Source organism: Podarcis muralis, chromosome 12 (genome assembly GCF_964188315.1).
Source record: "Podarcis muralis chromosome 12, rPodMur119.hap1.1, whole genome shotgun sequence".
Classification (NCBI taxonomy): domain Eukaryota; kingdom Metazoa; phylum Chordata; class Lepidosauria; order Squamata; family Lacertidae; genus Podarcis; species Podarcis muralis.
This window is the reverse complement of record NC_135666.1, coordinates 21,506,975-21,577,015: the sequence shown is the minus strand read 5'-3', so window position 1 is coordinate 21,577,015 and position 70,041 is coordinate 21,506,975. Positions and strand designations below refer to the sequence as shown.

The following is a 70,041-nucleotide window of genomic DNA, read 5'->3' as shown; positions in this document are numbered from 1 at the left end:
TTTTCATGTGAGGACTTATCCATACTTACCTTGTGCCCCACAGGTTCGTGCTTTAAAGCTCTGTCTCCAAGCATGTGTGGTTTTTGCCCTGGAGCTTTCCCTGCAAAAAATCCACTCTTTAGCTCTCAGTAGGTGCAAATGTCAATTCAGGCTTTCAGTGCGTTGAAGTTTGCTCTGATTGAGTGCTAAAATGCAGGTTTTCATGGGGAAAGCTCCACAGCAAAAAAATAAAGGGGTGCTGGGACATGGAGCTTTAAAGTACAGCATGGAAAGAGCAGAGGAAAGGTTGATAAGCCCAGAGGCTCCTGAAACAGCTTACTCTGAACCATTTTGGGGCATTCTTGGTTTGCCCTTCCTAATGTTTTAGCATGCTTAAGACAAGTAAAGTGGTTTACGGGGATCACTTGCCCCTTATGAGAGGGTGGAGAGGCTGAGCTTGAGTTTGAACATTAAACACAGGATTTTAAAATGAATGTAAAATGTGTTTCTGATTGTTTTTTAATCTACAAGTCATTTGCTCCACTACAGTATGTTTTGTATGTTTATCTTCTCCCTTTTGAAAACTGATCAAGGAAATTCAAACAACCATTACAATACATAGCATTTTTCACTGTGATCTCACAGTTTCCAAGGGAGACACGACATAGAGCTTTGCTTCTGCCTCTCCTGGGTCTTTTAAAAAGTGAACTGAGCAAAGGGCTGTATTTGGAGTTCAGTCCTCACTGCCATTGGCTGCCTTCATTCCTAGGTCTGTATGCAGTATAATTAACATTACACTTTATATTTGCAGACTTTGGAGGTTAGTTAAGTACCATATTAGTTAACTTTGCATATCATGTTTAAAATTGTGAAGTACATATCCCCCCCCCCGATTTTTAATATGGAGGATGTTTTTACCTTCATTACTACTTTGTACTTGCATATTTTATAATTTTATGCTATACAGCGAAGTCTTTTTGCTTTATTACTACTTTGCATCAAAAATAACCATTATTACTCTTTGTGTTCAAATAAATTACATTGTTTTTAATCAGTTAATAAAGGTGTACTTGTTTTCAATCAGTTAATAAAGGTGTACTTTTATGTGACTAAATGGAAAGTTTATTCTTAATACAAAAAGGGGGGTGTTGTTTCAGATTTTTGTTGAAGGGGGACAAGACATGTTTTAAAGATTCTTTGTAGGTATATTTAATATTACTTTAGTAAGAATTCTTGCATTAGAAAATATATTTCATTTTTTTCCAGCTGATACATATAGATTCTTATACATGTGAGTGTACAAGGAATAAATTTATGTTTAGTGCTGAACAGGGTTGGGAAACCTGCAGCTCTTCAGCTATTGCTGGACTCCAATTCTTAGAATCATAGAATCATAGAGTTGGAAAAGACCACAAGGGCCATCGAGTCCAACCCCCTGCCAAGCAGGAAACACCATCAGAGCACTCCTGACATATGGTTGTCAAGCCTCTGCTTAAAGACCTCCAAAGACGGAGACTCCACCACACTCCTTGGCAGCAAATTCCACTGTCGAACAGCTCTTACTGTCAGGAAGTTCTTCCTAATGTTTAGGTGGAATCTTCTTTCTTGTAGTTTGGATCCATTGCTCCGTGTCCGCTTCTCTGGAGCAGCAGAAAACAACCTTTCTCCCTCCTCTATGTGACATCCTTTTAGATATTTGAACATGGCTATCATATCACCCCTTAACCTCCTCTTCTCCAGGCTAAACATGCCCAGCTCCCTTAGCCGTTCCTCATAAGGCATCGTTTCCAGGCCTTTGACCATTTTGGTTGCCCTCCTCTTATCTGCTCCAGCCAGCAGGGTCAATGGTCAAGGCTGATGGGAGTTGAAGCTCAGCAATGCCAGGGTGGGAACCAGCTCCCCATCCTTGCTGTAGGACTTGTGAGCTGACCATGGCCCTAGCGGGGATTCCTTCTGCATCTCAGTCAGGGTACTCATTCCTGAGGGTGGCTCATACACTGAAGCCTCTTAACAGTGAGTATGTCTGTTCCATTACAGTGGATTTGATAATGGTTTACCAAGTTTGTAACATGCCCTGAGTCCTCCTTTATAATGGAGAAAGGCAGCCGTGAAATGGAAAAAGTCACATTGTGTCATTGATACCCCAAATGTGGGTGGAATAAGGCCTACTTACTGAGGACAGAGTGCAGCAGGGCTTATTCTAAACTACCCCCCCCACTGCAATAGTAGTTCCCCCTCCTCAAACTTTTAGTAAACAAAAGGAAGGGAAAGGAAGGGGTGGACAAATGAAAATTATCAGCAAAATAAAGGAAGAAATAGACTGCAAGGCTGAGGAAATCATTGGTGGCAAGGAAAAGATAGGTACATAAAAGAAGAATTCACTGGATGCGAAGATACAGGTTTGGGGCAAGTTCTCTTTGGTTCACTCATATGTTGAAGGAAGGTGAGGACAGGTGACCTCACCTAGGCCCAAAGTCACCCCCCCCCACCAAAGCAGGCTCAAAGCTTCTCAAAGCTTTTCAAAATCATTTTCTCAGCATCAGAAACATTCTGCTCTGCTGTAACAAAGGTAGAGAACAGTCCATTGCTTCTCAGGCCTTTCTCATGCCTTCTGGCCTTGCTAAAGAACCACATTGCAACTTACTTTCTGTCCGGGAACCATGCCAGAACAAGAGATTGAAACATATCTGAACACTCTGAAACCCCCTTCCTGGGAAGAGTCCAATAGTCCCAAGACAGCTTTCTGTTCATGCTCAGAGGAACTCATGGGGCAGGACTCTGGGAGAAAGCAGGAGGGAACTGGAAAGGGGTATATATGCTTGTGCACATGACTGTGAACTCCGTGCATGCTTTTTGTGACTTATCACACTTGCTCCTTCTACCAGTTCATGGATGGTAGAAATAAAAACCTTTTTCTCCGAAACTATTCCTTGAGTGTCTGTTGACTCCCACTTCCCTTTCCCAGGCGCAATATTTTTCCCACCCGAGGGCAAAACCTACAATGTGACCTGCACAAAAAATTATTTCACACTCTTCCTCTTTTTCTTCTTCTACACAGCACAAAATGTGTCTAGCTGCATGTTAGAATAAATCATGCATAAGTTACAGCACACAGATGACTTGATCATGGCCAGATCAATGTTTTCTAAGACATGTTCCTTTAGATGTCTAATTAAGGCCCAGTCAACCAGTCATTTCTAGTAAAGTGGCTTGAAAACATGTAAACAATATGAATATACAGATAGTCTGTTCTGATATGACCATAGCTGTCAACTTTCAAATTTGAAAATAAGGGATCAGCAACCTCAAAAATAAGGCATCAGCAGCCTCACCTGTCCCGGGGACAGTCTACGGGATATCTAACAATCCGGGATAGCAGCGGGAAGCAGCAGGAAACGGCACTGGAATAAGGGAATTTCCCGCAAAAAAAGGGAAGGTTGACAGCTATGGAGATGACTGCCATTTTTTGTTCCACTGAACATCATAGGAGAGGTATGTTAGTGAACATTGGACTTATTAGTTAACTTTTATGTGCACAGAAATTCACCCCTAAATGCCAGACACTGAATAAAAACAACAGAGGATGTGCAGTGCCTATGTACTCTGTTCTTGATGTTACCAGAGAGATCTGTGCAGCTGCATAATTTTTGTGGTAGTATGAAGATTTATAAGAGTGGAGTGGGGGATATAACTTGTTTGTCTCCTTTTTTGCTATAAACCCATATCTCATCACATATTGCTCTAATTAATTTCTTAATTTTCTGACACCCTGAGTAAAGAATTACTTTAAAGTGTCAGTACTATTTGTAAACTGATAGGTTTATGGTACTTATGCAACCAAAAAGTCCCAAGTTCTCAGAAAAGTACTTTTATACAAAGCTAGTAAATGCATATTAATAATGGTGAATACAACCACAGAAACAACGAAAGGGGGAGGGTGCACTGTGGCCAACAGAAAATACCTGTATACAAACCTGACACTTAGATTTACGTGGACAGGCGGAGTCCCCCAAACCCTGGGCGGCCCCCGTGTGAAATAACGACTCAAAACAACGTGCTATGGGATTAAAATTGGCCACAACTTTATTATGTTTCAGATGAGTGTAGACCTTGGCTCAGGCATTGGGCATTTATCCCTCCCAGTCCCCCACCTGGGATCTGGGGAACATCAGGGTTATCCAGAGTGTGGTGGGGGGATAGGCTGGCTCTGGAGAACATATGTTCAAGCAGAGATAACCCACCCCCATTACGCCGCCATCGCAGGGGAGAGCAATGACGACATCTAGACGTACAGCCAAAGCCTCCCCTCAAAACAACTCCTTTAACGGAGAACCCTGGGATTGCCGCTGCAAAGAGAAGGGGGGGTCACCGCTACACGCCCACCCCCATTTAGGGAAGATAGACTAAAGGATTCCGCCCAAGGCCTGATACCGCCAGAGTTGTGACGTTTTGCCACAGGAAAGGCAAACCTGCCAATGCTGGAGAATTCCTTTCCGGCCCTTCAACAGTGACCTGGCCGTAGCAGCACCCGCGTACCTGTGGAGAAAAGGTTCGCCTGCAAAAGAAGTCTTAACTGAGGATGGGTAGGGTGGGAGCTCTGGAGCCAACTGACAATTCCCAGATAAGATCCTCCCCCTATTGTGTGGGCAGGGTGATCCCTCCCCCTACCTGGCCTCCCCAGACGGGATTGGGCAACTGGCTGAGGTAGGCGGAGACCTCCAGGTATCCCACCTGGGGAAGGCGAAGCCAAGCCCGTGCTAATGGTGTCCAGGGGGCTGCGCACGACCATGCAAAGGGCGCCCCCCATTTAATGTGGGGAGCATGCATTCTGACAACAAGCAGAGACTGAAATGGAACCTATAGGTTTCTTTGTGCTGTTCCAAGAAACTGAGGCTATGTACACATTAGTGGCTTAGACTCATAGAATTATAGAGCTGAAAGGGCTCTTAGGGTCATCTAGTCCAACCCCCTGCAATGCAGGAATCTCAACTCAAGCATCCATAACAGATGGCCACCCAACCATAAAAGTTTGCCCCACCATCTCTGCATTTCAAGTGACGTTTGCATGTTTCTGTGCACACCAGAGACAGGGCAGAGATGTCTTTATCCAATGTGCATTACCTGTTTGGACTCCCCATGTCTGCAACCCCTCCCCCTCGCCACTTCTAATCATGAAGCTGTCATCTGCACATGCACAATGTTGGTCTCAAATGCGCACACCTCAGCTTAACTGCGAAGTAAATATGGTGTTTCAACTAGGTGGAAGCTAGTTTGAGGGAAAGCAGACCAAACTACAAAAGTGGCTGGGTGGGGTGGGGGGGAAGGAGGTGGCCTGTGTGTTTTTCTGTGCTTGTATGAATTGATGTTTGTGGGGTGTGGGGCAGAATGGATGACTAGGCTGGGAGTCACAGGGAGGAGGGTGGGGCAGGGAGAGGGAGGGAGAACAAGCAGGGGCGGAGGAAGGGGGCGCGACAGGGGCGGGTCGGCCCGGGTGTCACCACTGAGGGGGTGACAAAATGCCGGGCGGCACTCAGCGCAGGGCCTGCAGTGCACCCGAGCCACACGTCTCCTGGGAGTGACGCAGTGGCTTGGGTGTCCACAGGATCAGTGCTGCCCCAAACAGTCCGCCCACCACCTCCCCCTCAGCTGTAGGGTGGCTGAGTGGGAGGAGGCAGACAGACTCCTTGGAGGCCCCGCAGGTGACTGTCCCCACCCCCATGGGCAACTGGCTCTATCCTGCGGTCATGAGCGCTGCCCCAGGCACCTGATCGGCTTGCTCCACCACTGAGAGCAAGCATGAGGAGGGAAATATAAATGGATAGCTGCTGACTACTATGTGAGTCCCACCACTAGGGGCAAAACTAGGCTTTATTTCACCCAGGTCAAAGACCCAGTTTGGCACCCCCCATACACACACACACACACACACACACACACACACAGAGGCCAGGAGCCTCAATTGTGTCCCTCTGGAGGCTTCGCCTGGGGCAAACAACCTGGGTAGTCCCCCCTGTGGCTACAGCTCTGCCCACAACCACCACTTTCCCCCAAGGGATGCAACCCTCAACCCACAAAAAGTTGATTACTTCTTATTTTAAAAACAGGGACATGACTGGCAATTATACATTTAGCATCCTAACTAGTTTGACACTGAGGAATGCTTTCAGTTGGTCAGGGTGGAGATGACATATACTGACAACTGGCTCTCTTTCTGTAGCTCCCTTAACATATATGAGTTACAGCAACTGACCAGTAAAACCAATCTCTGCCTATTACAATATGGGACACTTATAATTATGGTAGTGTTATCCACTGTGCTAAAAAAGTAAGATTTATTTATCTTGCCTAGGATGTCATAATTCATTTGGTGGTCTGAGGCTGTTGCTTCTGCCACGGCAATTTTATCTTTCTAAATCTTATTTGTGGGATTTGGAACTTAACAGGTTAAGTTCTACCCATGATGCCACGGCATTCTGACATCAGTTTTTCGAAGGTGGGAGGAGCTGGGAGGAGTCGAGCTCAGTTCTCTCTGTGCGTCTGAGAGAGAGGGACATGCTTTTGCAATGGCTGCCAGCAGTGATGGCTGAAACGTTCCAATAAAAGCTGTAAATAGACAAACCGGACTGCGTGTGTTTGTCTGGAAGCTAAGCTAAGGACATAAGGCTGTTTTACAACGCTGTGCTTCAACTCTGCTACTGGCGTGACTGGACGAAAGAGCGAAGGAGCAGAGGTGCTCAGCGGAAGTGTGCCGGACCTGCCGGGCTGCCATAAATCGCTAATTGTGGACCAATAAATCAATTAGCGGGGGTCGCGCCAGTCCAATAAATCGTGTTTATTGCACAGGTTATGGGAGGTCAGCCAATGCCTCGTAAAACAGTCGTAAAACAGCTTCAGGAGGGCTTTGAAGCTGGGATCTGAGAAACGGAGCTGGCCGGATGTCGGAGGCTGCTTACAGTGAGTCTCGCCTGATGTTTGCGTCTAAAAGCACAGAAGCAGCTAGGAGCTGAAACGCTGCTGAGAAACCGTTTCTCCAGACGGGTGCTGGATAAGCTGTAAGTAGGCTTGGGCCCCTTGGGAGAACGGGAGAAGATGGCAGAGAGCCAGGATATACCAGTGGAAAAGCTCACTCTAAAGAGTTGGGCAACCTGGAGGCAAAGAATAAAGGGGTGGTTCCTGGTCCATGGGCTTTGGGCAGCAAGCCAGAGGGAGCCACTACCACCAACCCCCAGCGCTAAAGCGGCTGGAGACGTTGCAGGCTGTGAGGCTGCGTTGCCGGAAGATAGCCAGCAGAAAATGCAAAGAGAGCTGGAGATGCTCAAAGCATGCGTTGATGCATCACTGAGACCCCACTTGGAGGGTGTGAAATCAGCGTGGGCGGCCTGGAATGTGCTGAAAGGTGTGTGCGAAGTTTCAGCGGGAGGCCAGGGCCCTGCAGACGCTGGACTAGAAGCCCCTATTCCCCAATCAGCCTCAAGGAGCGCTGATGCGCAGATCAGGGGGGCAAAGGGTTCCAAAGGCAAGTTTAAGAAATTTTCCACTTGTGCTGAAACGAAGAGCAGCTTCAAGGGGGGCGAGGCTGGTGGGAGGCGCCGTTCCAGAAGAAGGAAGGCCAGGCCAGCTGGGAGCCCCGGGCAGTGTTTTTCCACTAAAGTTCGTTGTTGCTACATTTGCAAGTCAGCTGACCACGTACGTCGAGACTGCCCACAAAGAGCGAGGGCAGCTGCACAGGAAGGCTTCAAGGTCAATCAGCTGAACTCACATGGGAACCAGTCGGGTTTCCATGGCAACAGGCCTGGGAAGACAGGCAGGCGTGGAACTGAGTCTGGTGGACGTGACAGACACCAGGAGGATTCTTATCAACTCGCAGCTAGTCTGGCTTTGTCTGGGGACAGCTCAACCAGCTGTGGGACAGGCTCGGAGCTTCGTTTTGTTGTTGACTCTGCAGCAAATTGCAATTTGATTCCAGATACCCTGGCTGTCGAGATGTGGAATTGCAAGGCAATTCCGGCTGGAAAAACTGTACTTTTTGCAAATGGACAGAAAAGGAATGTAACTAATACTGGCAAAATGTATATTTCTATTTTACAGGAAAAGTTGGACTTTTGGACCGTTCCTGGGATGCACCACTGTCTTTTATCTGTACCTTATTTGTTGAATAAGGGGTTTAAGGTTTGTTTCGAAGATACTGTCTGCACAATCTCCAAAGGAGGGAGGATATTTGCCAAGGTTGAAAAGGGGCAAAATGATCTCTTTGTTCTTAAAACACCTCTGGAAGGTGAGGGGAAGGTTGGGAAAGCACAGGCTTTACGTGCAAAAATCAACAACCACGAGCAATGTGCTCATGCGTGGCATACAAAAACAGCTCATGGTTCTCTAGAAGAACTGCAGGTGCTGCCTGAGGTTTCCAAAGGTTGTAAAATTACAGAATGTGGATATGCTGTAAGTTGTGAGACCTGCAGGCTGGCAAAGGTAAAAGGATGCAGTTATCCAAAGGTGAAAAGGGTAACCGCAAAACCTTTTGAACTGGTCCACATAGATTTGTGGGGTCCTGTAAGGGAAGCAAGTCTGGGAGGTGCAAGGTTTCTCCTGACGGTGCAGGATAATTTTACCCAGAACACTTGGACCCATGGTCTCAAATCCAAAGATGATGCAGCACAGCTGATCAAAAGATGGATTGAGGAGGTGGAACAAAGATTTTCCACCAGAGTACAAGCGGTGACCAGTGATAGGGGAGCTCAATTTACAGGGTCTGCTTTGCAGAAATTCTTTCACAAGAAAGGGATACGTCACACAGTGACTTCACCCAATCAGAGAGGGGTGGCAGAGCTGAGAAGGGAGGCTCTGGTTCAGGCTGCACAGGTGATGCTGGCAGATGCTGGGTTACCTCCAAGGTTTTGGCTGGAGGCAATCAAGTATGTGGGCTTCACCTGGAATCGTACCTACAATTCACTGGTAGGTGACACACCTTTTGGGTTGTTGCATGGCAGGAAACCCCAGGTTCATTTTTTGCGAATGTTTGGTGCAAGTGCGTCTGTGCCGGTACCTGCTGCTTTGCAGGGGCCAGATGGATCCAAGTTCCAGAAAATGATCTTCTGCGGGTATGAGCCAGCAGCACGTGCATGGAGGTTTGCATATCCTTCAGGTGATCAGAGTAAGGTGCTGATCAGTAAACGCGCTGAGTTCTATGAGCAGGATAAAAGGTCAAAAACTGCTGTCCAGCGTGATCTGCTCTCAGAATGTCTGTATGATTCTGAGGAGGAAAGGGAAGCAGAGGCTGATCCCGATGATGAGGACCAGGTCCAGGATCAGAGTTCAGAATCCGATGATGACGATCAGGTCACTGAACAAAGTCAGGAGCAGGATGAGGTTTCGGTAGCTTCTCCACAAGATGTTAAGAGAGCACCCAAAAGCGAGCCTAGTTCTCCTGTGAGTGTAATGGAGAGGATTCGAAAACGCTTTAAGTCAGAGGGGGAATCCCGTGATGCTGAGGACACACCTTCTGGTGGCGGTGAGTCAGAAGTAACATCTGAGTTTGTGCCTAGAAGGTCCAGTCGCGCAACAAAGGGTGTTCCACCTGAAAGATATCAGGCCACAAGTGCGTGGATAAATTTCGCACAGTGTGATTCTGAGAGTGTTGAAGGGGTTCAACAGGTGCCTGGGAAAAATGCTGGAAAGAGGCACAAGGCAGAGGGAAAGGTGTTGAACTCAACAGGGTCTTGTCAGAATGCGCGGCAACGGGGGGTGTGGGATTTGGAACTTAACAGGTTAAGTTCTACCCATGATGCCACGGCATTCTGACATCAGTTTTTCGAAGGTGGGAGGAGCTGGGAGGAGTCGAGCTCAGTTCTCTCTGTGCGTCTGAGAGAGAGGGACATGCTTTTGCAATGGCTGCCAGCAGTGATGGCTGAAACGTTCCAATAAAAGCTGTAAATAGACAAACCGGACTGCGTGTGTTTGTCTGGAAGCTAAGCTAAGGACATAAGGCTGTTTTACAACGCTGTGCTTCAACTCTGCTACTGGCGTGACTGGACGAAAGAGCGAAGGAGCAGAGGTGCTCAGCGGAAGTGTGCCGGACCTGCCGGGCTGCCATAAATCGCTAATTGTGGACCAATAAATCAATTAGCGGGGGTCGCGCCAGTCCAATAAATCGTGTTTATTGCACATTATTCATGTTTCATTAGCTTCTGTGATCTCCGACTGTTGAAAGACAGTGTACAAAACCATGTGTTGTTTACTTGCCAATTAAGCATGATGCCTGTTCTGGTATAACCAGACAGCCTAGCCTGAATGCATCTAGAAAATATGAAGAACAACTAAGGGAGCCATAGACTTTTGTACAGAGAGTAAGGACTGGGGATTCATTGACAGTGTAACTGATAACTGATCCTTATAAAGAGCACATGGAACCTGGGAAATCCATGCCTAAGGTAGGTGTTATTAAACAGAGGAAGTATTTGTTGCAGAAACAAACAAAATGGAGAAGTGCACTAAAAAAAAAAAGCATGGGCTTTATATATATGTGCTTGTGTTTGTTGTTGGTATATCTTAAATATGTAAACTGAATGCTTCCAAGTTGTTCTATATACTACTATTGTACATCTTTCAAGCTTTTGGTTTATGTGAGTATCCGCTTATAAAGTTTGGTGTGTATATGTGTGTATGTGTGTGTGTGTGTGTGTGCGCGTGTGTGCGTGTGTAATGTAGATTGAACAATTCAGCCTTTTCTCCTTGGAAAAGATAACATTCTGTTCTGTAGCTGATTAATTTGAACATAACTTTTATTGACAATGTTTTGGAGAAATGGGCACCCAGGACCAGTCTGCCCCCATCACACATAGGTGGTGTATACCGTATATCTCTAATGCATGCACACCTGAAGTTATCTGAAATCATAAAGTCGTTGAGCAGTTAATATTTTACTTGTGTGTTGCTAACTGCTTATAGAAACTTACAGAATGTGCTTTATTTACACCTACAAAGTTATTCAGCTGCTTTTTTTCAATGTGCCCAGGATGCTTCTATTGAAGATGGTTCAGTATTAGTTTTTCCATAATAAGATCTTCTTTTCGTTTTATAGTGAGGCATAACTGTTTCATAATTTCCATAAGGATATTGGGCATGAATCCAGCCAAACTGAGTACTGGTACCTTATTTTTCTTTAATAAAAGCACTGGTCTTAATGCTTAATGATATACTTAGGATAAATATGCATATTTGCAGGCATGTGTGTCCCAGAGAACATGAGTAGAGCAAGTGGAATTACCCCTTAGCTGAAGCATGTTACTTCAGGAATTTCAAAGCCTGGCGCCTTACATATTTGTAGGTGCCAGGTGAAAACATCCCTCTTCACCCCGGCCTTTATAACTGTGTGGGGCCAGAGCGCCAGCTCCTTGGGGTCAAGGCACTAGGGGGGGGCCTGATCTTTTTTTTAAGGAGCTGGGCCCCCTCACTGGTCAGATGACTTTCTCAATCCGCAAAAGGTGAGAGGCGGGGGTATTGCTTTGTTTGTTATTACATTATGTACTTTTGTGTTTTTATATTGTAAACTGCCCGGTGATCCTTGGATGAAAGTAGGTATATACATTTAATCAATAAATTATTCCGCACTGTCAGGGGCTCAGGGGCTGAGCCAAAGGGGAAAGAGGAGTTGGAGAGCGAAGGGGAGGAATCTGAGGGGAGCTTAGGAGGGTATGACAGTGACCCGAGAGATTCCATGAGTCTCTCCAGCGAATCAGAAGATTCTCAGAAAGAGGCGCCCAGGGTCAGGGCAAGGGGGGCCAGCGGTGAGTCCCCAAGCGGCAGCTGGAGATCAGGGCCAGCTTCCCTGCCAGAGCGTAGCGGGGGGGGGGGGGGAAAGAAACCCACAGATCAGAACCGGCGTCCACTCTAGCAGGGAGAGAGAGAGAGCCAGAGCTGACCACGCCTCCGTCGGAGAGTGGAGGGGCGGAGCAGAGGTCATTTCCAGCCAGCCCCTCCGAAGGAGGAAGCAGTGACAGGAGCAGTGTAGCCGTTAGGAGGAAAGTGGCTGGCTGGGCGCTCGCGCCAAGTTCAAATGTGCAGGCGCGCGGGTCAGCAGAAAATCTGGATTGGGAGCCAGGTCCCAAAGCCCGCCGGAGACAGGGGGAGGAGTCAGAGGAATCCGCCTCCGAAGAGTCCAGGAGGGGTGGGGCCCCAGGGGGCAGGAGGACCCAGAGGAGAAGAGAGCAGAGGAAGAGGTGGAGCAAAGCTAGGGTGTTAAACTGGTGTAGGGGAGGGGAAGTCTGACGGAGCTTCGACGGTCTAGAGTTACAGACGTAGGGATGCGCGCCACGGATGTAAAACCAACAATGAACTTCAATAAAGACTTCTGTATATAAAGAGACACTGGCGTTGGTCCTTTGTGAGCTGGGACCTGAGGCACCCCTGACACACACTTTCCAGTGCAATTGCCCACCAATCCCCTTATCCCAAAATGCTACCTTTTCTGGTGTGTGTGGGGGGGGGGGAGTGCGTTTGTTGCGCAAGAGCACCCTATCAACTTTAATTGTGCAGCCTGAATTTTTTGGTATGTGACTGAAGCCTATCCAGAAATAGCAAATCTGGAATAACCCCTGGTACAGTTTTACAAAACTTTCCAGAGGCATCTGGTTAGCCACAGTCGGAAACAAAATGCTGGTGTGCAAAGAGGAGAGCTTCTGTGCTCTTCTGAAAACATCTTACTTGTGTGGGAGCTGGGAGGATCCTCAGGTTCATTATGCTGTGACTACATTGTTAATCATCAGTTAAAGGAAGAGACTCTGTGCGTTCCATCTCAAAGGGAGGATGCTTCAGTCCTCTGCTCTTGCCGTAGCAGAACTGCTGCATTCCTAAACTGTTGGTAGCTGTTTCTGCAAACTGGTTCCGATAATCATCTCACGCCTTAATGTACTGATACTCAATTATGATTTGTCATTATAGAAAAATTGTCCTGGGGAGTAAGGAATTAAAATTGTTGTTTTAAATGTCAATAGCACAATGCAGAAATAGACCAGGTTGAAATTTCTGCAAAGGGCAAAGTATAGGCGCTTACACAACAATTGCTTAACATTAACATAAACAGCCGCTTGCAAACAATGCAAGTGTGAAATACTTCACAGAGGGATGGGGTGTGAGTGGGATATTTTTATTTTTATTGGACTTTCTTCGATAGCTCCTAATAAAAGAGAAAAGCTCATTTTACACAGGAACATCTTTTGTAAGGAGTAAAGTAAGTGCAGCTGCTCAATTTATATATCTAGGCCAGCCAAAACAGGAGGTTTATAAACAGAAGCTGGAAATAATTGGGGAGAAAACTCAAAAAGCTGGAGGCTTACTCCGTCTTATAAGAAGAAGTATGAAATCTAACCCCATAAAGACCAGATGACTACATTCCTACCCAAATGTAGCTTTCTGCCCTTCAAATAATTAGGACCACTTCATTGTCTCACTTGATGACAGCCGATGTCCACAACAGGATTCTCCTTTGCTGTGAAGACTTAGCCATCTCTGGCTTCCTGTTTATTAAAAATCCATCTTGATTTGTTTGAAGGGAGATTATGCACTGGCTTTTCATTGAGCTTCCATTGTGATTTGTTTGCAGGGAATAAATAAATGAGGATGGATCCTGGGGTGGGAAGCATATCAGTACAGTGGTACCTTGGTTCTCAAACTTAATCCGTCCCAGAAGTCCGTTCCAAAACCAAAGCATTCCAAAACCAAGGTGCGCTTTCCCATAGAAAGTAATGCAAAATGGATTAATCCGCTCCAGACTTTTAAAAACCCCTAAAACAGCAATTTAACATGAATTTCACTAACAATACAATTGATCCATAAAATGAAAGCAATAATCAACTGTACTATAAAATAAATAAGTTTTGTAGATGATAAAAATTAAAATTATTATTTTTTCTTACCTGCACTGATGGTTGTCATTGTTTGGATGGGTGTGTGTATGTTATCCATTTCCGCAGTCACTCACTCACTCAATCAATCAATCAGTAGCTGAACTGGGTTCCACACAGTCAGAAAAACAAATTAACCGAAAAAGCCTCATAAACAAAAACGCAAAAGAAATAGCGAAAACAAAAGTACCAAACTTAATCTGTTCCAGAAGTCCATTTGACTTCTCAAATGTTCAAAAACCAAGGCGCAGCTTCTGATTGGTGCAGGCGCCCCGGAAACAGCAGCCGACAGCCACATCGGACGTTCGGCTTCCCAAAAACACTTACTTCCGGGTTTATCGGCATTTGGGAACCAAGGCGTTTGAGTACCAAGGCGTTTGAGAACTAAGGTACCACGGTAATAGAAACATTTTATTTTATTTTTAAAAGGTTAGATGTTATGTGAGAGGCACCAGGTCCCCCCCCCCAAGACTGGTTTATGTGTGTCAGTGTGTGTTGCACCACTCTCCCTCAACATTGGGGGGGGGGGCGCTGGGTGCCTTCAAACAAATATTGAGGGGGCTGAAAACACCTAAACCCCCTAGAATTGGCATACCTGTAGTACGTCAAGTGTAAGTTACCTCACGCGCTCTAGAGCACTTTCCCCATTATACTCCTTATTAAAAAGAGAGGTAAGAGGGATTTATTGTTTCGCCGCACTGAGAGGTGTAGCGGCGTGAGGGGAATAAGGGTCTCTCGGCAAGCACTACTGACAGGATCCTTTGGGGGATGCTATGACTGTTTAATGGGGCAAGATTCTGCTTTAAATGTAAAGTGGAAGGTGGGGCCTTAGAATTCCCCTCAGTACTCACAATCTGCCCCTCAGGAGAGTCTGAAGTCTCGAAACATTGACTTCCTCTTCAGCAGCCAACTCATGTCTGCGTATCAATCTTTATGGAACTGCCTACTTTTCTTACACAGGATTTGGATGTCAGTCCTCTTTCTTTGACCTCCACAATATACCTTGAACTTTCCCTCCATCTGTGCTTGGTTGCCCAGGTGACCTGTAGGTTGCTGCCTGCTGTTCTGTTTGTTTATTGCAATAGGATCACATCTGAATCTCAATGTACCTCAGAGATTGGTACTGTATAGATATATAGTACACACACACACACATTTATGAACTGATCTGCTCTTCATCGAAGAATATTACTCTGCGGTCATCACAAAGGGTTGCTTATATTTCAAGGAGTAGGCACCAATTAAAAATAAATACTTACAACTCTGCCTTCTTTTCCACAGGACGATTGCCTTATTCAGTGACCAACACAAGTAGAAAAATAAAATAAAGATGGCGTGTGAGAATGAAATAGCTATTGTGGGTATAGGATGCAACTTTCCTGGAGGTAAGTCTTTGAGGGGGGGGGAGTGATATAAGAAAGTTACCCATGTTTCTTTCACTATTTTTATTGTTCTATAGCATAAAGCTTTCTCGTGATTTAAAGTAAGAGTAAACTAAGAACTCAGCACTAGTTATTGAGAGATACCAATACAGTGGTACCTCAGGTTACATACGCTTCAGGTTACACACTCCGCTAACCCAGAAATAGTGCTTCAGGTTAAGAACTTTGCTTCAGGATAAGAACAGAAATCGTGCTCCGGCAGCGCAGCAGCAGCAGAAGGCCCCATTAGCTAAAGTGGTGCTTCAGGTTAAGAACAGTTTCAGGTTAAGAACGGACCTCCGGAACGACTTAAGTACTTAACCTGAGGTACCACTGTATTTAAATTCTTGCTAGAAATATTTTTAATATGTCGCTGTCATGAAAATGGAGAAGTGAATGTCTGTGATATTATGAAGTCCACTGGAAATTCAGGTTTGTTACATGACAGATCTTGGAATTTTGCATCTCATCAATACTCTTTAAATGTAAGATCTAACATCCACAACAAGCAGAATAGCACATATCAATTTAATTATGTATTTTGCCTTCCTGAACTTGGAATATGCTAACCTAAACCTTATGCCTTCACAACTAGATGGCTCTCATCTGGGAGATGCCATCCAAACAAATATGGTAACAGCTGAATGCAATTTTCATAAGAACATCACGCAGAAAAATTACAGACAGTATGATGAGATTGTGTGATTTAGGAAAAGGTCCAATTTTCTATGAAATTTGAAATTTTGTAGCACTTGAAATGCAAATTTAATTTGTATCACATTTTGAAAGTTGGATTTCTCATGTAAGTTCAGATAAACTGAACAAGGCAGGTTTGACATTTTGAAAACAAAAACAGTATATTTTAATACATCTAAAAATGTATATTTAAATCTTCATGCAACAGGTGAAGGAATTGACAGTTTCTGGAAAGTGTTAGAGAATGGCAGAAACTGCACTACAGAAATACCTCCAGAAAGATTTAATATTAGAGAGTGGTATGATCCAGGTGACGACAAACCAGGTAAAATACGTACAACTCGTGCTGCTCTTCTTGATGAGTAAGTCATATATTTTGCTAATAAATCCTTCAGACTTTCTAAACTTGCACATTTCTCCCTTGAAATGACTCACTGATGTAATATGTGTTATTATATGAACCTTTCAAAATATCTCTTAAAACTAACGAGCAATCTCAAAGTGCTGCGTTATAATGAATGCATTTCCACACTACGGGAGCTGCTTTGGGTGCAAATCTTATGCTGAAATTGTACACTATATGAACTTCACAAAAAAGGTGATGTCATCATAATACTAATGTCCCTCCACATTCTGCTCATCAGCTACAATTTAGAGTGTGGGTATTAATCTCTTTTCCAACTAAATGATCGGAAGGCCTTGAGGGCAAGACCCATACTGAGGTGGTGTTGGTCAGCAGCATGAGCAGAGACACATTTTAAGTCTCTTTGAGTTCTTTTTTTCTGAAAACGTGACTAGTTAATAATCGCCACAACAATAATAAATTCATTATTATCATTATTATTTCCTTACACTTTATACCCCTCCTTCCATCATGGAATCCAAGTTCCCAGGCGGTCACCAACCCAGGTACATCTGGACCTGCTTAGCTTCAGTAAGGAGATGTCCCTAAGTGCCTTCAGACCAGATGTTGTCTCTGTGCTCCTCCAAATGTCCCATAAATCACAGCCAGTGTGCCCAACAAATGCCTCATTCTTGCTTCAGATCATACCCTGGGACTAAGGCAGCTATAACCCATTTTAGGACTGTTGTCTCCCACATGAGAGTTATCCTCATGTGGATATTCCCAGCGCTCTTTTTCTAGAAAAAGAGGTGGTGGAACTCACAATGAACACCTCCCTTGTCCTCTTATAATGACAATGGTGCCCACCTGAGATGTGCCAAACTGAGTTCCAGTGAGTTCTGGTGAGGGAGGGGGAGCCCTGATTATACTGCAGTGCAGCTTTTCCTGGTGCAATAGTTTCAAGCCATGGTGTTTCACTGCTATTTCCACCAGCTTCATACAGTGGTACCTTGGTTTAAGAACAGCTTAGTTTATGAACAACTTGGATTTAGAATGCTGCAAACCTGGAAGGTGTTTTGGTTTGTGAACTTTGCCTTGGAAGCAGAACATGTTCCGCTTCCCGTTGAGTGTGTTTCATTTGTAAATTGAGTCCCTGCTGCTATGGGAAAGCACACCTTGGTTTAAGAACAGACTAAGGTACCACTGTGCTATGAAATGACATGGGCACAGTGTCCTATTTGCTGTGTCCTATCTTGACAATTTATGTGCTGGAAGCTGTACGCCGGCTCCCTTGGCCAATAAAGCGAGATGAGTGCCGCAACCCCAGAGTCGGTGACGACTGGACCTAATGGTCAGGGGTCCCTTTACCTTTACAGTGGTGCCTCGCAAGACGAAATTAATTCGTTCCGCAAGTTTTTTCTTCTTGCGAGTTTTTCGTCTTGCGATGCACGGTTTCCCATAGGAATGCATTGAAAATCAATTAATGCGTTCCTAGGGAAACCACCTTCAGACCAGGTCCGGGGACAGTCTGTTCCCCGACCTCTTCTGAAGGCTGGGGGGGGGGGGGGACAAGGGCTTTTTTCCCACTGCCAGCCTTCAGAAGGCTGTTCTGAAGGCTGGCGGTGGGAAAAAAAGCCCTTCTTCCCACCTCTCGCCCCGCAAGCTCCGGGGACAGGAGGGCTTTGCTGCCGACCGCCAGCATTTTAAAAGCCCCTGCTGTCCCGGGGCGATTTTAAAATGCTGGCGGGCGGGAGCGAAGTCTCTGCTGTCCCGGGGAGATTTTAAAATGCTGGGGGGCGGGAGCGAACGCTTCGCTCCCGCCCGCCAACATTTTAAGATCGCCCGGGGCAGCAGAGACTTCTCGCCCAAAGCAAGGGGAGCTCTCCGAAGGGCTCCCCGTGCTTCGGGCGACAGGCTGCCGCCCCAAGCCTCGCGCACCCGGCGGGACCTCCTGCCGGGTGCGCGAGGCTTGCAGACACTCGCCCGAAGCAGGGGAAGCCCTCCGGAGGGCTCCCCGTGCTTCGGGTGACAGGCTGCCGCCCCAAGCCTCGCGCACCCGGCGGGACCTCCTGCCGGGCGCGCGAGGCTTGCAGACACTCGCCCGAAGCAGGGGAAGCCCTCCGGAGGGCTCCCCGTGCTTCGGGTGACAGGCTGCCGCCCCAAGCCTCGCGCACCCGGCGGGACCTCCTGCCGGGTGCGCGAGGCTTGCAGACACTCGCCCGAAGCAGGGGAAGCCCTCCGGAGGGCTCCCCGTGCTTCGGGTGACAGGCTGCCGCCCCAAGCCTCGCGCACCCGGCGGGACCTCCTGCCGGGCGCGCGAGGCTTGCAGACACTCGCCCGAAGCAGGGGAAGCCCTCCGAAGGGCTCCCCGTGCTTCGGGTGACAGGCTGCCGCCCCAAGCCTCGCGCACCCGGCGGGACCTCCTGCCGGGCGCGCGAGGCTTGCAGACACTCGCCCGAAGCAGGGGAAGCCCTCCGGAGGGCTCCCCGTGCTTCGGGTGACAGGCTGCCGCCCCAAGCCTCGCGCACCCGGCGGGACCTCCTGCCGGGCGCGCGAGGCTTGCAGACACTCGCCCGAAGCAGGGCAAGCCCTCCGGAGGGCTCCCCGTGCTTCGGGTGACAGGCTGCCGCCCCAAGCCTCGCGCACCCGGCGGGACCTCCTGCCGGGCGCGCGAGGCTTGCAGACACTCGCCCGAAGCAGGGCAAGCCCTCCGAAGGGCTCCCCGTGCTTCGGGTGACAGGCTGCCGCCCCAAGCCTCGCGCACCCGGCGGGACCTCCTGCCGGGCGCGCGAGGCTTGCAGACACTCGCCCGAAGCAGGGGAAGCCCTCCGGAGGGCTCCCCGTGCTTCGGGTGACAGGCTGCCGCCCCAAGCCTCGCGCACCCGGCGGGACCTCCTGCCGGGTGCGCGAGGCTTGCAGACACTCGCCCGAAGCAGGGGAAGCCCTCCGAAGGGCTCCCCGTGCTTCGGGTGACAGGCTGCCGCCCCAAGCCTCGCGCACCCGGCGGGACCTCCTGCCGGGCGCGCGAGGCTTGCAGACACTCGCCCGAAGCAGGGGAAGCCCTCCGGAGGGCTCCCCGTGCTTCGGGTGACAGGCTGCCGCCCCAAGCCTCGCGCACCCGGCGGGACCTCCTGCCGGGTGCGCGAGGCTTGCAGACACTCGCCCGAAGCAGGGGAAGCCCTCCGAAGGGCTCCCCGTGCTTCGGGTGACAGGCTGCCGCCCCAAGCCTCGCGCACCCGGCGGGACCTCCTGCCGGGCGCGCGAGGCTTGCAGACACTCGCCCAAAGATTTTAAAATGCTGGGGGTCGGGAGCGAAGCGTTCGCTCCCGCCCGCCAGCATTTTAAGATCGCCCGGGGCAGCGGAGAAGTCTCCGCTGTCCCGGGAAGGCAGGCGGGGGGAGCAAAGACTTTTGCCCCCCGCCAGCCTTCAGAAGAGGTCCAGGACCTCTTCTGAAGGCCGGCTGTGGGCGAAAGTCTTTGCTCCCGACCGCCAGCAATTTAAAACAGGTCCCCGGAGATTTCCCTATGGGCTTTCGTCTTGCGAAGCAAGCCCATAGGGAAATTCGTCTTGCGAAGCGCCTCCAAAACAGAAAACCCTTTCGTCTTGCGGGTTTTCCGTCTTGCGAGGCATTCGTCTTGCGGGGTACCACTGTACTTTACAACATGTAGTATTAGGCTTCAATGAATTTTAAGTATATCTTATCAGAGCATGTTGGATTAAGCAGTATGTGAATCACACCGTATATCATGTCATACCTCCATTTAATTTTTTTAGATTGAATGCATTTGATAACAAGCTGTTTGGCATCAGCAATGAGGAAGCTGAGCGTATGGATCCTCAGCAAAAGTTACTCATGGAATGTACCTACAGAGCGCTGGAAGATGCAGGAGTCACTCCTGAAAACATTAGTGGTACCAAAACAGGGGTTTTTGTTGGTAAGATAATAGCTATGATGCAGAAGATTTTGTATATTTACATTGCATACCATATATCTGCTTTAGAGGGGGCCACACAACGATTGGTAACACCACATCTATATGGGCGTTTACACCTGGCAATTCCAAATAAAATGATGTTGGAAGGCCCTAGATAATTGCTTTGTCAGAATTGAGAATATTGGATAATATTGTTAGGCCTTTAAAATATGTCTTTCCAAGTGAGTTCCTAAATTCCTCTCTTCCCCAGCATAGGAAGTTTGGTAATTTAAAAATTGGTTTACTTACAAACTCATCAAATGTCAGCTTCATGTGCTTTTCCATACGTTCATCAGAAAACATTGCACAGGCAGGAAAACTTAGCCTAGTTACAAAGTGGTAAAAGTTCCTAGATTTATTGGAATATGAACACAAGGGTGGCTGGTGAGAGCCATGTGACTGAGCTGGAACAAGCAGCTCAAACCTCCTCACACACTGAGTTTCTCAAGTAGATGGGACCATAAGCCTGATTACCTATCTCATCCCAAGGACAGGGGAAGTGACATAGCTAAGCTTGGCAGGAGAGCTCACTCTGAGTTTTTAACCCCTTCAGGCATTAATTAAACTTAAGCATGTTGGTTGTGCAAGGCTGGTTATCAGATTTACTGTGCAGGGAAACTGAGATGGGGAAACACATGCTGCTTAAGTGCCTTAGAAGAAACACAGAATAAAAGTGAAATAATAAATAATTGTAGGATAGGAGGTGAAGAATAAAAACCAGTACTAGATGTAGATTTGAGTGTAAATTGACCTTAAAAACAAATGTTCTGTATTTACAGGCCTGATGAATCGAGACTATGAATCTATAACCAGCAGGGCAGTTGCTGAAATAAACCATTATGATGCCACAGGGGCAGCAATGAGTACAGCTGCTCATCGGATTTCATACAGTTTTAATTTGACTGGACCATCAATTGCCATTGATACAGCTTGTTCATCTTTTCTTTCTGCTTTGGATCTTGGTTACAAAGCCATTAAACAAGGTATTCTTGGTTACTATGTTTCACTGACCTGGCCACAGTGATCCATGCGACGGTCACCTCCAGGTTTGACTACTGTAATTCGCTCTACGCGGGGCTGCCCCTGAAGCTGTCACAGAAACTCCAGCGGGTGCAGAATGCTGCAGCGAGGCTCCTCACGGGGTCTTTGCCATAGGAGCATATTCACCCAGTGCTTTTCCAGCTGCACTGGCTCCCGGTGGAGTACAGGGTCAGATTTAAAGTGCTGGTTTTGACCTTTAAAGCCCTTCACAGCCTAGGACGCTTGTACCTACGGGACCGCCTTTCCCGGTATGCCCCACGGAGAGCCTCAAGGTCCATAAATAGCAACACCCTAGTGGTCCCAGGCCCTAAGGAAGTTAGATTGGCTTCAACCAGAGCCAGGGCCTTTTCAACTCTGGCTCCGGCCTGGTGGAACGCTCTGTCTCATGAGACCAGGGCCCTGCAGGATCTGATTTCTTTCCGCAGGGCCTGTAAGACAGAGTTGTTCCGCCTGGCCTTTGGCTTGGAGCCAATTTGATTCCCTCCCTCTCTTTCTTTTTTCTTTTCCTTTCTCCTCCTGCGATGAGGCTACATTTTAATATTTTAATGTTTCAATATTTTAATGTTGTATTTTATTTTTGTTTTTAAGTTGTATTCATTCAACTTGTTTCTATTATTGCTTGTTAGCTGCCCTGAGCCCAGCCTTGGCTGGGGAGGGCGGGGTATAAATAAAATTATTATTATTATTATTATTATTATTATTATTATTATTATTATTATTATTACTATGCATACCATTAACCGTGATTCCCAAACTCCGCCCCCCCCATAGACCACTTGAAAATTGCTGAGGGTCTTAGTGGATCACTAAATGATTTTTCTGTGTATTATATCAACTGTAATGCACTGTGCTAGGTGGTGCGTGGAACCTCGGTTGTCAAACACTTCGGAAGTTGAAGGTTGCGGCTTTCAAACGCTGACAACCCGGAAGTGAATGCTTCCATTTTTGAACGCGCCTTGGAAGTCGAATGGCTTCTGAGGTGCATTTCTCCATTTTTTCAGTGGATTTTGCCGACCAGCAATTGCGCCTCAGTTGTTGAACGTTTTGGAAGTCAAATGGTCTTCCAGAACAGATTACGTTCGACAACCAACGTTCCACTGCTTATGCCCTGCCTGACCCAGGAGAGGCTAGTTTAAAACTTGGAGATAAGAGACAAAGATATGCCCAACAAAGGATTTTGCAAGAGAAATCACCATGATGACACAGATGGTATCAACACCTCGTGGCTATGTGAATGAAATATCCGTTTTCCCCCTTTCATGATTTCAGGCTCGTTCTGTTTTTTTGTACCTTTGATATAGGAGACTGCGAATCTGCTATCTGCGGAGGAGTAAATTGCATCATAGAACCTTGGAAGTTTGTATCTCTGAGTAAAGCAAACCTTTTATCACCTGACGGAATTAGTAAACCCTTCTCTAAAGATGCAGGTGGCTATGGAAGAGGAGAAGGATGTGGCGTTCTTCTATTAAAGCCACTGGTAAAGGTAGGGTGTTTATACTGAACTCTCAATTTCCCAAATGTCCCAGGGATGTTCATTGGGTCTAGTGTGCTTTGGAAAGGAGAACACCAGAGACTTGCTGTCTTTGTAATATTTGCTTTTTTAAAAAATATGCTCAAGCAGAACCTAAGTGGAGGCAAACAGGCATTCCTTCAAGGTAGCACTGATGCTACTCTATCTCAAATCTCCAGAAACAGTTCCAGAAAGATTCTCTGCCTATGTCACTAAGCCTTCAAAATGGCCATCTACCTTTGGCTGCTCTTTCTTGGCATGATCCCTTGAACTAGAGGTTTTAACCTCCGAATTTTGATTGATATCTAATTTAGAAGTTATTGGAGAGATTCCCAATTATCATGAGACTCTCTTCTAAACAGATACTACTTATTTATTATATTTATATCCTGTCTTTCTTCAAAGGAACTCAAGGTGTCATACATACATTGTGCTCTACCCTGTTATCCAATGACTGAAAGATGGTCATTGATCTAAAGCCACACGATTAGATTAATGACTGAAAGCGGATTTGAAACTTGATCTTCCCAGTACTAGTCTCACATTCTGATTACACCAGACTGACCCCTTAATTTACTCACTAATGAAGTATTCTAAACTATTAACCAGAAAACAGTCCAACAAGAAATAGTTAGCCACTAAAAAATGCCTAACTGCCACATAATAATTACAAATTTCCCCAATATCCCTCGAAATAAATGGCTGGAATAACTTGCTGCTCTTGTACTGTAAGTAATGCTTAAGAGTAATACCATGGTGCAGAAAAAAAGTGAATTCAGCATAAAGTTGTATATCCTACTGCCCTGCAGTAGGTAGTTTGGGATCACGGACTTTGGTAATTATATCACCAAAGCAACATGTCACGGGAAGTTACAGATGAGGAGAAGATTCAGTGTTACTGAAAGGTCCAAACACTGCTCTCAAACAAAATTGATCAGTGCTGTCGCTGTTAAAAAAAATCTAAATATAATCATGCTGCAATAGTTACTTAATGGTTGATAACATTGTGTATTCCTTTATCCCCAAATAGGCACAGGAAGAATTCAACAAAATATGGGGCATCATCAGCATCACGGCAATCAACCAGAATGGAAGTTCTGTTGCTCCAGGCATGCGATCATCTCAAGCAGCACAAGAGAAGTTGTTACTTAACATTTATCCAACGTATATTGATCCTTCAGCTGTTCAGTACATTGAAACAAATGGTCTAGGAATCCCTAATGAAGATGCCACTGAAGCAGAGAGCTTAGGCAATGTCATTGGCAGAAAAAGGCCTCCCGATTTGCCCCCTCTCAAGATTGGCTCCGTTAAAGGGAACATTGGGCACACAGAGTCAGCTGCTGGGGCAGCAGGCTTAATCAAAGTTCTTCTCATGATGCACCATGGGAAGATAGTCCCATCCTTGCACTTTTCAGAGAGCACCAGCAGCATAAATACAGGGAAACTGAATCTCTCCATCCCAACAACAGTGGAGAAGTGGGAGGAGCCTGGTGAATATGGCAGAGTTGCTGGGATCAACTGTTTTGGATTTGGGGGCACCAATGCCCATGTGGTTGTCAGACAGTTTAAACAAACCCAGGTTATTTCTCCAGTCCGAAGGCCCGTTGAATTATTTGTCATTTCGGCAGCTTTAAGGAGTTCTCTCAAACGGGCGATAGAAGACACAGCTAGGTACCTTAATACCAGTGAATCAGCGACACTCCCAAATCTGGCCTACACATCTGCTTGTAGAAGAAGTCACATAAACTACAAATACAGAAAAGCGTTTGTGGCATCCTCTCTCCAGCACTTACAGCAACAGCTTAATTCAACTGAAATGGAAACTGTGTCACGGAAAAAGCCTGCAGAATTGATCTTTGTGTTCTCCGGTAATGGTTTGCATTTCAAAGGGATATGTAGAATCCTGCTGAAATCTGAGCCTGTCTTCAGAGACAAATGTATTGAAATCAAGCAATTATTTCAACAGCTTTCACCCACTGGAATTTTGAATTTAACAGAAAGTGGGCACAATGATTTGCCCAGGCCTGAAGTTGCCCAGCCCTTACTCTTTACACTGCAGGTGGCCTTGGTTACACTCCTGCAACACTGGGGCGTTAAGCCAATTGCTGCTGTTGGCCATTCAGTTGGTGAAGTAGCTGCTGCCCATTGTGCTGGCTTGATTTCCCTGGAAGATGCTGTCAAAGTCATCTACCACAGGAGCAGGCTGCAGGCTAAAGTCACTGGAGGCAGAATGCTGGTGGTTGACAACATTCCCGTTGCAGAAGTGTCAGCAGCCCTTGGTGCATATTCAGGGAAAGTCTGCGTTGCAGCGTTTAACAGTCCTTTGTCTTGCACCTTATCAGGAGATGAAGCATCTATCCACGCCATTCATAAAGATTTAGCTGAGCACTTCAGTAAAAGAAACATATTTCTTCATACCTTAGATGGGCCAGCTGCATATCACAGCCACATGATAGAACCAGTACTAACAGAACTCTCAGAAAGCCTATCAGAATTAAAGAAAGGGAAGCCAGAGATTGAGCTAATTTCGACAGCAACAGGGAAGGCCATTTCAGATGGCGATTTTGTTACAGGCACCTACTGGGCCAGACAGGTTCGGGATCCTGTTTCTTTTGCAGAGGCCATAATGACATCAGTAAAAGGCAAGGACAACGTTGCATTTGTGGAAATAGGTCCTCAAAGAGCTTTGCAGAGATACATCGTTGAGACATTAGGGACGCAAACCAGAGTTTTTAATTCTTTGCAAACGGATAGGGAATATGTGACTCTTCTTAATCTAGTGAAAGATCTTTTTGAATTGGGATTGAATGTGAATTGGCAGCATTTTTATGAAGGTTATCAAAGTGTACCATCAGCTTATCCCAGGTATCACTTTGATCATCAGAAACTCATGCTGCATCAGAAAGCAAACAGCAGAGCTGTAAGCTCAAGCCATTCTTTAATTTGCAGTACAAATAAGGATAACTCAGAATTCATTTGTTCTATCTCTGAGGCTCTGAAACCACATTTATATGAGCACAAGAACTACTGTGCTGCATTAATTCCTGTAGCTGTTTTGGTGGAACTTGCTCTGGCAGCCGTGATGACGAGCTCAAGGCCAAAAGTACCCTTAAGTTATTGTCAAATGAATATATTTTTCCCTGCACCATGTGTTTTAAATGAAAATCTCCATGCTTTGAAGATAAAGGTTGAGCCACAACAAACAGTGTCAAAGTTCAGAATACAATCAGGTTCAGCTAATACAGTTTATGCTTCGGGACAAGTCAGAAAGAACCCTGAAACATCAATTGAAGAAAAGAAGATTTCTTTAAAAGACATTTTTCAGAGGTGTAGATCTGTTGTTAGCGAAGATGAGGTTTATGAAACATTGGCTCAGTCTGGATCCAACTATGATGCTACTTTCAGGCAGCTAAGTAATGTATTTTATTGTGAAGACTTGAAAGAAGCTGTGACAACTGTTACAGTGAAGAGACAAACAGTAGAAGAAATGTACGAGTATTATATCCATCCAGTCCTTTTAGATTGTTTTCTGCAAATGGTAGGTATTCTGGCTGCAGTTACTTCCAATAACAAAGTAGTTTTACCTTCTGGTATAAGTAGTCTTGCAGTTGCTCGCTCATTGGAAGAGGAAATGATTATATATTTAAAAACAACCAAGTCCACTGACAATTTCTTAGAGTTTTGTGGATGCTTCACAGATAAACAAGGCTCCGTTCTGGTAGAACTGAGATGTGTTCGAATTAATTTGGTACAGGAAATTCCCAGGAAAGAAAATGAATTGTTGTTTGAAAATCAGTGGAAGGAAATAACTTCTGATCAAGCAATGCATAATCTGCCCAAAGCACCTCGAGTTGTGGTGTTTGCTGACAAATTTGGAATATCGCAGCAGCTCAAGAATTACTTACATAGCGAGTCTAGATTTGTTGCGTATCAGGAATGGGAGAAATTGTTGGCAGCTAAGAGAACAGATACCTATGCACAAAGTAAGATTAATATGGAACTGCAGGGATATGATGATGTTCTGTTTATGTGGGGCATCCAAAAACTGAACGAAAATTTGCCGGAGAAAGTGGTGAAACATTCAGTAAGATGCTGTGAGGCATTTCGCCAAGTTGTTACTGCATTAAAGGAGAAGAAGTCCCATTGCTCCATTACAGTAATCACTTACAGGACATCAGAAAGGAAAGTAGACCATATAAACACTGGCTTTGGTTTGTACGGCATGGCTCGAACATGTATGGTTGAAGTCCCGGAAATAACGTTTCAGATTATTGACATCAGCTCTACAAATGCAATAGATATCTCGGCCTTAGCTGATGTTTTAGTAAAATATAAAGCACAGGATTATCCAGAAGTCTGGATTGATGAGGGACGAATTTATAGTTCTGAAATTAGGCGCACACAGATTGAACCCACAGCCTTCAATACACCTTCCCACCCACTTCAGAACTCAGACTTCTGCATTTTGTATACAGGAGATCCATACTGTATGAATGATCTGTCAGTTAAAGTTGCCAACTCACGTACTCAACTTGGCAACCACAGTGTTGAAGTTCAACTTGAAAAAATAAGCATCCACTCAGAAGACTATTTCCCTGTTAGCGTGTCCAGCTGCAAGTTTGGGAAAACGTTGTATTGGAATTCAGATACTATAGATAAACACAAGCTATTAGCTCTAGACTTTACTGGCACTGTAACAGCAATAGGCAGTGAGGTGAAAAAGGTAAAAGTGGGAGATCATATTGCTTCATGTTATCCGGTTTCTGCAGCGTCAAGAATTAATATTCCAGAAACAGTTTGTTTCAGCACTCAAAAATTTCCATGTTTCAGAAATATACCATGCACTTCGTTCTTCTGGGTAGCAAGGGAGATTTTTCATCAAATGCTGCCAGTGCCAAAGCATAATGAAATATTAGGTATTGTTTGCACTGAGCCCGAGTCAGTTTTGTGCAAAGTGCTTACTTTTTCAGCTCAGGAATTAGGTTGGAAAATAATAGTTACAAACCATACAACTGGTCTATGGCAACGTGTTAATCAGTGCAATGCCCTTATTTTTCTACCTCCACTAAACGGACTATTTAAAGAGGGCCTAAGCTGTCTTTTCCATCTCCGAGATGTTGTACTGGTTTATGGCAATGAACAACCAGAATGTTTGAGGTATCTGGCTGGGAGTGATCATGAAAATATCCATATTCACACTGTCAGTCTTATCCGCATTTTCCAGAAAGCATATCTGATACGATCTCAGAAGGAGATGTATTGTTGGCTGAAGTCATTGAATATGAAACAATTAAAAGATATCGCATATTTCATTTTTCAGCAAGCAGGAAAGGATCTGAGGCCTGAGGTTGCCGCATCCTATTTCAACTGCAAGAATGTCCCAGTTGCAGTACTAAAAAGTGATGGGGAAGACAGCAAGATATCAGATATACCCGAGACTGAAACAGACAGGAGAATGTTTAAGCAGAATGCAGTTTATATAGTCGCAGATGAATTCACTAGGCTTGGCTTAGAAACTGTAAAATTTGTAGCTCAGAATGGAGGCAGGTGCATTGTGCTGCTTTCACAGAGGAATCCAAGCACTGAGGAGCAAAAAGAAATAAATGCTCTCCAGGATCACTGTGAAGGGAGCAGAATAGTCAACTTGCAGTCTAACATTGTTTGCAGTTCAGAGGTTGAGAAAGCTATCAAGTCGATCAGTAAATTTTTCCCAAACTCTCCTGTTAAAGGTGTATTCCACAGTGCTATGGCTTTACATGATGGGCTCCTTGAAACCCTCAACGTGTCAAACTTTGAGGAAGTTTTAAATCCAAAGGTAGCAGGGGTAATCAATCTTCATCGTGCCACGCAAGGCAGGGAGCTTGACCACTTTGTATGTTATTCTTCTATTTCATCGTTTCTTGGAAACGCAACACAGTCCAACTACGCAGCTGCCAATTCCTTCCTGGATCTCTTCTGTCATTACAGGAGAAACAGTGGCCTTCCAGCGCAGTCCATTAACTGGGGTGCTTTAAATCTCGGAGCCTTGCAAGATCAACAACACTATCAAAATTATAGGTTACAAACGAAAGGAATAGAGGATCTGCAAGTGAACGAGATTCATGAATATCTAAAAAGAAGCTTAATTCTGGATCAACCTCAGCAAGCTGTGTTAAAATTGAATTTTCAAACTTTAGCTGATCATGTTTTATCTCAAAATTTGTCGTTGAAGAGTCGTTTTTATGAACTTGTTTCTGAAGAGACAGGTAGTAATCCTGAGCTTGCTGGTGAAGCTGGATTCAAAAACTACTCTCTAAATGAGCCTGTAGATTATGCAATCGCACTTTTGAAAAGCCTGGCTAAAACAATCCCTGTTGATCTTTCAATGCATACGCCACTTTCATCATTGGGTGTAGACTCTACATTAGCCTTTACTCTACAGAATCGTATCTTTACGGAAAGGAGAGTGGAAATACCTCTCACGAAACTACTTGATCCTCAGTCCACTGTGTCAACTTTAATCTTATACTTGAAAGAAAATTCTGACACAACCGATTCTCATGGAGCTGAAGGTACTGATGTTGGAAGCTGGTTGTAGAAATGCATTTCCAGGCATTATACTAAATTAATTATCAGTAATGGCTTAGTGTTCAAGGTTTGTTTTTTGCAGTTCAAAACCTCAAAACCCCTTGATCGCCACGGTACTACTAGTCCCCAAAATGGAAACCTCTCTCTATACAGGACACGTTCTGGCCATGCCTATCACCACAGTCTGACGGGTAAGACGCAGGGACAGTAGGTGGCTTGTGGTAGAAGATATAAATGCATATGACAAATGGAGCAAGTCCAATGTCTTTTCAGTTCGGTGCACAATACAGAATTTCTGTTTAGCTACGAATTTCTGATTGTGCAAAACAGTTAGACGTATCTGTATGTAACACCGCAGGCCAACACAGACCTACCTGGCATGAAGCTCAGTTGGGAAAAAAATGGTGTTTATTTCTAAGTAGGCATGTAGAGTGTTGCTCTGGAGGTGTGCCTATGATTGCAGCCTTCAATTTCTAGCATTCAATTATTTAAGTACAATTGATTTTTATTTTTTTTTTACTGTTATTTGCTAGGTGGAATATGAATTATATGGAAAATGTATTGATCGTAACTTTAGTACAGATAATTAATTTGAATGAAGATTTATAATGGGGTCTTTATGCAAAACATATCCTAATTTGTATTAATAAACTCTTGTGTGGTTCTAATATTTGTATTGGCCTAGGAACAGGAACAGCAATGCTTGTGGATGTGTGGAAATCAAAAATAACTTCAGGGCACATGTATTGTGGGGGAATTCTGTATTCAGAATTATGGAGCTACTGTATGTACTTTCCTTACTTGAAAGATAAGAGAGGGAGGTCCAGCAGCAGCTGTTTTAACCAGCTGTTATTGAAAATCAAGCCTCCACATCATGTCAATTGACTGAATTCAAATTCAAACCACAGAAAAATTGTGTGTGTACACAAGACAGGAATTCAGAAGAGGCCAAGAAGACACCATAACGGCAACAAAATGGGACAAGGACCATTTTCAAAGATGCTACAAAGGTTAGAATCAGATTTTTAGATGATGAGACAGAAGGTAGACACAATATGCTTGGAGAACACAACCAAACTCTCCCTCCTCCACCCCAGCCGCAACATTCAAAAACACCCTCCCAACTCACACATGAACAGCCAATCACAAACAAGCAACCACACCCTAGGCAAACCCCAACTTCTCTCACCACCAAAGGAACACAAGTGGATAGAACCTGCACAAACAATGCTGACACAAAACCCCACACATGCATTAAGTAAAATAGAAACATCCCCACCCACCATGGCCCCCTCCACCTCTTCTCCCCTTTTCTTCCTAATGTAACACTAATGTCTCAGCAAATGAAATTGACCTGTAGAAAAGGTAACTCGAAAAAAGAGACAGTGCACATATTTTTGTAAACCAAGAAATCTTTAAAAAAATACATTAAAAAAAATTAAAAAAAGAAAAGAAAATATGACACAAGCAAAACTTGATATATTGTATATTTTGGGTGCTTATATCACAGCATCACAGAGAATGTAAGAGATACTACCTTAATAGGCCCCTACAGATCTGGGATAAGGAGGGGTACCCACTTCAATGGGTGGTATTTCCAGGCAGGTTTGAAACGTGGCTCAACTGAAAGGGGTTTTGAGGCGCTGCCAATCAGTGGAATGTTGGTGCCTGAAATATCCTAAGCAAACTGCTGTGTTCAGGGCTTTGCAACACCTGACAATCAGCTAATCATTGGGTCTTACGAAGCCCTATGAAAAGTGCTCTGTAAGACCCATGTGGGCAAAAGGGCCACCTGATGTAAACATGATGTCAGTGGTCCTGCTCACTTTCCAAAGTTGGCCCGCAAGTGGTGGGAGAGATAACACCGAGGAATAATAATAAAAAATTTTATTTATACCCTGCCCTCCCCAGCCAAAACCGGGCTCAGAGTGGCTAACATCAAATATATGACATATTACCATAAAATCAAGCAATCAATTAAAATACATCTTAGCTCCTAAAATCAAGTCAGAATCAAAGTAAAATCCAATCAGATGGCAGCCCGCAAAGTAAGGATGGGGACCTTAAATGCTCACCAGGAAGAGCCCACTCCTGTCCGCTAGGTAATTAGTTCCATTATCAAACTGCTCTCATTGTAATATTGTCATGTTTACATTAAGCGGTTTCATAATACAGTATTTGTATCTGAGAAAGGAACTCCTCCAGCACTGGAGCTCTGGGCACTGACTGGAAGCTGTCTATTTGGCATTTTACTACAAAAGCCGAAGAAAGTTAGGAACACAGGAATAAAAATGAGACCGTGAACAGCCCCAAACAAGATCACCAGAAACATGATCTTAAAAAAGGTTCTGAAGATGTAAGAGGATGCCATGGAGAGTACAATAACTCCCAAGATAGTGGAAATAGCTCCCTGTGTAACAGGGTAGCCAAGGTGGTACAATGCATCCACAGCCTTGTCATTCACTTTGTGTTTCTCACTGGCAACAAAAGCATAAGAAATATGAGCAGAGAAGTCTACTGAAAACCCAATGCAGATAACAAGGTTGATCATGGATATGGAATCAAGATTCACATTCCAGAAGGACATGAAACCAGCTACACCGACAATAACAGAGGCAATAGCAAAGGTTACCCACAAAGAACAAAGAGGATTGGGAATGAGTAGTAAGGAAATGAGTAGCATGGCTCCAGCAGCAATCACAACATTTTGAACTGTGTTCTGAACGATCACAAGATATTGATCAAAGTAAATAAAAGCTGGATGATAAACCATTAATGGTACCTTGCAGTCCTTAGCAAGACCTCTCAGCTCATTTAAAAGACTCCTCTCATCCACTGCAGTAGTAACATTGACTGTCTGTATGAAAAAACGTGATGCTATTATTTCTGTAGCAATAACATAAACATCCCACTTGAAGTCTGGATTAATCCCAAAAAGGGTGGCTAAATTGTCAATGAAAAGCCTACGGTCATCTATATTGAAAGACATACGTTTAGCGACATCTTGGTAAGTTCTCAACCAGGACACTGATAAATTCTTGTTGACGTAGGATGAGCTTTCTAGTGCATTCATACAGTTTTCAACATCTGCACGGACAGATGAATCCCAATAAGCTTTGCTTTCAGTAACAACCACCATAACCCTTGGACCATATTCTGAAAAATATTCCTTTTCCCATTCATAATACTGGATGACATAAGAATTGTCACTAGCTAGATTTCGAAGATCTATACCTTCTTGGACTTGAGTGCAGGCAAAAATACTACTACCCAAGTACATGAGATAAAGGACTACCACAAGCACCTTGGTCCAGGCGTGCATAAGGAAGGGACCGTAATACTTTCTAAAGAATCCATTCATGGGGTGTTCAGTCTCTGCTCCAGTGGACTCATCAAAAGACCCTCCTACACAGCACATGTTATATGTGCAGCCCTGAGAGTCCTGAGGCTCATTGTTCACTTTCATGAATGTGAGCCAGTGTCTGTTGCTTTCTTCTCGTCTCCCATTTAAAGCAAGAACTGCCCCCAAGAATGTCAGGTTGTATAAGTAGCAGAACACAAAGGCTGTTCCTGTGTAGATGCAAAATGCCTGAACAGACTGGAATGAAGTTGCAATTCCAATGTAGAAGGCTAACACGTCTGTGAGGGTCGTGATGGTAATGGACACAGCTGCTTCTCTGTAGGTGTCAGCCATTCGATCTCTGACACTGTCCTTCACTTTAGTCTGCTGCCAGCAAGACACCAGGATGAACATGTCATCAACACCAACCCCTGAAGAATGGCAAGTATATATCATATTAGTTCCTATATGTCATGCGAGAAGAGAAATACAGTGATATCTTGAAACTCGAATGGCTTGGCTCCCGAAAAAAAAAGGCTCCTTAACACCGCAAACCCGTAGCTATGTAAGAGAATTTTCACCCATCATCATACTTAAATATATTAATGAAAAGCCCAATGGAGAAGTCAGGAGGAATGTGTACATTTGCTCACTTACCAAGGATAAGAAATGGTGAATTTGCAACTGTGACAACAAACGGCACCCCACAAAAGAGCAGCAATCCAAAGCTGCTGACGACAGATAAGCCTGCTGACAGCACCCCAAAAGCTGCAACCCACACTTTTGTCCGTACACAGTCCAGCCTGAAACAGAGATTAAGAAGATTCTAATTCGATTCAGAGTATCACGGTACACGTGCTAATCCCCCCTCCCACTTAACCAAGCTAAACCCGTTAGCACCAAATGGATCGGCTATGCATGCACTGAAGCTGTTTGAAGCTTTGTTTTGAAGCTCTAGTTGCACAAAATATCTCAAAAAAGGATGCAAGCTTCCAAGCTCCCCAGAATGCTTCATCAGCTAGACAGTAAACAAACCAAGGAGGCAAGAACAAAGTTGGCTGTTGGTAAGGCCATTGAGAAATATAGCAGACATTCAGATGAAGCGTGGGAAATATAGCAGACATTCAGATGAAGCTTGGTAGATCTACTACCTGCTCTTAAGCCTGCATACACATGATACCTAATAATAATAATAATAATAATAATAATAATAATAATAATAATAATTTATTATTTCTACCCTGCCCATTTGGCTGGCTTTCCCCAGCCACTCTGGGCAGTTTCCAACAGAAGGTTAAACATACATTAAAACATCAATCATTAAAAACTTCCCTAAACAGGCCTGCTTTCAGATGTCTTCTAAATGTCATATAGTTGTTTATTTCTTTGACATCTGATGGGAGGGCATTCCACAGGGCGGGCGCCAATACTGAGAAGGCCCTCTGCCTGGTTCCCTGTAACTTCGCTTCTTGCAGGGAGGGTACTTCCAGAAGGCCCTCGGCGCTGGACCTCAGTGTCCGGACAGAGCAATGGGGGTGGAGACACTCCTTCAGATATACTGGACCGAGGCCATTTAGGACTTTAAAGGTCAACACCAACACTTTGAATTGTGCTCAGAAATGTACTGGGAGCCAATGGAGGTCTTTCAAGACCAGTGTTATGTGGTCTTGGCGGTTGCTCCCAGTCACCAGTCTAGTTGCCGCATTCCGGATTAGTTGCAGTTTCCGGGTCACCTTCAAAGGTAGCCCCACGTAGAGCACATTGGAGTCTAAGCGGGAGAGAACTAGAGCATGCACCACTCTGGCGAGTAGGGTCTCAGCCTGCGTACCAGATGGAGCTGGTAGACAGCTGTCCTGGATACAGAATTGACCTGCACCTCCATGGATAGCTGTGAGTCCAAAATGACTCCCGGGCTGCCCACCTGCTGCTTCAGGGGCACAGTTGCCCCATTCAAGACCAGGGAGTCCCCCATACCCGCCCAGCCCCCGTCCCCCAAAAACAGTACTTCTGTCTTGTCAGGATTCACCCTCAACCCGTTAGCCTCCATCCATCCTCCCACTGCCTCCAGGCACTCACACAGGACCTTCACCGCCTTCACTGGTTCCGATTTGAAAGAGAGGTAGAGCTGAGTATCATCTGCATACTAATGAACACCCAGCCCAAACCCGCTAATGATCTCTCCCAGCGGCTTCACGTAGATGTTAAAAAGCATGGGGGAGACGTCGGAATCCTGAGGCACCCCACAAGTGAGAGCCCAGGCGTCTGAACACTCACCACCCCCCCGCTTTCTGGACACATCCCAGGAGGAAAGAGAGGAACCACTGTATAACAGTGCCCCCAGCTCCCAGCTCCTTTAGCCCAGGGGTTAGCAACCTTTTTCAGTCGTGGGCTGGTCCACTGTCCTTCAGACCATGTGGTGGGCCAGACTTTTTTTTGGGGGGGTGTGTGTGTGAATGAATTCCTATGCCCCACAAATAACCCAGAGATGCATTTTAAATAAAAGGACACATTCTACTCTTGTAAAAACACACTGGTGCTACTACCGAGAAGGCCCTCTGCCTGGTTCCCTGTAACTTTGCTTCTCACAGTGAGGATACCGCCAGAAGGCCCTTGGCACTGGACCTCAGTGTCCGGACAGAGCAATGGGGGTGGAGACGCTCCTTCGGGTATCCAGGACCAAGGCCGTTTAGGGCTTTAAAGATCAGCACCAACACTTTGAATTGTGCTCAGAAATGTACTGGGGGCCAATGGAGGTCTTTCAAGACCAGTGTTATGTGGTCTTGGCGGCTGCTCCCAGTCACCAGTCTAGCTGCCACATTCTGGATTAGTTGGGAGTTTCTGGGTCACCTTCAAAGGTAGCCCCACATAGAACCCGTTGCAGTAGTCTAAGCAGGAGAGAACTAGAGCATGCACCACTTTGGCGAGACAGTCTGCGGGCAGGTAGGGTCTCAGCCTGTGTACCAGATGGAGCTGGTAGACAGCTGTCCTGGACTCAGAATTGACCTGCACCTCCATGCACAGCTGTGAGTCCAAAATGACTCCCAGGCTGTGCACCTGCTCCTTCAGGGGCACAGTTGCCCCATTCAAAACCAGGGAGTCCCCCATACACTCTCACAAAATGAAAAGATAAAAATTATTTCCGTTTCCTCAGCAATTACCTTGAGCATGAGATAATGGAGAAGGTTATTGTTAAGGTATACGTGATGGAAAACAAAGGGACCACTTCCTTAGTATTTTTTTCAAACTCTTCTTGTCTGGACAATGAAGTAAAATAAGCCACCTGCCATAGGGAGCGGAAGGTGGGGTGGGGGAGAAGAGAAGATCACATGTTAAATATTCTCTCTCTCTTAATATATAAATCTAAATGCTCACAAGAGTATAAAGACAGGGTGCAATTAGCAGAATATAAGTGGGACCTGAAATACATTTTGCAGCATGGAGTGCTCCTGTACAGGGGCCCAGGATAGCAAACAATAAAAACATCCTTAAAACAATTCCAATACTGATGTAGACTGGGAAAGATCTCTACTTGCTAAGAGCAAGGTTCTTCAGCAGGCACTTAAAAGACAGCCGATACAGCGTCTGTGTAATATTCAAGCAGTGGGGAGTAATTCCAAAGGACAGGTGTCACAGCACTAAAGGCCCAAGTCCTACATTGTGAGGAACAGACCTCCTGATCAGGTGGTATCTGCTGGAGGCCCTCAGTGACTTGACTTGCCATCTAAGGGGTGAGGTGGTCTTTCGAATAGCCCGTCCTAAACAGTGCAGGACTTCATACACCAAGGCTTCAAGTTAGCCAGCCATGCCCTCTTTCAGAATCATCTATTTCACCCCGCATCCCATTGGACACTCAACATTCTGAGGCCGCCCAGCAATTCTCAGTCTTCATTAAGCTGCTTGGTTGGGTTGGCTGGACAAAGTCTCTAATGTCTCAAGTCACCAATGTGTGCACAGCCTATGACTGGCAGAGGCCGCAGGTTAGCACCACTGTCTGGCTTCCAACTTCTAGAGACAGCCACGAGTTTACATAACTTTTAAAATGGGATTAGACAAATCCACGGAGGATAATAATACCGATGGCAACCAGTCATGATGCTATTCCATGTCTCCAGCTTCAGAGGCAGCATGCCTCCAAGTACCAGAGTACTAATTGCTGAGAAACAAGAGCAAAAGAGGGATACAATCCTCATGTCTTGTGTGTGGGTTTCCCATAAGTATCTGCTTGACCATTATGGGTGAAAACGTTGCTTTGGTCTAATCCAGCAGAGCTCTGAAATTATTGTGCTTAAAAGTTTATTGGAGCAGGAAGAAGAAAAAAGAATTCTGTGGGAAGCAGCATGGAACTGAACAATTGTCTCTTTATTTCCCCCTTTATCTGGGGGTGGGCAGGGCAGGGAACAGAAGCCGTTAGTCTTCCTGTTAGGCCTGCCAGTAAAACTAACCAAATATTGAGGATTGTGAGGGAGAAATCCCATTTCTGCTGAAAGATACATCTTCCATATATTGTTTAAATGTGCATATTATACCCCACCTGATATTTATAATAAAATAATTGTCCAAAGGAGGCAAGATAATTAACTTTAAAACAAAGATAGCCTTTCAATAAAATGTCAGGCATTGATGTCTGGTTGGATGCTACAACAGAAGGCGTAAGATCAAAGCAATGAGTTCTGTTTAATAGGGTGAGAGGGAAAACACATCCTAATTAATGAAAAGCTGCAACAGACTAACCCAAATGGAATAAAACTTACCTGTCTAGAGCAGTTTCTTTGCTTTCCTTCTGGATGCAAAGAGGCATATTAATAGCCTTACACTGAACAGTGTTACTGGCTCCAGTAGTCAAACCACTTAATTTAGAAATATTTTTTTAAGGGAGAGAAAGGTTATAAGAGAGAGAGAGAGAGAGAGGGAGGGAGAAAGGGAGAAACTATTCAGGCCTGGGTAGCACAGAGAAGCAGAATTAGTTGCACTAATAACAACCCTAGCTGAGAAAGCAGACACACTACAAATTTTGCTTGGGCTTGTTAGCTAACCCTCAGTTTTAGTAGCCAGTGAGGTTCTGCTTTCTGTTCTACAAAGGCTAAGTGAGCAAGTCCTTTTTTGTTTTCACTTTCGCAAAGAAGGGGGAGGGGTTCCTATGGGTGTGGAGCTGTGGGTCGGATGATATGCATTTCAAACAAATCAGCCCATCACATAATAATAATAATAATAATAATAATAATAATAATAATAATAATAATAACAACAACAACAACAACAACAACAATAACAATAATTTTATTATTTATACTTTGCCCATCTGGCTGGGCTTCCCCAGCCACTCTGGGTGGCTTCAAAAAAAATATTAAAATACTGTAATACATCAAACATTAAAAGTTTCCCTAAACAGGGCTGCTTTCAGATGTCTTCTAAAAGTCTGGTAGTTTTTGTTCTCTTTGACATCTGGTGGGAGGGTGTTCCACAGGTAGGGCGCCACTACTGAGAAGGCCCTCTGCCTGGTTCCCTGTAACTTGGTTTCTCGCATCGAGGGAACTGCCAGAAGGCCCTCGATGCTGGACCTCAGTGTCCGGGTAGAATGATGGGGGTGGAGACACTCCTTCAGATATACTGGACCGAGGCTGTTTAGGGCTTTAAAGGTTAGCACCAACACTTTGAATTGTGCTTGGAAACGTACTGGGAGCCAATGTAGGTCTTTCAAGACTGGTGTTATATGGTCTTGGCGGCCGCTCCCAGTCACCAGTCTACCTGCCATGTTCTGGATTAGTTGTAGTTTCTGGATCACCTTCAAAGGTAGCCCCACGTAGAGCGCATTGCAGTAGTCCAAGCGGGAGATAACCAGAGCATGTACCACTCTGGTGAGGCAGTCGAGGCAGATAGGGTCTCAGCCTGCGTACCAGATGGAGCTGGTAAACAGCTGCCCTGGACACGGATTTGACCTGTGCCTCCATGGACAGCTGTGAGTCCAAAATGACTCCCAGGCTGCACACCTGGTCCTTCAGGGGCACAAATACCCCATTCAGGACCAGGGAATCCTCCACACCTGCCCGCCCACTGTCTCCCAAAAACAGTACTTCTGGCGGTTCCCTCTCTGCGAGAAGCCAAGTTACAGGGAACCAGGCAGAGGGCCATCTCGGTAGTGGCATCCACCCTGTGGAACGCCCTCCCACCAGATGTCAAAGAGAAAAATAACTACCAAACTTTTAGAAGACATCTGAAGGCAGCCCTGTTTAGGGAAGCTTTTAAAGTTTAATAGGTTATTGTATTTTAGTGTTTTGTTGCAAGCTGCCCAGAGTGGCTGGGGAAACCCAGCCAGATGGGAGGGGTATAAATAATAAATTGTTGTTGTTGTTGTTGTGCCAGGAGACGCTTACCTGGATGGTTGCGAGGTTCAAAGATTTCAGCACGCCCGGGATGCGCTCCAGAAACGCCCGGAGCCAGAGCGCGCTGTCGTTTCTGCGAGAAGCCTCATCTTCCTGCAAGTAGTAGAAGAGGCGCAGCGCTTTGGCCGCCCGGACGGGGCGCGCCGGCCCATCCCCGGGGCCCAAGTCGAGGCCTCCCAGAAAGGGGGGCAGGAAAAGGGGGTTGGCAGTGAGCGGAGGGACGTAGAGCGGGAAAGTGAGGTCGGGCAGCAGCGCCTGTATCCCGGCCGGGTCGCCTTGCACCAAGCTGAGCAGCGGGTTGGCGCTGCTGCAGTTGTGGCCGGGGCTGCTCCGCGCGCAGAGCTGGGCGAAGGAGAGCGCGGCGCCGTCGGGGCTGCGGAGCCCCCGCACCGCCTGGTCCAGCGCCAGCAGCTCGGCGAAGGCCTCCCGGGTGAGGAGCGAGCCTCCGCCGCGGGCCACGGCCAGGAGGGAGGCGAAGGAGCCCTCGGTGCTCAGCCTCTCGGCCGAGAAGCGCCGCGCGTCGTCGGTGGGGAAGTGCGCCTGCACGAAGCGCCGCTCGCCCTTGGCGGGGCCCCCGAGCGGCGTGAACTGGCCCTCGATGTCGTTGTCCTCCAGGCTGCTCAGGAACACGAAGCCGGCGCCCAAAGCGGCCGAGAGCGCCACGGGCACGAGCAGGAAGGGCCACGGGTGCGCGCCCACCTGGGCGCCCAGGGCCCGCAGCGCGCGCGACAGGGGCCTCTCCACGCAGTCCGTGTGGCAGTCGAGGGGCGCCATCGCCTTTTCTCTTTTCTCCTCCTCCCAGCGGCGAAGAGAGTTAAGAGAGTTCAGACCGTTATCCGAGTACGCGAGGGGTAGGGCAGCCCGGCCCCACTTAGCACGAGTTTCTGAAACATCTCGAAAAGGGGGAACTGAGCGGGAAATGATGGTAAATATGGCCGCTGGGCGGAGGTTCGCCCTTCGGGCAACGCCCACCCGTTAACCGCCTCAGAAGTCGGTTGGGGGGAGGGAGCGAGGCGATGCTGAGGGAAACTCCCTTCAGCGAAGGCATCAGTTTCTTGGCTGCAATCTGGCCGCTACGTCTGAGGGAAACTCCCGAGAAATTCCAGAACGAGAGGGCGCAGTGCCTTTTTAGCCAAGATGCAATGAAAGTGATCTTTTAACCAGTAGCCCGTCTAACTGGGAATTTCCTTCTTCTCGGCAGTCTTTTTTCCGCAAGGGTGGGCGACCTGCGGCCCCCCACTTCAGTTTACTGTACACTCACCGCATTTCCAGTGCAGAGTTTTTAATTCATGTTCCCATGACGTTATGTATTTTGTACTCCATTATAAAATACTGCTGACTGGAGTCCTTAAGCCACTCCTAATTTGTCTCTCCCCTGCCATCAGCACCCTCAAAGAGGAACAAATCTGACAGTAATGAAGCTGTCCTGATGAGAACAGTCGAAGGCAGAAAGAGGCATGAAACACACTGGCGGGGGGACGACGACGACGACAACAACAACTTAATAGCGCTCTGAGGCAGGAATGTGAACACACCCCAAGTATAAAAAAAATTGTATTTTACTTTCAGTTTTACTTCTTATGCACATGACCTGATTGTTTAAGGAACTTGCTTGCTGCTGCATCTGCTGTTTTGATAGTATTTAGCTCCTTCTGATAATAATAATAATAATAATAATAATAATAATAATAAGTGTGCCACGTATAAATATATATATATTAAAAGCTTGCTGAAGACCAGCTAGGATCCAGAAGAGCAAAAAGGCACTGTTCTTTAAAGCTAGCACTAAGAAGATTTCACCGAAGTTGAATGAAGCAGTTTTGGAATAAACTGGTGAGAAATTGCAGATTCACAAGAGATCATGAATCTAGAAATTATTATAATTATGTGATTGCCAAGCAAGTTCTTTTAAATGCCACGGTGAAAGGTTTTAGGTTTTTTATTGTACAGAATGATGCTTGTGCCGGATTTCAGATACCACAAGAATATAAATAGATTTCCTGCTCATATGACATACTAGTAGATATACTTAGGATGTGACATAGGCTCTGAACATACCAGATTTTTAATGTGCATGTGGCTTGCACAGCCCTGACTTTTAATTGCACTCTTTCTCAATGTTTTCCATCCACACTTGGGGATGCGCTGCTGTCCCCCCCCCCCCCATGAATTCCAGAAACCTGTGGTCCATTGTGGGCATGCCTGCAGGTGTTTGTTTCCCTGTGCTTGCAGTCACTTTATATATATATGTATATGCACGTTTCCAAAATATCAGACATGTATTTTTTCCCTCCTTACTGTACTATCCACAGGTCAGTAAAATCTATTTACTCTTAATCGTATATCATTTATGAACAGGTTAAAAAGCACTGGTTCCAATACAGATTCTTGGGGAACCTCTCTTAGTACATGACTCTCTGGACCAGCCACAATATCTCAACCTGATTTATCTCACAGCATTTTTGTGAGGATAAAATGGAGAAGAGGGGGCCATGTATGCCACACGGAGTTCCTAGGAAGAAAGGTGAGATATAAATTTAGGAATGAATAAATCCCTCCATTGTGAGAATTGTCCATTTATTCCTCCTCTGTGCTTCCAGCTACCGTTGCACAACTACTAAAATTGCTCAGGAGCCTTGGGTGAGGGACTTTGTCAGAGGCTTTTTAAAAATCCCAAGCATACAATGCTTACTAGATAACCCTGAGGGATAGCTCAGTTGGTAGAGCATGCGGTTGTGGGTTTTAGGTTCAAGCCCCGCATTGGATGAAAGATTCCTGCATTGCAAGGGGTTTGGACTAGATCAGGCACGTCCAACAGGTAGATCGTGATCTACCGGTAGATCAGTGGACATCTGTGGGAGATCACTGGCTCCCCCCAAAGAAGCTCAACAAGTTTGGCTCCTCTAAAAAAAGCTCACCAACTTTGACCTGAACCGCAAGAAAATGGGGCTTTCCTCCTCCCTAAAAAAAGCTGAACAACTTTGACCTGAACCCCCCAAAAAGGGGGTAGATCACTGCCAGTTGTTAACTCTGTGAGTAGATTGCAGTCTCTTGGGAGTTGGCCACCTCTGGACTAGATGATCCTACTGATCCCTTCCAACTCTATGATCCAAGCTTCAAGCAAGCGCCATGCACAAGCTTATTGACATTCCCAAGGAACTGTGAAAGATTAATGAGACACAACTTACTTTGGCAGAAACCATGTTGATCCTGCTTTGGAAGATTTGAGCTTGCATATTTTTGATTAACTTTAATCATGCTTTCCACCCACCAATTTACCTAGAAAACACGTTAAACTGGCCTACAATTTCCTGGATTCCCTCTGGATCCATTGTTTAAATTGTGTGCTACATTGGTCACTTTCAAGTTCTTAGGAATGGAGGCCAATCTTAGGAACTCGTTACATATTTTTTGTTAGGTCAAACAGTTTCACGTGTGAGTTCTTTAAGAACGGTCACTGTTGGGCTAAAGTGGGGGACCCCCATTCACATCCCTTTCCGGTCATGAAGTTCATGGGGTAACTTTGGGCCAGTCAGTTTGTCAGCCTAACCTACATCAGAGGGTAGGCTGGAAAGATAAAACAGCAATGTGGTGGAAATAACCATGCACACCACAATGAGGAAATGTAGGTGTTGTTTTGGAAAAAATGCCCCCAAAGGTATAAAAGTAAAAAGCAAGGGAACCTAGTCATATACCAAAATTAAATGGTATCAGTAGGGTTCATGTGGAGGACAGCAAGGCTCACTTTAGATCCCCACCCTTGAGCAATGCCTACAAGTAATTACAGTGGTACCTTGGTTCTTGAACTCAATCTGTTCTGGAAGTCCGTTCGACTTCCAAAACATTCGCAAACCAAGGTGCGGATTCTGATTGGCCCCGGAAACAATGCCGGCAGCTGAAATGAACATTTGGCTTCCAAAAAACATTCACAAGCCAGAACACTTACTTCCGGGTTTGCGGCGTTCAGGAGCCAAGCCATTTGGCAGCCAAGGTACTACTGTAATCCTTGCATGTACATTGGGGTGGGAGTCACTGACAAGAGGTGCGGTTTTGCTCTGCTCCACGTATTAGCTCTATGAAGGTCATGCAATTTTCTGATGAGGGCTACAGTCTGCAGTGGGGTAGCCAACATGGTGCCCTCCATGTGCTGCACTTCAACTCCCATCAGCCTCCAATTCCCATCACCCCCAGCCAGCATAGCCACTGGTCAGGGATGATGGGAACTGTAGTCCAACAAACATTGTGACTGCACTATGTTGGCTGCCCTTGGTCTCCAGAATGTGTAAAATGTCAGTGGATGAAATATTGCTTCATATGATCTATGGAGACAAAGATGTTCTCACTCGTGTTTCTCTTTGTATCATACAGTTGAAGAAAGATTCGGAGAATATCATAGGCATCAGTGCAGTTCTTACTCCATTGGCCGATTTATAAGCGTTGCTGTGCAATGGATTCTGGCAATCAGGAGCCCTTCACCGTCACAACGAGCATGCACAAATACGTGGAACAATGTTTGCTGGGACTGGGACAGATTCGTCTGCAAGTCCAACATGGTGGCTATGGGGGACGGCTATGGTTCAGTGGCAGAATGTGTATGTTGCATGCAGAATGTCCTGGGTTCAATCCCCAGCTGGGAGAAAACTGTGTCTGAAATTTTGGGAAGCCGCTGTCAATCAAGGTAGACAGTACTGAGACAGATGGGCCAATGGTCTGACTCAGTAACAGGCAGCTCCCTGTGTTCCTATGACCAATGTTTTTCATATGTACATTCAATGTTTTACTTATAATTACAGTATTATATATTTATTTATACCCCACCTTTTTTCCTGATGGGACTCAAGGCTGCTTACATGTAAAAAGGAAACACTAAAGAAAACAATTAAACATTGTTAGAAGTAAAACTACACACATACGTAAAATCTATTAAAACCACACAAAAACAAAAACAGCATGGCACCAGCCCTCTCATTAAAAGCAGGCAGTTCCCAAAAGCCTTTTGGAACAGAAGCTTTCACCTGCTGGCGGAAGGACAACAAGGAGGGAGCCAGTCTTACATCTCTAGGAAAGGAGTTCCAAAGTCTGGGAACAGCCACCGATAAGACTCTCTCCCTACCAAGTGTGCCTGGGAAGGTGGCAGGACTCAGAGAAGGGCCTCTCCCAAAGATGTCAACATCCAGGCAGGTTTGTATGAGGGAATACGGTCTTTCAGATAGCTTGGACTAAAGCTGCGTAGGGCTTTAAAAGTCATAACCAGTACTTTGAAATGTGCAAAGAAGTCATGTGCTCTCCGGTCTACGATCTGGCTGCAGCTTTTCGAGCCAGTTGAGGTTTCTGAGCACTTTTCAAAGACACCCCGCATAAAGTGAGTTACGGCGTTTTCATTTAAATGCTAAATAGCATGGGGGCAGAATAGAACCCTGAAGGACCCCATAGGCCAGGCATGGCCAAACTTGGCCCTCCAGATGTTTTGAGACTACAATTCCCATCGTCCCTAGCTAACAGGACCAGTGGTCAGGGATGATGGGAATTGTAGTCCCAAAACCTCTGGAGGGCCAAGTTTGGCCATGCCTGCCACAGGCCAACAGCCAAGATGTTGAACAGGAGTCCCCCAGGACCACCTCCTGGGTTTACCCATCCAGGAAGGACAGTGCCACTGTAAAGCAGGACCTCCAAGTCCCAGCACAGAGAGATACCATAGTCCAGATCTTTCCAAACTTTTCACGTTGGTGACACTTTTTGGACATGCATCAATTTGCAACACAGTCATTCAGTTTTACTAGCAAACCGTAGGTTAAACTAACCCCTTTCCAGCCCTGGCAGGAGCGTGGGGAGTGTTCACGTGACACACCTACACACTGCAGCCAACACACTAACGTGTTGCAACGCACATTTTGGAAAGCTCTGCCATAGCTGATGATATCAAAAGCTGTGGAGACATCAAGAAGAACTAAAGGATCTAGCACACGGTAGCTCTCATATTTTCAAGGATCCTGTCCACATCCTTGGGCTGTAAAGTTTGAAAAGTCCAAAGCAGAGTCCAAAGTTACATCCACTGGACCTGTATCAACTACAGTATCCGAATCTGAAGAAATCCGAGAGGTTTTGTCAACGAAGTGTTGAGCAAATTGTACACAGTGGTCACATGGACCAGAGTGTAAAAGACCCCGGACCACTTGAAACAGCTCTGCTGGATGGCTCGTTGCTGATGCAATGGAGGCAGAGAAAAAAGATTTAATGGATGTTTGCCAGAGATGCATGAGCTTCTCGTTAAGGAACCCTACCAGGCTTACAATGAACTTCATAGTTCCACAGAATGTGAATTGAAAACCATTGCAAAAGCTACTTGCGTGACTAGCACAACCATATTCTAGGTCAGGGGTCAGCAACCTTTTTCAGCTATGGGCTGGTCCACCATCTCTCAGACCATGTAGTGGGCCAGACTATATTTTGAAAAAGGAAAGGGAAAAAAAAGAACAAATTCTTATGCCCCACAAATAACCCAGAGATGCATTTTAAACAAAAGCACACATTCTACTCATCTAAAAACATGCTGATTCCTGAACCGTCTGCGGCCGGACTGAGAAGGCAATTGGGCCGCATCTGGCCCACGAGCCTTAGGTTGCGTACCCCTGTTCTAGGTGGTATTTACAACTGCATATGCCAAACTATTTTAAAAGGAGAGAGGGAAATGGACTGTGATTTTCCAGTGGCAAAATAAAACAGTTTGAGTATTACAAAAATTCAATATATTTGAACGGAAGCAGCAACTTTAGACAAAAGAGAAAAAACAAATGGCTGTAACAAATTTGTAAAATTTGCATCTGTAATGTTGACCTCCGCTGATCTCCCACCCCCCAAAAAACATTTGTCATCAACGTCACCAGCCATATTAACAGACTGATCCTAAAGATAGTGTAAGTTGTAGCTGAACTGGTGCACAGGGCAACACACTGCGATATAGCTGTCAAGTTACTCAGAAGCCTTGTTCCATCTTGAGATGAAGCACAAAACTGAACTTTATTTTCCTGTTCAGTCTAGTCTTCTTCCACAGTGCCATCTAGTGACACTTGTGTTCAGAGAGCTAACTCCTCACCCTCCCTGAAGTTAACACAGAAAAGTAAACACAATAAATAAATAAACTGAATTATTTTAATAGTATACATTACAATTTTTGATGGAGGTCTGGAGAGATCACCTCAGCTTTCACCTTCATTATGTCCTGTTGACAGTCAGCCCTGTTTCACATGAGAATTGCCCCTCAGTGCTTTTAAGGATTGTATCCACGGCACCGATTTCAGATCTTCTCTTTTGACAAACCTCACATCAACGATTCTGTTTCCTTTACCGATGATGATGAAGTCTGAACTGGGGGGCACTCCAGAATACAAACTCTCCCATTTAAAAATGGTTTACACAAATACAATGAGAGCCCAGATCGTATGAGATTTGGGCCTGGACTTAATTTGCCTCATACAGGGACCCACACTGCAACCAGCTAGACTTCTCCCCACACTGCACCCCCTTATCTAGGTGCCCGCCATGGCTCTGAACCCAAGGCACAGCTGGGACACCAACACAAAAGAGGAGAAGCAAAGTGCTTCTGTAAAGGCAACCGTCACAGCATGTTGTTAAGCTCCTTACAGGCCCCCAAACCATCTTTATCCCATTCTACTCTTATCTGGGGCGCACCATTGCTATGGTGTCTGAACCATGCCATCACAAACAGGCAGGTAGTGCTTTTGGAGTCTGCAGATGAACCTGAACAGTTGATTTTAAGGAATAATATCCCCAAAAAAGAATGTTAAAAACACAGGAATAAAAACGAGACCGTGAACGAGTCCCAACACGATAACCAGAAACATTATCTTAAAAAAAGTTCTAAAGATGTAAGTGGAAGACATGGACAGCACCAGGATACCCGCAATGGTGGAAACAGCTCCCTGTAGGACAGGGTAACCAAGGCGGTAGAGAGATTCCACTGCCTTGTCATTCACTCTGGGTTCCTCACTGGCAATGAAGGCATAGGAAATATGGGCTGAGAAGTCTACTGAAAACCCTATGCAGATAACAAGGCTGATCATGGATATGGAGTCAAGGCTCACATTCCAAAAGGCCATGAAACCAGACACACCAACAATAACAGAGGTAATAGCAAAGGTTACCCACAGGGAGCAAAGAGGATTGGGGATGAGCAGCAAGGAAGTAATTAACATGGCACCAGCAGCGCTCAAAACACTATGAATGGTGTTCTGAATTATTACATTGTATTGATCAAAGTATATAAAAGCTGGATGATAAACCATCAGTGGTAACTTACAGTCCTCTGCAAGCTGTCTGAACTGGTTTAAAAGTTCCTTCTTCTTCTCTACATTGGTAATACTGATGGTCTGTACGAAAAATCGTGACACTGGAATTTCCATAGCACTAACATTAACATCCCACTTAGATTCTGGATGTACTCTAAACAGGGCTGATAAATTGCCAATAAATGAACTTCGGTCATTTAAATTTGAAGAAATGCCTTTTGCAACAGTTTCGTAAGTTCTCAACCATGACTCTGAAAGATCCTTGTCCACATAGGAAAGATTTTCCATTGATTGCATGCAGTTCTCAAGATCTGCACGGACAGATGAATTCCAATACGGTATGCTTTCCCTAACAATAACCATGACCCTGGGGCCATACTCAGAAAAATATTTTTCTTCCAGGTCATAATACGGAATGACATAAGAACGATCTACAGCTAGATTTCGGACATTTATTCCTTCTTTAAGTTGTCCGCACCCATAACTACTACTTACCAGGTATGCCAGATACAGGACTGTCACAAACAACTTGGTCCAGGTATGCATCAGGAAGGGGCCATAGTAATTTTTAAAGAAGCCATTCATGGGATGCTCAATCTCTGCTCCAGTGGACTCATCAATAAACCCTCCTATACAGCACCTGTTATACATAGGGCTCTTCAAATCTTGAGGCTTATCCATCACTTTCTGAAACGTTAGCCAATGCCTGTTGCTTTCTTCTCTTCGGCCATTAAGAGCAATAATTGCCCCAAGGAAAGTCAGGTTGTAGACGTAGCAGAAAAGAAAGGCTGTGCCTGTATACAAGCAAAATGACCGAATGGACATGAAGGAACTTTCAATTCCAATGTAGAAGGCTAAAACGTCGGTAAGTGTTGTGATGGTAACGGAGACAGCTGCATCTGCGTAGGTGTCAGCCATCCGATCTTTGACACTCTTCTTCACTTGAGTCTTCTGCCAGCAGGACACCAGGATGAACATGTCATCAACACCAACCCCTGAAGAACAGGAACTATTGATCATGCCAGTTGCAAACATGCCACAGGAGAAACATGTGAATATATAGATATATACAAGAGGAACACACCTAGTCATTTTTTATTTACAGATTAGTAAGTTATATTAATATTGCAATTCTATATATAAAACAGAGAGCCCTGTGATGCCTTAATAACAAAAGACTTCCGTTGGAGACAATGGCAAGCTTTCCCCCAGACTTCACTGTAGTTATGGACAGGATGCCATGAGCTAGACAGACATCCAGCCTGTGTTCTACCAGTTCCCCACTCTGGTGCACACAACTGGAACCTTACAGTGCAATACTATACCTCTCTACTCAAAAGTAAAGGTAAAGGGACCCCTGACCATTAGGTCCAGTCGTGGCTGACTCGGGGGTTGTGGTGCTCATCTCGCTTTATTGGCCGAGGGAGCCGGTGTACAGCTTCCGGGTCATGTGGCCAGCATGATCAAGCCGCTTCTGGCAAACCAGAGCAGCGCACGGAAACGCCGTTTACCATCCCGCTAGAGTGGTACCAATTTATCTACTTGCACTCTGATGTGCTTTTGAACTGCTAGGTTGGTAGGAGCAGGGACCGAACAACAGGAGCTCACCCCATCACAGGGATTCGAACCACTGACCTTCTGATCGGCAAGTCCTAGGCTCTGTGGTTTAACCCACAGCCCCACCTACTCAAAAGTAAGTCTCACTAAATTCAATGCAGCTCACTCCCAAGTAAGTGGATATAGCTGATCATAGTGCAGATCATAGAATTGGAAGGGGCCCTGAGGTTCATCTAGTTCAAGACCCTGCAATGCAGGAATATGCAGCTGTTCCATAGCCTAAGAAGATTAACCATGACAGAGCACCATAGAGCAGAGCTTTCCAAACTGTGTGTCGCGACATGTTAGTGTGTTGGCTGCAGTGTGCCGTGCAAACGCTCCCAGTGCTCCTCCAGGGACTGGAAAAGGGGTTAGTTTAACCTACGGTTTGCTAGTCAAACTGAATTACAGTGGGACCCTGCAAGACGAACGCCTCGGAAGACGAAAAACTCGCTAGACGAAGGAGTTTTTTGTTTTCTTAGCCGCTTCACAAGACGCATTTCCCTATGGGCTTGCCTCGCAAAACGAAGCTTGCCCCGCAAGCTCCGGGGATAGCGGGGAAGCGCAGTGCGCCTTCCCCTCTGTCCCCGGACCCCTTTTGAACCAAGGGGCGGCAACGGGGAGAAGCAATCTTCTCCCCTCCGCCCCTTGCTTCAAAAGAGGGGACAGAGGGGAAGGTGTGCGCGCCTTCCCCTCTGTCCCCGGACCCCTTTTGAACCAAGGGGCAACCAAGGGGCAACCAAGGGGCGGCAACGGGGAGAAGCGATTCTCCCCGCTGCCCCTTCCCTTGCTTTAAAACAGGTCCGGGGACAGAGGGGAAGGTGCGCACGCCTTCCCCTCTGTCCCCGGAGATTGCGGGACAGGCAATGGGGAGAAGCAATCTTCTCCCCCGCTGCCCCTTGCTTTAAAACAGGTCCGGGGACAGAGGGGAAGGCGCGCGGCGCTTCCCCTCTGTCCCCGGATGGTCTCCATAGGAACGCATTGATTGATTTTCAATGCATTCCTATGGGAAACCGTGCTTCGCAAGACGAAAAACTCGCAAGAAGAAAAAACTTGCGGAACGAATTAATTTCGTCTTGCGAGGCACCACTGTACTGTGTCACGAAATGACGCATGTCTAAAAAGTGTGTTACAAGTATGAAAAGTTTGGAAAGCTCTGCCATAGAGAAACTAGAATTCTCAGCACAGTTCAGGAAAATAATAGATGGGTGAAAGTTCTCTTTCATATTTAGATATTCTCATCAAAAGCCCACTGGATATAGCATGAGGAATGCACACATTTGCCTACTTACCAAGTATAAGAAAGGGTGAATTTGCAGCCGTGATAACAAATGGCATTCCACAAAACAGCAGTAATCCAAAACTGCTGACGACAGATAATCCTGCTGACATCACCCCAAAAAATGAAACCCAAATTTTTGTCCGTACACAATCCATCCTGTAAAGCAGATAAAGAAGAACATATCTAGATTCAGAGTTTCAATGTGTATGTGCCAATTTACGCCCTTTGAGAAATGGAAACTGGCAGAGGTATCAGTACTGGATTACCCAATAGGCAGACTAAGCATGTGTTTAGTGTACCAATGATCAAAAGCCACTCTAGGTAGTGATAACACCGTCTCTTCAGTCTATGTGTGGGCTTCGCTCTGTCTACACTGTAGAAACTTGACCAGCCGACACCCAAAAAGCATGGAAAACAGATTTAAAAGCATCTAGTGGAATATGGCATTTCATGGTACATGTGCCAATTTGCTCCCTCCTGCGTATTAAAGATTTGCCCATGTTGAAAAAGAGGGATGTTCCCTGCAGAGCCGTAGCTAGGTGATCTTGCGCCCCTGACAGAACCGTCCAGATTGCACCCCTTAGCCTTAGCTCTTCTTTCCGCCTCTCTCCAACGCCCCCTTCCACCCATTCAATTCACTCTTTATTTAAAACCATTTCTTATAAGGCAATAATCAATATTTATATTTATGGACACATTTTTAGCCTATTTTGCACCACCCCTAGCTACGGCCCTGGTTCCCTCCCTCTCCCAAGAATTATGGGGTGAGAAGTTACCTTGCACATGATACAATTGTAAAGACTATTGTTAAAAAATACGCGATAGTGGCCAATGGGATCACTTTGCCAGTAAGTTTTTCCAGTTCTTCTTTTTTTGATACTGAGGAAATATAGAATACCTGTCAGGTTAGGGGTGGGGAAAGAAGGAAGAACATAGAGTGTTAAATAATCTGTCTCTTAATTTATAGCTTAATGTTCTCAAGGGCTAAGAAGACAGGCTAAGAATAATCATAAAATGAATAGTTATTATTATTGCTCGTTCCTTCATAGTATTTTTTTTTTAGTGTGATTACTGATGAGCTCCAAAACATGGCAACTTAATTCCAAATTAAAGAGTGTTGCATGGCGATCTAAAATAATAATAATAATAAATTCACTTGCCCAGTTTTTCCCTAGAGTTTCATTTCAGAGGACCCTCCTACAAGTGTCAATTTAGGAGCGGCTCGAAGAAACCACTTACCCGGATGAATTTGAAGTTTAAGGAGTCCAGCACGCCGGGGATGCGCTTCAGAAAGGCCTTCAGCCAGATCTTGCTGGCCTCGCGCCTCGAAAACACGTCATTCTGCAAGAAATAGATGAGGCGCATCGCTTTGGCCGCGCGCAAGTGGCGCGCCGGGCCGACTCCGGGAAGCAGCTTCTCCCCACCCAGGAAGGGGCCGAGGAAAACGCCGCCTTCGGCGATGGGGAAAGTCAGGGTGGGCAGCAGCGCCTCGATCCTGCCCGGGTCGCCTTGCACGGCGCTGAGCAGCGGGTTAGGGCTGCTGCACGTGGCGTTCCCTCTGCGCGCGCAAAGCCTGTCGAAGGAGACGCCGCCGATGGCGATCCTCCGGAAAGCGGCGTCCAGGGCCAGCAGCTCGGCGAAGGCCTCCCGGGTGAGCAGCGAGTCCCCGTCGGCCACGGCGATGAAGGAGGCGAAGGAGCCCTCGGTGCTCAGCCTCTGCGGGGAGAAGCGCGCGGCGTCGTCCGTCGGGAAGTGCGCCAGGACGAAACGGCGCTCCGCCTTGGCGGGGCCTCCGATGGGCGTGTACATGCCTTCGAGGTCGCCCAGGTCGTTGCGGGGCAGGTACTTAAAGCCGGCGCCCAGCCCGCCCGTCAGCGCCAAGGGCACGAGCAGGAAGGGCCACGGGTGCGCGCCCACCAAGCCGCCCAAGTCCCGCAGCATGCGCGACAGGGGCCTCTCCACGCAGTCCGTGTGCAAGCGGCGCAGTCCCCGGGCCGCCATCGCCTGCCTGCTTCTTTCCCCGCCGAGACAGCCGCTTGCGGCGTCGGGGCCGGCTGCTCTGCGCGGTGGGCGCCGGTCTTCCCGTCGCAGGGTGGGCGTCGCCGTCCGTTGCCGGGCGGGCGTTATTTCTCCTGACGTCGCTGCGTTCCAAGCGCCCACCGCCGTGGCCCTGCTGCTCGGACGCGCAAGGCCCGGCGGGCGTCATATCAGAGGGAAGCGGGGCTGCCAATGCTCGGACGCGCGTTCCATCTGGGAATGCCAGGCCGGATTTAGGTTTGATGAGGCCCTAAGCTAGAAGGTAATGGGGCCCTTTCTATGTCCAGCAGTCCTTTGACAACAACAAATTGCCGCTGGTTTTTGTGTTGAATATATAAAGGTAAAGGGACCCCTGACCATTAGGTCCAGTCATGGCCGACTCTGGGGTTGCGGCGCTCATCTCGCTTTATTGGCCAAGGGAGCCGGCGTACAGCTTCCGGGTCATGTGGCCAGCAGGACTAAGCCGCTTCTGGCGAACCAGAGCAGCGCACGGAAACACCGTTTACCTTCCCGTCGGAAGGTACCTATTTATCTACTTGCACTTCAACGTGCTTTTGAACTTCTAGGTTGGCAGGAGCAGGGACCAAGCAACGGGAGCTCACCCGTTGCGGGGATTCGAACCGCCGACCTTCTGATCGGCAAGTCCTAGGCTCTGTGGTTTAACCCACAGCGCCACCCGCGTCCCTCATGTTGAATATATGCTATATGGTAATTTATGGACCTAATAGGTATCTAAAGCCATTTGCACATGTTGCTATGCAACCAGTCCATGCAGAACGTAGGCACCTATATATAGAAATGAGCAAACCAGTGATATTTTACAGAGCGGGCTAGCAGGCAGGGCCCATTACAGTCATACCTCGTGTTACGTTTGCTTCATGATATGTTTTTTCAGGTTGCGTCCCGTGGTGACCCGGAAGTACCCGAAAGGGTTACTTCCAGGTTTCGCCGCATGCGCAGACGCGCAAAATGACATCATGCACAGAAGCAGCGAATCGCAACCCGCACGTGCTGCTGCAGTTTGCGTTTTGGTCATGTTGCGAACGGGGCTCCGGAACGGATCCTGTTCGCAACCAGAGGTACCACCGTACTTGCATCATAGGAGCCTACACAACACAAAACACTGTTGCTGTATATAGGTTTTATTTTGTTTTTTATCTTATATTTTGGAAATGTACAGGTTTTTCCCCTTTAAATTTTCTGGGGGCCTCCAAGAGAGAGGGTCCCAAAGCTATAGGTTGTTTAGCTTATACGTAAATCTGGCACTGGGGAATGCCCTTTGGCCAAACAAATCTGTTGGAAATGGTGAAGATATTCGCAGAGGCGATACCAGCAATGAATGTTTCCATCCCCCAAGCACAGTTACGTGCACGATGCGAGTCGAATTGTGAGTTAAGCGGTATAAAGCTTGGGATGTAAAGTGCTGAGGGGTTAAAGATGTGGTTTAATAAAGAAGATTTACGGTACTCTTAGCAGGTGTGTTGGTGACAACCACAGTGAAATAGGAACAGTGTGTTTACACCTTTGGGCCAATAACATGCCTCCGCTTTTGGGAGGGTGTCTGTCCTGGAACGACAAAAAATTAAAAGGAAAAGTACTGCAGATGTAAGTAAAACACACCAGTTTAGAGAAGGACTTGACCATTGGTCTGATTTGATACACTGGGCAGAATATATTGGATATAATATACAACTTAACTTGTGGGGAAAGTTGCAGAAAGAGGGTTGAAAATTTACGGCTTGTTGTGCGCTGAAAGAGAACTATATGAAAATGATGTACCGTTGGTATTTGACTCCTATATGATTAGCAAAAATGTATAAAAACACTTCCAATTTATGCTGGAAGTGTAAGGAAAAAGAAGGCACGTTCTACCACATGTGGTGGGCATGCAGATTGGCAAAAAAATTCTGGGAAATAATATATCATGAACTGGGGGGGGAAATGTTTGAGACAAACTTTGCCAAAAAAAAAACCTGAGAATCTTTTTTATTGTGAATAATAGGAGAAATAACAAAGGACTTTAAAAGATTGTTTATGTATGTGACGACAGCTGCAAGAATGCTTTTTGCCCAGAAATGGAAGGAAGAGAAGGTCCCAACCAAAGGGAAACCATTATGATGGACTATACCAAAATGGCAAAAATGACCATGAAGATCAGACACTAAGATGACAAGAAATTCAGCAAAGCGTGGGAATTCTTTTTTAGAGTACCTTAAAGATCATTGTCCCGTCACGAAGAGTCGGACATGACTAAACGACTAAACAACACAAAGATCATTGTAGATATTTTAAAACTTTAGCAGGATTATTGTAACACTTATAATGTAATAAGACTAAATTTAAGAAAAGGATTTAAAATGAGTTTGAAAAATGTAATAAGATGCAACAGAAAAATAGATAAATATTGGAAAGCAGGGGGTGAGGTGGGGGGAAGTCTGGGGATTCAAGAAATCTCAGGTGTGAAAAAATTGAAAATGTTTTAAATGTATAAGAACACTGTTAAAAAATGAAAAATTATATATATATATATATATATATATATATATATATATATATATAGAGACCATTGGTCTGATTATGTGAAATTAGTAATAAAAAGTATTGCAAGAAAGACCTCAGTGCAACAGTAGCCTCTTCCTCTTGCGGCTCACATCAGTTATGCATAATCTGTGGATTTAAAAGGGTAAATAAATTATGTGAACAAATTTGGTTTGTGTTCACCATTCCTGAACCTGAGTTAACACCTGAATGGAGGGAATTTCTGTATCTGTGTTCTCTCAAAGCAGAATTCTTCGGAGGAATATAAGAGAGTGTTGTGTATGTGCAGAAATTAGCCTATTGTCCTGAGGTAAAATTTACTTTCTGCCTTCCATCCATTTTGCCCCGGCCCTGCCAACCACTGGTGTGTGCTCCCCTACTCAGAATGTCGTCCAGAAGGGAAGCTTTTCTACTCCCTATTTACATTGTATACTGCAACAATGAATAAAAGTAAAGGTAAAGGTACCCCTGACCCTTAGGTCCAGTCGCGGACAACTCTGGGGTTGCGGCACTCATCTCACTTTACTGGCTGAGGGAGCTGGTGTTTGTCTGCAGACAGCTTCCGGGTCATGTGGCCAGCACGATGAAGCTGCTTCTGGCGAACCAGAGCAGCGCACAGAAACACCATTTACCTTCCCACCAGAGCAGTACCTATTTATCTACTTGCACTTTGACGTGCTTTCGAACTGCTAGGTGGGCAGGAGCTGAGACTGAACAACGGGAGCTCACCCCATCGCGGGGATTCGAACCACCAACCTTCTGATGGGCATGCCCTAGGCTCTGTGGTTTAGACCACAGCGCCACCCGCATTCCTGCAAAAATGAATACAGTACTGTAATATTGAAGTTTCACACTGCCCTGTCTTAACATGGAAATTCCCTTCTCACGAAGAAGAGAATCCAGATTCTGTGCTGTTGGAATTTCCCTGCTGCCAAACTTCACATTGAGTGTCCTGGGTCTTCTACTGATGGGAAGGAATTCTGGACCATGAGAATCTCAGAATACAACCACCTCCAGTTGAAAAGGGATTTCTTGATTTGCCTCTTAGAAGCATTCATACCACCACCATCAATGCAGACAGTGCTCTCTCCTTTCCATACCGCATCCCCTTATACATATATTATATCGTTTCGTTTCATTTTGCCGCTGCCATGACTTAGAACCTGAGGAACAGCTAGGACAAGAAGCCAGGAGTTTCTGCTAAGATTGAAAGGCAATCGCCACAGCATGTTGTTACAGAATGAGTTCAAACAGTCACCTGAGCAGTCTCTATCCCACATTAATTTATTTTGGGAGTACCATACTATCAGCAAATGACTGAAATATGCTTTGCCAAATAAACATGTATCGTTTTGGAGTCTTGTAACAAACCACAACACCTTTCAAGTGAAAATTTTACGCCAAGGGGTGTATTTACATAACATAAATAGGAAGATTAGATAGCTACGGAACATAAGGAACAACTGAACATATTCCTTCAATTTACCAAGCTATTTACAGGCAATATAGATTGATTATGGTTTTTCCTTCCATGTTCACAATCACTAGTTCCATTTTTCATTCTAAAACCTCAGTTTCCCCATAACATTTCCTTCTAGAAAACCAAGTTCCTCAATCTTGTTTCCATATGGACAATGTTTTCCTTAAACATTGGGTGAATTTTCAATGCCCTTGCTATCGTTTTGGTCCTCTTTGTTTGAAACTTCACCACAAAACCCAAAGAATGTTAAAAATACAGGAATAAAAACGAGACCGTGAAGAGACCCGAAAAAAATAACTAGAAACATTATCTTAAAAAAGGTTCTAAAGACATAAGTGGATGACATGGGCAGCACAAGAATGCCCACAATGGTGGAAACAGCGGCCTGTAGGATAGGGAAACCAAGGCGGTAGAGAGCTTCCACTGCCTTGTCGTTCACTTTGGGTTTCTCACTGGAAACAAAGGCATACGAAATATGAGCAGAGAAGTCTACTGAAAACCCTATGCAGATGACAAGGTTGATCATAGATATGGAGTCAAGATTCACATTCCAGAGGGCCATGAAACCAGTAACACCGACAAAAACAGATACAATAGTAAATGTTACCCACAGAGAGCAAAGAGGATTGGGGATGAGCAGCAAGGAAGTTACTAACATGGCACCAGCAGCAATCAAAACATTTTGAATGGTGTATTCCATTATTACAGCAAATTGATCAAAATATATAAAAGCTGGATGATAAACCAATAGTGGCGTCTCACAGTCCTCAGCAAGTTGTCTCATTTGGTTTAAAAGATTTTTCTCATGTACTGCAGTAGTAACATTGACGGTTTGTATGAAAAACCGTGACGCAACTATTTCAGTAGCACTAATATTAACATCCAACTCGTACTCTGGATTTGCTTGGAAAAGAGTCTTTAAGTTAGTCATAAATGACGTACGGTCATCTAAATTGAAAGCTGCGCCTTTTGCAACCATTTCATAAGTTCTCAGCCATGACTCCGATAATCTCTTATCCACATAGGAGGACTCTTCAAACAACTGCATGCAGTTCTCAAGACCTGCACGGACAGATGAATTCCAATATGGTATGCTTTCTGTAACAGCAACCATGAGCCTTGGGCCATACTCAGTAAAATGTTTTTCTTCTGAGTCGTAATACGCAACGACATAAGAACGATCTACAGCTAGGTGTCGAACATTTATGCCTTCTTTAAGTTGACTGCACCCGTAAACACTACCAACCAGGTATGCCAGATACAGGACTACCACAGACAACTTGGTCCTGGTGTGCATCAGGAAGGGGGCATAGTGATTTTTAAAGAAGCCATACATGGGATGTTCAGTCTCTGTTCCAGTGGACTCATCAAAAGCCCCTCCTATACAGCACCTGTTATACATAGGGCTCTTCGAATCCTGAGGCTTATCCATCACTTTCTTGAACGTGAGCCAATGCTTGTTGCTCTCTTCCCTTCGGCCATTAAGAGCAAGAACTGCCCCAAGGAAAGTCAGGTTGTAGATGTAGCAGAACACAAAGGCTGTGCCTGTGTACAAACAAAATGACTGAATAGACACAAGGGAACTTTCAACTCCAATGTAGAAGGCTAAAACGTCAGTAAGTGTTGTGATGGTAACGGAGACAGCTGCCTTTGCATAGGTGTCAGCCATCCGTTCTATGACTCCCTTCTTCACTTTCGTCTGCTGCCAGCAGGACACCAGGATGAACATGTCATCAACACCAACCCCTGAAGAATAGAAAAATATGTAACATACCAGTTCCAAACACGCCATAGGAGGAGAACAACATGGATATTTACTAGGGAAACACACCTAGTCATTTATTGACAGTGGTACCTTGGTTCTCGAACGCCTTGCGACTCAAACGTTTGGGCTCCCGAATGCCGCAAACCCAGAAGTGAGTGTTCTGGTTTGTGAACGTTCTTTGGAACCTGAATGTCCGACGCGGCTTCCGATTGGCTGCAGGAAGCTCCTGCAGCCAATTGGAAGCTGCACCTTGGTTTTGGAATGAATTCCGTTCGAGAACCAAGGTACGGCTGTATTTACAAATCGGAAACCTACTTTTCTTTATGATATTTGAGTGCTTTACAAAGAATGTTCAGGAATTTATAACAGCAGGGATAGAAAAGCATTGGCTTGCGTAAACACACTGCACACAAAGCAAGCTTTCCTTCTTCCACACAAGTTTTCATTTTGGCTACATTCCCCTCATGTAGGAGGAGCAATCAAGACCAGATCTGCCCTTTGCTAATAAATGTTTTGAAGGCGTGTGATGAAAAATGTGTGCATATGCCCATTGATAGCATCATAGAATTATAGTGTTGGAAGAGATTGGAAGAGTCATCTGGCCCCGCCCCTGTAACACATGTGATATAAAACTTTTCTGCGTATGCAATTTCAAATAAAAAAACAAGAATTAGCATTAAATTCTCCAAGCGATCACAGTTTTATATGGGATTAATGCCCAATACCTACTTTAGGCACACCCATCAAAAGCCCAATGGATAAGAAGGCATGAGGAATGTATACACTTACCAAGTATAAGAAAGGGTGAATTTGCGGCTGTGATAACAAATGGCACCCCACAAAACAGCAGTAATCCAAAGCTGCTGACAACAGATAATCCTGCTGACATCACCCCAAAAATTGCAATCCAAATTTTTGTCCGTACACAATCCATCCTGTAAAGCAGATAAGAATATGTTTAGGTTCAGAGTTCCGTGGTAATGTGCCAGTTTGCAGTTTCCTTGAACAAAATGACAGTGCCACACAACAGTTGCATGTATAATACTCTAGGGTTTAATAATGATGGAGTTCACAGATGGCAAATACTTGCATTTAAAAAAAACATATCTTTATGATTTGTAAAGGAAACCTTTGTATGGGTTAACACTTTATTATCTCTTTGGAACTGTGCTGTACCTTTGTCCTTGGTTTTTACGGGCTGTAACGTTTCATAGTTTACATTTTTAATTTGTTTTATTTTTGTTATTATTGCACTTTTTATTATTATCTTTTATTAAATTTATATACCGCCCTTCAACCCAATGATCACAGGGCGGTTCACAATATAAGAACACAAAAATACATACTAAATCAAGAAAACATTATGTTGGGGGGGGGGGGGAGGAATAAATAGAAACAGTAACTTTGAGAAATTGAAACTGACAGAGAGTGAACAAGACACTCTAGCTATTGAGAACATTGCCTCTTCCGTCTATTAGTGGGCTTCACTCTACATAGTAGGCCTACCTTTGGGCCAGATCTCTGACTCCATTTTGCTGCAGTGTTTTTCATGAGCTTTCAATACAGTGGTACCTCGGGTTACATACGCTTCAGGTTACAGACTCCGCTAACCCAGAAATAGTACCTCGGGTTAAGAACTTAGCTTCAGGATGAGAACAGAAATCGCGCGGTGGCAGTGGCAGGCCCCATTAGCTAAAGTGGTATCTCAGGTTAAGAACAGTTTCAGGTTAAGAACGAACCCCCAGAACGAATTAAGTTCTTAACTGAGGTACCACTGTATTGGGAATTCTTTAAGCTGATCTACCCATCTAGAATACTTCATGTAGCTAGTGCATATTGCACATCTACCCATGATTCAGGTGGGGGGGGACAGGGATTTTCCCTCCCTCTCCAAAGAATTAAGGTGGGGAGATTACCTTGCACATGATACAATGGAAAAGAATATTGTTAAAAAATATGTGACAGAGACTAATGGGATCACTCGCTTGGTAATTTTTCCAAATTCTTTCTGTCTGGATTCTGAGGAAAAATAGGTCACCTGCCAAGTGAGGAAAGAAAGAATAAGACAAACTATTGCATAACAGATCTATTAAGATGTAGCTTAATATTCTGAAGGGTATCAAGGCTGGCTAAGAAAAATCATAAAATGAATGGTTATATTGTAATTTCCTTCACTGCATTATATAAAAACAAACAAACAACAACAACAGTTAGTTTGAAGCTCCAAAAGTGCCAACTTCATTCCATGGAAATACTTTTTGCATGATAATTAAAAAAACTCTCTGCCCAGTTTTCTCAAGCCTGTTTAATTTTAGCAACCCTACATGTGTCCACTGAGAAGTACATCACATTTTACTTCCATGTTTAGCGGACATGGGAATGCAGCCTAAAAAAAGCATTCCTCTTCCATATCAGTTTTATATAATCTAAAAGATTGAGGGTGGTCTGATTTAAAGCTCTGCCTTTGTTCATTCTGGGGATGGAGGGAGGGAAGGTTTCCATTGGTTGCTCATCTTCCACTGCTCCCCTGCAGAGCACCAAGCCATTCTTTAATAAAGGATATGCATATTTTTAAAATGTGTATTTTTGAAGTTAGAGAATATAGGTCATGGCACCTACGTACAGTGGTGTAGCGTGGGTTGTCAGCACCTGGGGCAAGGCAAGTAATTTGCGCCCCCTAACCACACCGCACCGCACACCTGGCACCCCCCCTCCACAGTGGGCGACGACCTGGTGGCTCGGATCGGATTCGCACAGCCAGCACTGCAGTGAGAGAGAGAGAGTGAGCCAGGTAGGGGCAGAGAGCTGCGAGTGTGAGCGCGCCCCCCCAGATGTTGCGCCCGGTGCGGCCGGCCCCCCCTGCACCCCCCACGCTACGCCACTGCCTACGTACATCTTAATCATAACGCTGCTCATCTCAGGCCTGAAGAGCCCTCTTCAGTTGGCACCCTTGGCTGTATGCATATAAATTCGCTATTATATTGTTATGCAAGGGGAGGGTTGCATCCTGCAGGTGCTAGCTAGCCCCATCCTAACATATAAGCCACAGAGTCAGCGCAGCTCTGAGCTTCCTCCGCATCCCTTTTCCGTCCCGGCTTTTGGATGGCAAGGCTGGGGCAGGGCCTGTCCTCCTGCTTCTATTGCCCGAGGAGCCTTTCGGGCCAACCCACGCTTGAGAACCTCGACGGCTTTTTATCGAAACGAAGGACGCAACTGCAGAGCACAAGGCAGCGCCGTCGCAAAGCGGTCTGCCCAGAGCTGCGCGCCTCCCGAGACGTGCACGCGCGGCACTTACCCGGGTGAAATGGAGGTTCATAGTGCCCAGCACGACGGGGATGCGCTCCAGAAAGGTCTCGATCCAGACCTTGCTGGCCTGTCGCTGCGAAGCTCCATCCTCCTGGAAGAAGTAGAAGAGGCGCATCGCCCGGGCTGCCCGGACGGGGCGCGCCGTGCCATTTCCCGGGCCCAGCACGACGTCGCCCAGGAAGTAGCCCAGGAACACGTGGCTCTGGTAGAGCGGGAAGGTGAGCGCGGGCAGCAGCGTCTCTATGGCGGCCGCGTCGCCCTCGACGGCGGTGATCAGCGGGTTGGGGCTCAGGCAAGTGTTGTTCCAGCGCGCGCAGAGGTCCGCGAAGTTTCGCTCGCCGGCGGTCATGGCCCGCACCGCCGAGTCCAGCTCCAGCAGCTCCGTGAAGGCCGCCTTGGTGAGCACCGAGTCGCTCCCTCCGGAGGCGGAGGCGACGGCAATGAAGGAGGCGAAGGAGCCCTCGGTGCTCAGCCTCTGCGGGGAGAAGCGCCGCGCGTCGTCCGTCGGGAAGTGCGTCCGGATAAAGCAACGCTCCGCCTTGGCGGGGCCCCCGACGGGCGTGTACTGGCCCTCGATGTCGTTGGCCTCGCGGCTGCGCAGCATCACGAAGCCCGTGCCCAGCCCGACGGTGAGCGCCACGGGCGCCAGCAGGAAGGGCCACGGGTGCGCGCCCACCAAGGCGCCGAAGCGGCGGAGCGCGCGCGACAGGGGACGCTCCACGCAGTCCGTGTGGCAGCCGCGGGGCGCCATCGTTCAGGCAGTCCGGGCCGCGGGGCGGCTACTCTGCGTGGTTCGGCCGCTCTTCCCGGCGCGCCGTCGGAGGGTGGGCGCCGCCGTCCGTTGCCCGGCGGGCGTTATTTCGCCGGGCGCGGCTGCGTTCCAGTTCCACGCGCCCACCGCCGTGGCCTCCTCCTGCTCGGGCTCTTAAGGCGCTGCAGACTTGGACGGGAGGGGCGGCATGGGGGGTGGACGTCATATTAGGGAAAGCAAGGCTGGCCCTCTTCGGCCCCTGCTTGGGCTCGCGTTCTATATATCTAGCAATGTCCACTTTTTTGTGCAACAAATCTTTTGCGTTGTTGGATATGGGAAAGATATTCGCAGCAGGAACTGAAGGTTTCCATCCCAAGCACAGAGTCGACATGAGTTAAGCTCTATAAACTTTGGGTGTAATGCTGAGGCCTTAAATATGTGATTTAACAAAGATTTTCACTTAGCAAGTGTGTTGGGGACAACTACAATGCAGTAGGAATAGTGAGTTACACCTTTGGGCCTTTGGGGCAGGTGCATCCAAAAGATGTTAAGCTCCATCTGGTATACAGACTGAGACCCTACCTGCCCACAGACTCTCTCGCCAGAGTGGTGCATGCTCTGGTTATCTCCTACTTATACTACTGCAATGCACCCTACGTGGGGCTACCTTTGACAGATAACAAGGTTATTATGGATCAACAAGGTTGATCGTGGATGTGGAGTCAAGATTCTCATGCCAAAGGGACATGAAACCAGTAACACTGACAATAGCAGATGCAATAGCAAATGTTACCTACAGAGAGCAAAGAGGATTGGGGATGAGCAGCAAGGAAATAAGTACAGTCATACCTCGAGTTGAATGTGCTTCAGGTTGAGCGCTATCGGGTTGCGCTGCGCGGCAACCCAGAAGTAACGGAGCGCATTACTTCCGGGTTTCACTGCTGGAACAAGCGCAGATGCTCAAAATGACGTCATGCGCAGAAGCAGCAAAACACAACCTGTGCACGCACAGACATGCGGCCGCATCTTACGTTCCATTCAGGATGCGAAAGGGGCTCTGGAACGGATCCCGTTCGCATCCCGAGGTACCACTGTAACATGGTTCCTGTAGCAATTCCGATCATTCCATTTATGTGGCTGCGGAAGTAGCTGCACAGTTAAATCTGCTCAGTTTTTTAGTTCCTCGTCATTATAAATCTGAACATTTAGTTCACCTTAAGCGAATAGGGACACGGGTGGCGCTGTGGGTTAAACCACAGAGCCTAGGACTTGCCGATCAGAAGGTCGGCGGTTTAAATCGCCGTGACGGGGTGAGCTCCCGTTGCTCGGTCCCAGCTCCTGCTAACCTAGCAGCTCAAAAGCACCTCAAAGTGCAAGTAGATAAATAGGTACTGCTCCGGAGGGAAGGTAAACGACGTTTCCATGCACTGCTATGGTTTCGCCAGAAGCGGCTTAGTCATGGCTGGCCACATGAGCTGTACGCCGGCTCCCTTGGCCAATAAAGCAAGATGAGCGCCGCAACCCCAGAGTCGGCCACGACTGGACCTAATGGTCAGGGGTCCCTTTACCTTTACCTTTAAGTGAATACTTGCGCTCTTGTTATGAATGAATCTGGCAATGAACTAAGAGTTGTATTCTTCATTCACTAAAATGATTGTATTGTTGGTGTGCAATCGATGCAGGAAAGACTAGTTTCACAAGGGAAGATGCTGTAGCAACACTGCTTCAGTCTCTATTCAAATAGCAGGTAGTGACATAAACTAGCATGCTGTACTCTTTTCTGACCTCTTTATCTAATGCTTTGGTTGTAGCCCACAGCAATTATTAGCAATTTCACCTTGTAACATGAAGAACAGATATCTCAAGAGAGGGAGATTTGACGCTCCTTGGAGAAGGAAATTGTATGTGCTTAAAGCTATCTTGTGAATGTATTTAAAAGGGATTGTTTTGAAATGTGTCTGGCTTTGGGATGCAAGTCATATACAGTATAAGGTTTCTTCTTAAGAAATCGCCTCATCTGTTAGCTCATGCCTTACAGCTGGGATGGGGGACCTGTACCCCCCCTGATGTTGGTGGACTCAGATTCTCATCCGCTCCTGCCAGCATGGCCACTGGTTAGTGATGTGTGGTGGCAGGAGTTGTATTAAAACCACTCTCTCAGATATGTAAAATTAAATTGGCCACACGATGGCACCAAATACTCAGCTGTAAAAAACTGATAGTCATTCAGAATAGTCAGGATTGTTGACCACCCTTGAAACATTAGTTTGTTGACTTACTTAGTTTTTGTTCTCACACCTTGGTGATGTTTCCAAGAAAACGTTCCCTTTAAGATAACTGTAGGCACCGTCACATTTCTGATGGTAAAGGTAAAGGGACCCCTGACCATTAGGTCCAGTCGTGACCGACTCTGGGGTTGCGGCGCTCATCTCACTTTATTGGCTGAGGGAGCTTCCGGGTCATGTGGCCAGCATGACTAAGCCGCTTCTGGCAAACCAGAGCAGCACACGGTTTACCTTCCCGCCAGAGCGACGCCTATTTATCTACTTGCACTTTGACGTGCTTTCGAACTGCTAGGTTGGCAGAAGCAGGGACCGAGCAACGGGAGCTCACCCCGTCGCGGGGATTCGAACTGCCGACCTTCTGATCGGCAAGCCCTGGGCTCTGTGGTTTAACCCACAGTGGTTTAATCCCTATTTCTGATGGTACATCTGCTGATATTCCTAGAAACACACCTGCTGAGGAATTTCAGATGCATACCTTCTAGCTTCAAAAATTGCTCCAGTCTGACAAATTCTAGTTTCTTGTACCCATGGCTTATTTCATGTGGAATCATTCACATGACAAGATAGTTCAATGGGGATGAACATGAGAGTACAAAAAAAATATATCACCTGAGCAGAGAGAGAACTGAGTAGTCCCTAACCCTAACCAGACTTACTAAGGAGCAAGCTACTATGAGCAAATTTATTCATTTATTTATCAAAAGTATATCTGCTCTTTCTCCCAAAGGAGTCCAAGGCAGCAGCATTAGAACTGTGCAGAAAGTTAGATTTGATTGCTGTTTTGGCAAAGGTGGAGCTTTAGAAATTATCTGCTTTGAATAGTAAGCACTTTTACTGCAGCTTGTTGTTGTTGTTGTTTAGTCGTTTAGTCGTGTCCGACTCTTCGTGACCCCATGGACCAGAGCACGCCAGGCACTTCCACTGCCTCCTGCAGTTTGGTCAAACTCATGCTGGTAGCTTGGAGAACACTATCCAACCATCTCGTCCTCTGTTGTCCCCTTCTCCTTGTACCCTCCATCTTTCCCAACATCAGGGTCTTTTCCAGGGAGTCTTCTCTTCTCATGAGGTGGCCATAGTATTGGAGCCTCAGCTTCAGGATCTGTCCTTCCAGTGAGCACTCAGGGCTGATTTCCTTAATAATGGATAGGTTTGATCTTCTTGCAGTCCATGGGACTCTCAAGAGTCTCCTCCAGCACCATAATTCAAAAGCATCAATTCTTCGGCGATCAGCCTTCTTTATGGTCCAACTCTCACTTCCATACATCACTACTGGGAAAACCATAGCTTTTACTATACGGACCTTTGTTGGCAAGGTGACGTCTCTACTTCTCAAGATGCTGTCTAGGTTTGAAGATGCTGTCTAGGTTTGTTACTGCAGCTGCTATATTATTATACCATCAGCTTCATGAAGTGTAAGATCTAGGATCTGAAATATATGTCTGCATGGATATGATTGGCTGCAAGTATCTGGCATCTGTGCACGGCATCCTTCAGGCAACACTATATGTTCATTATGGTAAATACCATTGTAACATTTGTGGATCAATAGCAAACATGCAGGTTTGAGGCAACAATCCTAAGCATAAAAAGCAAAGATAGCTTTTTAATAGATAAAAGATAGATAAAAGTCCACACATAGGTAATGCCTTTTTTAGGACCAATTTTTTAAAATGACAAAAATGTGGCAAGTTTTCAAGTTCTCAGGCAAGATGTTAACACAAAGCAAGGTGTGGCAAGAAGACCCTAAGCATAAATTAATCACAAATTACAAATGAATGTAATGCTACTGTTTGTTCTGTTTGCTGCCACAATGTTTTCTGAATGCTGGCGGTATATTTTGGCCAACAAAGAAGTAAATGAGACACGGCAGGACGTTCTTCTAAGTAACCATGCTTAGGATTTGACTTCATGTACAACATTTCAGATTTGTGATCCCTCTATGGGGTATTACCATGAGAGAAGCAGAAAAGATAGATAAGTAATTTTTTTCAGAGTGACTTTGGAAATAAAAATGGCCTATCCAGACATTTCCAAAATTCCTGACATGGTTCCAAAAGTCGGAAGGTATATTGCGTTCAATAGTTTTCCAGAAGAGAATCCATAACACGCTGCTGGAAACAGAAATGAAAAAGGTACTGCTGAAAGCATGTTGGGCATTTGAGCAAGGAATTATTAGGCTGTCGGGTGATTGTTAAATTATCAGACTGGTGAAGGGTGCCATTGAAAGGGTCACTGGGAATGATTGATTGCACCACTTAGCTATACCTTGGTGGAATAGATGGCTAATCTTTTATTTTATAATATTCTTTTTTATTTCTAATTATTAATTGGCAGAAGTCCCGAAACAATAAAGAACACGACCAAATAATGTATGCGCTGCGCAGGAAAAACAAAGCAAGCTAATATGCACATTCTATTACAAAACTATGCTTTGGTTTTAAATCCTTATTAGCCACTTTAAAGAAAAGAGGAATGCTTCCCTGAGATCGCAACCACAGTGCTTTGTTTACGTAAAACGTTGCACCATACGTTGTTCTCCCCGATAACATCTCTTCAATATTTCTTTAGAGTTTAGACATGAAACTATTTTCATGTCTCTAGCAGAGATGTATTTTCTTCTTGGAAACTCTGATTAGAGTTAATGGAAATTTGCTTGTGTGTAAGAATGTGGTTGGCAGGGTCCGCCTTGCTTGTTTAACGTTTAGGCTAAGGATTCAAGTCAAAGAAGAATCGTTACAGAAAACACACAGAATAAGTGGGAAAGAAGCCAAACACCTTAATCTTTGAATTTAGGTCCAACATAATCATAGGAACACAGTGGTTCAGTTTGCATATCAGGATTAAACCATATTTAATGGTTTACCATGAACATAGAGATTACTTCTGCTTTTCTCCTTCCACAGCACGTACGAGTAGCTTAGCACTACATCTGAACCGGGGATCGTGGTTTGACTTAAACAAACCATGAACGTTAAGCCAAATCTGTGTTTCAAATAGTAGTTTGTTTTGAGAGAAGCAAGCTATGATCCATGTTTCACACAAAACACTAATCCAGGCATTGTGCTTTGTTGCTTTTGCTTGCTCTGTTTTATTTATTCAGGGTTTTATCCTTCCATTTCTCCCTTTTTGAACATAGGATGACTTTACTTAATAAAACACTAAAACAACCAATTCACAGCAGCCCATTAACTATGGTTTACTGTGTTGTGTGAACCCAGCTGAGATGTGAAGATTACAAATGTACAGGGCAATATTTCCCAACCTGGTGCCCTCGAAGCGCAACTCCCGTTTTCCATGCCTATTGCCTATGCTGGCTGGGGCTGAAGGGAGTTGTAGTCTAAAACACCTGGAGAGCAAGGCTCATCACATAAGGAAAGGGGGGGAGAGTTGGAAGGGGCTCCTGAGGATCATCTAGTTCAACCCCCTGCAGTGCAGGAATATGCAGCTGTCCCACACGGGGATCGAACCTGCAAGCTTGGCATTATCAGCACTACTCTCTAGCTAACTGAGCTATCGCCTGATGTTTCCTTCTTAAAAGCCATGCATGCAGTTTCTAGTTGCATGAATGGTATCTTGTCTAGTTCAACAATCACATAGCAAAGCGAAAGATAATTGGAAACTATGCACTGGTCTCTTAATCATAATATTCAAATGAATGTTATTTTTTTTAGCAAAACCGAATCTTCCTACAGATGCCGATTTAATTGACAAAGAGTTATTTATAAATGGTCACTGGAGATGATGGATTATCTATTACTCTGAATGCATGGACTCCGATGAGAGTTACTGCACAATCTAAAATGCATTTTCCCAGCAATTTTTTCTTGTTGACACAAATAGGCTTGAGACTGTTCCACTAAACCCCTGACTACATAAGGAAGAGAGTCTGCATGAGCTAACTCAGTAATTTGTGTTGATTTTGAGAATCAAAATTGTAATGTATGAACCAGGATGTCACCGACAGCCTTTTCACGATTGTGTGAACACTTTTTAGCAGCCTCTGCTCACGTGTTAGGACAAGCTACAGGATAAGCCCAGGTGTGTGAATCCAGCATTTCCAGCTGTCTTTTCGCAGCATCCAGCACCTCTTGAGCCAGCCCTTAGGACAGCAGTGAGTAACTTCCAGCCTGGGGGCCTAAGCAGGGGTCCAGTTAGGCCAGCAATGATATTTTTCTGAAGTAACACCCAGGTGTGGAGCAAGCAGTGCTATTCTAGAAAAAGAGGTGCTGGAGCTCACCACTAATTTCCCTTGTTCTCTTATCATGGCAGTGGCACCCACCTGAGAGGTGCCAGAACTGAGTTCCAGCGAGTTCCGGCTGAAAAAACCCCTGCTCTTATATTTGTGTGTTTAAATTTGTTGAATACAGTGGTACCTTGGTTTTCAAACATCTCCATTGACGAATGTTTCGGAACTCGAACGCTAGTTTTCGAACACTCTTCGGCAGTCGAACAGGAAACACGGCTTCTGTTTTGAGTTTTCCATACTGAGGCTTCCGTTTTGAGTTTTGGGTTTTTGAAAGTTTCGGAACTCGAACGGTCTTCCAGAACGGATTACATTCTAAAACCGAGGTACCACTGTATGTGCATTCATAAATGGAAGGGTTTACACACACACACACACACACACACACACACACACACACACACACAGTGTTACTGTTGTATCTTCCCTGCCCATCCACTTAGTAGCACAGAAATTAAATCCAAGTAGTTGAGCAACACAGGAAAAACAGTTGGCAGCCGTTGTGTATCTGTAGGTGTAATGCTGAACTCAGCTGAACCATAATCTCTTTTCCACCATTGTATATGTGAATGTGCTTAAACACATTCAGTGTCCATTGTTTCCTGCTCCCCCTCTCCATATCACGTGACAAGAGACCTTTAAAAGCCATATTATTAGGTGACATCATTTCTTTTATATTTTATCTGTTGGACAGCAGTGTGGTGTTTTGAAGACTATAGCAGCTGTCTCAGTGGTATATACAAAGTGTTTCACAACAAAGATGCAGTGTTTGTCCTTAAGAGCAGAGCAATGTGTTTTTCATGTAACTACAATCTGATAGGAACTAGAGGCTTCCTGAAAAGGGAATAATATGAAGCACATTTTTAATAGCTATCCTGCAATGCAAAAATTGTAGGCAGACAGGAGCTAGCCAAAGAATATTGAAATCCTTCAAAATATGGTATGGGTGATCCAGCACATAAATCCTTCAAGTTATAGAATATGGATATATAGGCATGATTCTAGACAAAATGATGCACGGAAAATTGTGGGCATGTTCACCTTTTGCACTGAAATCTAAGAAAGGAAAGAGCTCAACCAGTTCTGGGCATGGAGCTGAAAGGGCACTGCAACAATGACAAACAAGGGACGGTGCGAAGTGGGGGCAGGCATAGAATTTTTGGCTTCGCACAGGGCGCCGCTGAAATTTTAAAGCCCCAAGTCTGCTACTACTGGCAGCCACCACTATTTTTTTACCTGCAACAACTCTAATTGCATGCTGTAGCATCACTCTAGGACGGTGGTTCCCAACCTTTTTTTGGC

At 45.6% G+C, this 70,041-nt stretch overlaps 5 protein-coding genes and 1 long non-coding RNA gene across 6 annotated transcripts in view; 3 read left to right on the top strand and 3 right to left on the bottom strand.

Annotated features, from left to right (window-relative positions):
* The window catches only part of LOC114607711 (phenolphthiocerol synthesis polyketide synthase type I Pks15/1-like), a 16,781-nt gene extending 15,722 nt beyond the window's left edge, over positions 1–1,059 (top strand). The window contains exon 7 of the mRNA XM_077936816.1: positions 1–1,059. This exon is cut by the window's left edge and continues 6,282 nt beyond it. The gene's annotated coding sequence lies outside the window, so the exon portion shown is untranslated.
* A 13,875-nt stretch (positions 1,060–14,934) lies between these two features.
* Positions 14,935–29,760, top strand: LOC114607233 (mycocerosic acid synthase-like). Its single transcript, XM_028750236.2, has 6 exons — positions 14,935–15,262; positions 16,203–16,356; positions 20,113–20,273; positions 21,092–21,295; positions 22,655–22,836; positions 23,894–29,760. Exons 1-6 carry the CDS (start codon positions 15,208–15,210, stop codon positions 29,438–29,440), a joined length of 6,303 nt encoding a protein of 2,100 aa, XP_028606069.2. The 5' UTR covers positions 14,935–15,207; the 3' UTR covers positions 29,441–29,760.
* A 1,140-nt stretch (positions 29,761–30,900) lies between these two features.
* Positions 30,901–39,924, bottom strand: LOC144324919 (patched domain-containing protein 3-like). The gene is made up of 4 exons (XM_077936815.1): positions 39,142–39,924; positions 35,929–36,050; positions 33,428–33,573; positions 30,901–33,201 (listed from the first exon to the last, which is right to left on the bottom strand). The coding sequence occupies exons 1-4, from the start codon at positions 39,922–39,924 to the stop codon at positions 31,595–31,597; spliced, it is 2,658 nt and encodes an 885-aa protein (XP_077792941.1). The 3' UTR covers positions 30,901–31,594.
* Positions 39,925–40,595: 671 nt separating this feature from the next.
* Positions 40,596–43,993, top strand: LOC114607411 (uncharacterized). The gene is made up of 3 exons (XR_013394791.1): positions 40,596–40,704; positions 41,509–41,674; positions 43,519–43,993. It is a non-coding gene; the product is annotated as an uncharacterized LOC114607411 (long non-coding RNA).
* A 2,288-nt stretch (positions 43,994–46,281) lies between these two features.
* On the bottom strand, positions 46,282–52,643 carry LOC114607543 (patched domain-containing protein 3-like). Its single transcript, XM_028750846.2, has 4 exons — positions 51,574–52,643; positions 51,111–51,232; positions 50,345–50,490; positions 46,282–48,451 (listed from the first exon to the last, which is right to left on the bottom strand). Exons 1-4 carry the CDS (start codon positions 52,333–52,335, stop codon positions 46,923–46,925), a joined length of 2,559 nt encoding a protein of 852 aa, XP_028606679.1. The 5' UTR covers positions 52,336–52,643; the 3' UTR covers positions 46,282–46,922.
* A 3,638-nt stretch (positions 52,644–56,281) lies between these two features.
* LOC114607542 (patched domain-containing protein 3-like) lies at positions 56,282–62,226 on the bottom strand. Its single transcript, XM_028750845.2, has 4 exons — positions 61,450–62,226; positions 60,071–60,192; positions 58,944–59,089; positions 56,282–58,135 (listed from the first exon to the last, which is right to left on the bottom strand). The coding sequence occupies exons 1-4, from the start codon at positions 62,209–62,211 to the stop codon at positions 56,553–56,555; spliced, it is 2,613 nt and encodes an 870-aa protein (XP_028606678.2). The 5' UTR covers positions 62,212–62,226; the 3' UTR covers positions 56,282–56,552.
* Between the last annotated feature and the right edge of the window lie 7,815 nt (positions 62,227–70,041).

What these genes read in the sequence shown, in the direction of transcription:
- LOC114607233 (XM_028750236.2), top strand. Translation starts at nt 15,208, where the DNA reads ATGGCGTGTGAGAATGAAATAGCTATTGTGGGTATAGGATGCAACTTT. An exon ending in CGTGCTGCTCTTCTTGATGA is followed by an intron (nt 16,357 to 20,112) that starts GTAAGTCATATA and finishes TAATTTTTTTAG; the next exon opens with ATTGAATGCATTTGATAACA. An exon ending in CAAAACAGGGGTTTTTGTTG is followed by an intron (nt 20,274 to 21,091) that starts GTAAGATAATAG and finishes CTGTATTTACAG; the next exon opens with GCCTGATGAATCGAGACTAT.
- LOC144324919 (XM_077936815.1), bottom strand. Translation starts at nt 39,924, where the DNA reads ATGGCGCCCCTCGACTGCCACACGGACTGCGTGGAGAGGCCCCTGTCG. An exon ending in TCCATTATCTCATGCTCAAG is followed by an intron (nt 33,574 to 35,928) that starts GTAATTGCTGAG and finishes TCTCTGTTTCAG; the next exon opens with GCTGGACTGTGTACGGACAA. An exon ending in TTCACCATTTCTTATCCTTG is followed by an intron (nt 33,202 to 33,427) that starts GTAAGTGAGCAA and finishes GCCATTCTTCAG; the next exon opens with GGGTTGGTGTTGATGACATG.
- LOC114607543 (XM_028750846.2), bottom strand. Translation starts at nt 52,335, where the DNA reads ATGGCGGCCCGGGGACTGCGCCGCTTGCACACGGACTGCGTGGAGAGG. An exon ending in TAAACTTCAAATTCATCCGG is followed by an intron (nt 51,233 to 51,573) that starts GTAAGTGGTTTC and finishes CTAACCTGACAG; the next exon opens with GTATTCTATATTTCCTCAGT. An exon ending in ACAATTGTATCATGTGCAAG is followed by an intron (nt 50,491 to 51,110) that starts GTAACTTCTCAC and finishes TCTGCTTTACAG; the next exon opens with GATGGATTGTGTACGGACAA.
- LOC114607542 (XM_028750845.2), bottom strand. Translation starts at nt 62,211, where the DNA reads ATGGCGCCCCGCGGCTGCCACACGGACTGCGTGGAGCGTCCCCTGTCG. An exon ending in TCCATTGTATCATGTGCAAG is followed by an intron (nt 59,090 to 60,070) that starts GTAATCTCCCCA and finishes TCTGCTTTACAG; the next exon opens with GATGGATTGTGTACGGACAA. An exon ending in TTCACCCTTTCTTATACTTG is followed by an intron (nt 58,136 to 58,943) that starts GTAAGTGTATAC and finishes TCTATTCTTCAG; the next exon opens with GGGTTGGTGTTGATGACATG.